General features: G+C 46.3%; 3 protein-coding genes across 3 annotated transcripts; 1 reads left to right on the plus strand and 2 right to left on the minus strand.

Annotated features, from left to right (window-relative positions):
• The first annotated feature begins 23,164 nt into the window (after positions 1 to 23,164).
• Positions 23,165 to 27,082, plus strand: LOC123070804 (reticulon-4-interacting protein 1, mitochondrial). The gene is made up of 7 exons (XM_044494144.1): positions 23,165 to 23,547; positions 23,965 to 24,192; positions 24,552 to 24,625; positions 25,047 to 25,206; positions 26,070 to 26,189; positions 26,271 to 26,379; positions 26,672 to 27,082. The coding sequence occupies exons 1-7, from the start codon at positions 23,329 to 23,331 to the stop codon at positions 26,851 to 26,853; spliced, it is 1,092 nt and encodes a 363-aa protein (XP_044350079.1). The 5' UTR covers positions 23,165 to 23,328; the 3' UTR covers positions 26,854 to 27,082.
• Positions 27,083 to 27,231: 149 nt separating this feature from the next.
• Positions 27,232 to 29,865, minus strand: LOC123070805 (OPA3-like protein). Its single transcript, XM_044494145.1, has 4 exons — positions 29,570 to 29,865; positions 28,460 to 28,594; positions 28,155 to 28,241; positions 27,232 to 27,690 (listed from the first exon to the last, which is right to left on the minus strand). Exons 1-4 carry the CDS (start codon positions 29,696 to 29,698, stop codon positions 27,502 to 27,504), a joined length of 540 nt encoding a protein of 179 aa, XP_044350080.1. The 5' UTR covers positions 29,699 to 29,865; the 3' UTR covers positions 27,232 to 27,501.
• Positions 29,866 to 31,199: 1,334 nt separating this feature from the next.
• LOC123070806 (uncharacterized) lies at positions 31,200 to 32,916 on the minus strand. The gene is made up of 2 exons (XM_044494146.1): positions 32,651 to 32,916; positions 31,200 to 32,014 (listed from the first exon to the last, which is right to left on the minus strand). The coding sequence occupies exons 1-2, from the start codon at positions 32,791 to 32,793 to the stop codon at positions 31,429 to 31,431; spliced, it is 729 nt and encodes a 242-aa protein (XP_044350081.1). The 5' UTR covers positions 32,794 to 32,916; the 3' UTR covers positions 31,200 to 31,428.
• Positions 32,917 to 72,089: the final 39,173 nt, after the last annotated feature.

Below are 72,089 nucleotides of genomic sequence, written 5' to 3' on the forward strand. Positions count from 1 at the left end.
AATTATCTCACGGGCACCTTCCAGGTCAACCCGTCTCCACATCACTTTCCAAGTAACAGTTGTAAAGTCCAAGTATCCGTGTGTCCAAACATCAAGAGGAAAACCCAAGGAATCACCCTCGGTGGGTTCCACTCAATGTAATCATCAAGGTGAACGTAGAGGAATCACCCTCGAGGTTCACACTTGAGGGGTTGCACGACAGAGTCGTATCGGAAGTGGTTAAAGAGGAAATCACCCTCGATGACCACGACCGAATAGCTACACTACAGGGTTAACATCAGAAGTGTTGTAGAGGTCTCACCCTCGGCACTCGATAGTATCCCAGCAGTGTCGAGCAACTAAGGGGAAAGTGATGTGCGGTGCAGGGGCCTGGTCTTCGATCCCGTTGATCGGGTCTTCAATGATGAAGCAGGGGCAACAAGGACAAGGTGGGGGTCACTGATGGATCACTAAACAACCTATACTAAGCAGTTTAGGATAAGCCGGTAAGGTAACAATAAGCAGGTTGCAAAAGGAGGCTATGCATCAGAATAGGAGCAAACAATAACAATAGCAAAATCTAATGCAAGCATGAGAGAATGGAATGGGCGATATCGGGATGATCAAAGGGGGGGCTTGCCTGGTTGATCTGGCAAGGAGGGGTCGTTGTCGACGACGTAGTCGATCACCGGGGCATCAGCGGCCTCGGGGTCTACCAGAGAGAAGAGGGGGAAGAAACAGTAAATACATAGCAAACAGAGGTAACACTAAGCATGACATGACGATACGTAGCGCTAAGCGTGCTCTAACGCGGTCCTAGCCGTTATAGGTGAAGGGGGAAAACAACCGGGAAGGTGTTCCCGGTTCCGGACCTGTGTCAGACAGATGACCGGAGGGGGAAAGTTCCATGTTCAGCATGCTAGGGGCATGTGACAGATGAACGGACCGCATATTCAGATTCGTTGGATTTTTCTAAGCAACTTTCATATAGAAAACATTTTCATCCGAGCTACGGTTTAAAAGTTACGGATTTTCAAAGTTTAAACCAATTTCTGAATTATTTTAAAAGCAGAAAAGGTTTATTGCGCCAGTAGTGACGTCAGCATTGCGTCAGCTCTGCTGACCAGTCAAACTGACAGGTGGGACCCACCTGTCAGCCTCTCTGTCTAACAGAGGCTTAACTAAGCTAACAGGGTTAGTTAGGGGGCGTGGGCCCCAGCAGTCAGTGACTGGTTAGGTTAACTAATTAGTTTCATTTATAAAACTGGTTTAGTTAATCTAATTACGTGGTGGGGCCCGCACGTCAGTGTCACAGAGAAGCCCAGTCAGCATGTTGACTGGTCAAACCAGTCAACAGGGTCCCGTGGGGCCCAGCGTCAGTGACTCATGTGATGGGGCCCACGCATCCATGTTGGTGGCTGCGCCGGGGAGGGCTCCGGCGACCAAGGCGACGGCGGCGCCTCGCCGGAGTTGGCCGGAGCCGCGCTACAGGGGGCCTCCGGACCTACGGCTTGGACCTAAGGGCGCGGCCCGGCACCGCGCACACGATGGTGACGATGACTGGCGTCGGGGACGACCGGAGCATCGCCGGCGACAGAAAAGGCGGCGACGACCTTCGGGCGTGTGATGGCGAAGGCGAAGCAGTGTGCTACGGAACGAAAGGAAGGGCTGGGGAGGATCCCCGTGGTGCGGCGAGTCCAACGGGCTTGAGCCCGTGACCATAAGGTCACCGGAGTCTCGCCGGCGACGAGCTCCGCGGCGCTGCGTTCGGGCGCACGTGGGGAAGCAGCTAGGGGGCGCGCCAAGTAGGCAAGGAGAGGGAGAAGGTAGGAGAGCTCACCGAGCGGCACGCCGATGGCCCTTGGTAGTTTAGGAGCGCAGGGGAAGCCGGAATTCGAGGGATCTCGCCGGCGACAAGGGCGGAAGGGGACGAGCTCGTGCGACGTCCGCGGTGCTTCCCCGCTCCACCTGGGGGCACCAGACGACGGAGTCGACCCCGGCGGAGCTTCACGACAAGACGGCGGAGCAAGGCGGTGGCTGTGGCCGCGGTGACGACGGAGAACGGCGGCGAGCGCGCTCGGGAGAGGCGGGCGAGCGAGACAGGGTGGGGGAAAGAGCAGGTGGAGTGGGTGGTGCAAGTGGAGGCGGGGATCGAGGAGGCGAGGAGGCGCAAGCCTTATCCCCTCGCTCGGGCGATGCCGGCGAGGCGGGTCCGGCGGGGACGGGCGCGCTCTGCCTCGCCCGGTCGGAGGAACAGGAGGAGGGGGGAGAGCGACAGGAAAGGGGGAGTGGGCCGGCTGGGATGGGCCGACGGCCAGCTGGGCCTGTCTCTGCGGCCTTAGGCCCAGGGGCAGGGGGCTGTGGGTCGCCGAGGCCCAAGGGGAGGCCAGGGCTCTCCCTCCCCCTCTTCTTTTCCCTTTTTTTTAAAACAGCTTTTGCATTTTCTTTTCTTTTTCTTTTAGCCAATAAAGACTTTGCAAAAAAATATGCCATTGGACAAAATAATCTCAAAGAATTATTAGGCACTGCCAAAAAAAGATTGTGAGGCTTTAGAAATAGTTTGCCATTTTCATAAATTAAAAAGGCATTTAATTTATTTCTTAGGCCACTGTTTGAAGTAGCTTAGGCCACTCAAACCTTTTTGCAAAAATGTTGGTTCACCACCAAAATTAGTTGTGGATTATTCTGCACATGATGAACATTTTTGTTTTCATGTCTGAGCATTTTGAATTTCAGACAAAATTTGAATTTGAGTTCAACTGGAATTTAAAAGAGAAAGGAGACAATTATGATCAGGAACATGTTTAGCAAAAAGATTAACTTAACCCCAGGGGTTACTGTAGCATCATTACACCGGGGTGTTACACTGCGTTATCCTGCAATTCTCACAAACGCATTAGTCCCTCAACCAACTTTGTCATCAATACTCCAAAACCAACTAGGGGTGGCACTAGATGCACTTACAATCTCCCCCTTTTTGGTGATTGATGACAAACTGGTTGAAGTTTTCAACGGAAAGAAGTATGTGAAATTTTAAAGGATAGCGTATTGTCTTCATAAGTGGCAAGGGCTCCCCTGAAGATGTGCATATAAATAATTTGCTTTTGGAATGCAAATGCACATGGAGGTTGTACTTGTGGAGATCCTCTTCAACTTATGAAGATAATTCATCATGCACAAAATGATATAGCTAAGAGAATGACATGCATAATGAAAAATGGACGTCTGCAGAATGATCTAAGTGCGGAAGTTATCATCGCACATGGAAACACAAATAAGTAGCAGACGACCATCAAGTTTAAGTGTTACAACTCAAAGAACGAAGTGTATCAAAGGCAAGAGTTGTAAGCACTAGGCAAAAATATAAAGCAACCGCCCTTATGAACCCGCTTGAAGACTATCAACTCATATGCTTCTCCCCCTTTTGTCAGTAATGACCAAAAAGGTTTGAAGACATAGAGCATCTACTCGTCCTCTAGAGGAGTAGGTGAAGCAGCTGGGTTGTCGTTGTTGGTTGGCGGTGCAGACGAACTTGGTGCAGTGTCGATGCATGCAGAAGTAGAGGGCGGTGAAGTTGCATCGTCTTCATCATCGATCACATTGGCATTTACAGTTGCCGCGGAGGAAGAATAGTCAGAGTCTTCTAGAGATGGAGTTCTTCGTTGGACAGCATTCCGTGGAGGAGTGGAGTCAAACTTGAATCTTTCAGTGAAGCCATCGTCTTGAAGATCCGCTTCAACACTGAGCAGGGTCAAACTCTTCCATGATCGCCGACAAGTTTCGTGAGTGACAAAAGCATTCTTGGTGGCAAGGTTTCGAATGCAATTCACATCCACCAAGAGGCTTTGCATCTGACGCTTGAGCCAAAAATGATGCTTATCTTGCTTCTAATGCAGGGCCACAAGAAGTTCTCGGTCATTTAGGACCCGAGAGCGCTTCCGAGGCCTTTGAGCAATTGTGCTCGCAGTGGCTTCAGTTGGTGCACGATGAGGTAGACAAATATTTCCAGCCATCGGATAGACACGCGTGACAGCTTGGACTCCTTCCATAGGCTGAGTGAAGCTTTGATGTTCAGCATTTTGAAGACAAAGAGGCTTCTTGGCAGGTTCAGGGTATATGGCTTCAACTGACATATCAACCTCTGGTAGAAAGATCACATGATTGCGAGCAGAGGGTTGATAGTTGACAGCAGAGTGTTGCTTGATGAGGCGCATGACCCATGGAGCATAGAACTTCAGTCCAAAAAGGTCTGATCCAGATGCAGCCAGTTGCCTGATGAAGAAATCTTGCGCATTGAAGCTGATGCCATTGAGGATGTAAAAGACCAATGTCTTCATGGCTCCTTCAAGTTTTGCAGCTGATGAATGTCCTTTGATAGGCCATAGAGTCCGCCTGATGATGTGATATATGGTGCGCGGCAGATACTCAAGGTCATCAACAAAGAACTCCTTTGGATATTCAGCATCATGTGGCAAAGGCTTCATCATGCTAAACATCTGGCTCATGTTTGGTTCTTGCTTATGGAAGATGCTCTCCAGTGCATTGCGGTGGTTTTGGCAACCAGGTTCATATAGCTCTCCGGGAGTGGATAGGCCTGTAAGCTCAATGATGTCAAGAGCTTTGGCTTCATGATGAACATTTCCTGTCATCCACTCGAGAACCCAGGTCTTTGTATCTCTGTTATAGCCGCGAATGTGGAGGGTAGCATAGAATTGAAGCAGAAGTTCTTCATTCCAATGTTCTTTGTCTGTCACAAAGTTGAGCAGACCAGCATCACGAAAGCAGTCAAGTGCTTCTTCTAAGCATGGCAGTCCAGCAATGGCTTCAGTGTCGAGGCGCATATGAGGGAAAATGCGCCCTTGATCATACAGAACGCAGGAGTAATAGCTTCGCTGCTGATGACTCCAGAACTGATCTGATGATATTCTTGGCCTTGTGTAGGGGTTCTTTGAGCAGTTAAAGAATGTGTTGTGGCTCTTGAAGCCATTTGCATTGAAAGACCCGACAGATGTGGCAGTACCTGGAAACCTTGGTAGTCTTGGCTTTGGCTTCTGGACCTGAGGCATGTGCTCAATGTGATAGTCAAATTAAGGACCAGAGACATTAGGCGGAGGGACCAGAACGGGCCATCTTACTGTGATTAGCTCGCCATGGCTGTATGCTTGCTCGATTGTATAGGGCCTTGGTGGCGGAACAGGAGCAGTGGCAGCAACAGTGGCTTCGGGCTGCACATCAGAAGCTTCAGGAGCATTTTCAGCATTGACTTCTGGTACTGTGCTTGGGACAGGCTCCACATTAGCTTCAGCCATGACTATGTCATTGGCTTCATTGGAGTTGGTGGTGGCAGCCTCAAGGTTTTCAACCTCCACTTGCTGAGCTGGAGGGTCAGGCATAGACACGTTCACTTCATGAACAGCTTCTTCAGGAATGGGAGGAGTAGGGACACGTTCTTCTTGATGTTCGTCATCGGCTGATGCAGCAGGATTGTCTTCAGTAGCTGGGGCTTCAGACACAGAGACATTCACAGTTGGAGTGGCTTCTGAAAACACTTGACGTGCAACAGGTTGATGGTGCACTTCTCCTTCTGGAACGCTCGGAAGAGGGGCTTGAGGCCTTGGTCCTTTGCGAAGCCTTTGTAGTATAGGCGACGCCTTTGGAGATGGAGTGGGAAGGTCCTCATCCTCTTCAACATGCACGGATGGTGTGGCTTGTTGTTGTTGGGGAGTGCTGGGGGAGTCTTGTTGTTGCAGGCGATCAGCCCATGAAGCATCCTGAGCAATTGGCGTCAGAGGACGCCCAATGCTGATGATTTCGCTGTTCGTACGAACAGGCGACGATACCACACTGTATTCAATTTGAGGAAGAACTTCATCATCTTCAACATTGTCATGATGACCAATGTCTTCAGCAGTGATGGGATCAACTGCTGGAATCTCTTTAGCTTCAGGAGCCTCTGTGGAAGCATGCTCATGAATAGTCATTCGTAGTTCTTGGGTAGCAGATGCAGGACGAACCACTGAGATGGGTTCAACAACAAGGGGCTCTGTGGGAGCAGCCCGATTCTTCTTGGTCTTGCGCTTCTTCTTGGAGGGAGCAGCATCAGAGGCTTCTGAGGTTTTCCTTTTTCTGGCTTCAGTCTCTGCATCCCTCGTCTTCTTCTGTTCTGAAGCGGTTGACATGACCTTTGGCTTTGATCCAGTCATGCTGTTTGGGAAGATAATGCGAGGTTCATCTTGCCTTGAGGGTGCAGGTTGGACAGTCGATTTCTTCTTCTTCTTTGCAGCCATCCTGGGGTCGATGCCAGGATGACCAAGAGCCTTGCGCTTTTCAGCCTCACTGTAGGCAAGCACACACTTGTCAGCCAGATCTTTCATGCGCTCACGAGAGCCTCTAGCTTCTTCACGCTTCTTGTGAAACGTCTCTTTGAGCTCGTGAAGCATGATCTTGAAGTTCTTGACATCTTGCACACTGAGATTGGCCACATGCTTCTTGAACTGAGCTTTTTCATAGTCAATCTTGTGCTTCAGTTCGACGATGCGCTGAGCAATAGCTAGCTCAGAAGCAATGGCGCCATTGAATGCAACACTGAGGCCAATTAGAAGTTGCAGATCATCAAAGCTGAGATTTGGTGTGTCAAACCATTCATCAATGAAGTTATGGAGGACAGCCACATCAAAGAGAGGCAAGTTATTGAAGATCTCTGCTTCTTCCTTGCTCTTGATCAGTTGCTCAAGAGCATCATCTGCAAGATCGTCATCCTGGACAGATCAATGTGCTCATCACGCAGAATGGCAGCAGGAGTCAAAGCCTGATCAGTACTCTTGACAATTTTCTTTTTCTTCTCTGTCTTCTTGGAGATGCGTGAAAGATCTTCAGACTGCACACTGTCTTCAAGAGGTGCAGTGGCCAGTGGCTTCACACGAGAAGCTTTTGGAGGTGCAGATGATGATGAAGCCTTAATATTCTTTGGCTTCTGCGGCCTTGGAGGAGGAGCTGGGGCTTCATCAGAATCAGCATCATTGTCAGAATGATCCACTTTGGCACCTTGTACCAAGACGTATGAGATGAGGCCATCAAGGTTTGCAAAGGGGCCAATTCTATTTTCTTCAGCTTCACGTGTGCCATCATCACGGGGAGCAGAGGGACCAGGATTGAAGTCTAATCCCCATGACTTCTTGTTTTCCTTTGCCGAAGCCTTAGCATACTGGAAGTTGCGCTTGAAGAGATTGTCGTCACGACACCAGAGCAATGATGATGGGTCGGCATCTTCAGGCTGTGGTCCACGGACCATGCAAGGATAGAATTCTTGCGCAATGGCTTCAGCTTTGTTCTTGGGGGGAAGGCCTTGATAGAGAATATCACCCCAAGGACTCTTGATAGCATTCTTCTCAGCGTACTCCTCGGTCACGAACTTGTACTTGAACCATTGTTCAGCCCAATAGCGTTGAATCCATTGGATTCGAGTCTTGCGCTGATTATAATCCTCTTTAGGATCTGTCTTGTAAATTTCTGCAAGATCATCAGGCAGATCCTTTGATGTTCCCCCACGACACTGTCTGCCACCCTTCCTTACTGATTTTTCTGCAGCCATGAACTTCAAACTGAATGGCTTCAATATGTTCAAAGGCTTCAAGGGCTTTCGTTTGCTGGTCAGACAGGAACTGGCTTCGGGAGATTCAATATGTTGATGTAAGAATTCTGCAAACGAATGCAGACTATAAGAACCTAGGGATTCTCCCACGGACATGTACATGTGACAGCATTAGAGATGTGAGGGAAGGGGAAGAGGTCATATGCATTCTCAGAAGATTTTGAAGATAAATCAGTTTGAAGACATTGACCTCATGTTGCGAAGACATTCACTTATATGTTGAGAGTCGGTTCCAGATTTGTATGAATCCGTGAATAAGTACAAGTGATGAATCTAACTAGATGTGAAGCTTAAGTGAATATACTAGGTAGTATGAGATGCAGACAGAATATATCTAACTTTGTATAGACAGAAACCAATTTTGGTAAATTGGATGAATCATTGAGGATCAAAAAACTGGTAAAAATAGAGTTATATTTACCACACGATGAACTGCTAGATGGGATGAATAGGAGACCGAGCAGTTCAATCCACCGTGCCCTAACTTGGCGACGGAGGACACCTACGGCGGCAGCGGAGAGGATGATGCCCACGGCCGACGTGAGGACGGCGTCGGAGAAGTCGCGGCAGCTAAGCGCTTCGTCGCCGGCGTTGTTGAGAGCTAGCAGTGGCGCTAGGGTTTTGACGAGGTGGAGAGGTGTAAGAAGGTTTTCTTGACCGCAGGGGACACATATTTATAAGTAGGTGTGCGGCACAGCGCAATTACGCAGGTGCCCCTGTCTGTTCACATCCGTGGGACACGTGGCAAGCATGCAACATATTCAGAGTTGTCCCACGTTCCCACGCCCGCCAAGTTTGTCGGATGGTTGTTCCGGCTTCTCCGGATATCGACAATAAAGATGAATCATTTAAAGAGGACTTGATGTTTGTCTCTGTGTCTTCTGCTGACAAGGATGCAGAGAAGACATTCGACAGTTTCAACAGAATGCATATGATTTGGATAGATAGAGTTTGAGATAGTAGCATAGAGAGATTAGGGTCCGATCACATTCACTTAGTTCAAAATATTCAACAATGAAGACATAACTATAAGTGAATGCTGTAGAGGACAGAATACTAGTATATATATATATATGAGAAAGCAATCAACTCAACATAGTGAAGTAAATCATGAAGATAAGTTGAAAGTTGAAGACAAATCAATATGCGAAGATATTCAACAATAACGCCATGAGTGAAACACTTCAAACCAAGAAATTTGGTGGTGGCGTTACCCACCGTATAGGAAGTATTAGACCCAGACACGACGCACAATTATCGTGGCGCTCCGAAGTCAAATTCCACGTTAATGTATTCACACTCAGAATGTAAGTCTTCATTGATTGAAGATATACTTTACTTCGTGTGTTGTACATCTAAGTCATCAACATGCATAAGTGTTAGGACGTGTGCCTGATCACAGGACATTTGAGGATTCCAAGATATTTAGCTCACACCGAAACTTGCAAAACCTTTTCTCATCCAGGGGCTTTGTGAAGATATCTTCTAGTTGCTCTTCAGTGTTGACGTGAATGATGTCAATATCTTTCTTCATGACATGATCTCTGAGAAAGTGATGATGAATTTCAATGTGCTTTGTCTTCGAGTGCTGAACTGGATTGTTGGCAATCTTGATGGCGCTTTCATTGTCGCAAAAGAGAGGTACTTGTTTCAGATTGACGCCATAGTCCTTGAGAGTTTGCTTCATCCACAGAAGCTGAGCACAACAAGATCCAGCAGCGATGTATTCAGATTCAGCAGTTGAGAGTGATACACAGTTTTGCTTCTTTGAAGACCAACAGACAAGTGATCGTCCCAAAAAGTGACATGTTCCTGATGTTGACTTGCGATCCACCTTGTCACCAGCATAATCAGCATCCGAGAATCCAACTAGATCAAACCTTGAGCCCTTTGGATACCATAATCCGAGTGTTGGGGTGTAAGCCAAATATCTAAGAATTCGCTTCACAGCTAAGTGATGCGATTCCTTTGGTGCCGCTTGGAATCGAGCACACATGCAAATACTAAGCATAATATCTGGCCTAGATGCACATAGGTAAAGTAAAGAACCAATCATGGAGCGGTATACCTTTTGACCGAACTCTTTACCATTGTCGTCGGGACCAAGATGATGTTTGGCTGGCATTGGCGTCGTGTAACCTTTGCAATCTTGCATGCCGAACTTCTTCAGACAGTCTTTGAGATATTTTTCTTGAGATATGAAGATGCCATTTCTTTGCTGACGAATTTGAAGACCAAGGAAGAACTTCGGCTCACCCATCATGGACATCTGATATTGCTCTTGCATCATGTATCCAAACTCATCACTATACTTTTGATTGGTGCAGCCGAAGATTATGTCATCCACATATATTTGGCATACAAACAGTTCACCATCATATGTCTTTGTGAAGAATGTGGGATCGAGGGATCCTGGTTTGAATCCTTTGCTCTTCAGGAAGTCTTTGATTGTATCATACCAAGCGCGAGGAGCTTGTTTGAGGCCATACAGTGCTTTGTTTAGTTTGTACACCATATCAGGATGTTTTGGATCTTCAAAGCCAGGTGGTTGAGCAACATACACTTCTTCTTCAATCTTGCCATTGAGGAAAGCACTTTTCACATACATTTGATATAGCAAGATATTGTGGTGATTAGCATAGGCTAGCAGTATGCGAATAGCTTCAAGCCTAGCCACAGGGGCAAATGTTTCATCGAAGTCAATTCCTTCAACTTGAGTATATCCTTGTGCCACTAGACGTGCTTTGTTTCTGACGACTTGACCATGCTCATCTTGCTTGTTCCGATATATCCATTTAGTGCCAATAATGTTATGCTTGCGAGGGTCAGGGCGCTTGACAAGTTCCCAAACATTATTCAGCTTGAACTATTGAAGTTCTTCTTGCATGGCTTGAATCCATTCAGGTTCCATAAAAGCTTCAACAACTTTCTTGGGTTCAGATATTGATACAAATGAAAAATGCCCATAGAAATTTGCTAGCTGTGTCGCCCTTGAGCGAGTAAGGGGACCAGGTGCATTGATGCTATCAATTATCTTCTCAATTTGTACTTCATTTGCAACACGAGGATTAACTGGACGAAGACCTTGCTCATGCTGATCATTGTCATCATTGGAAGGATTGTCTTCGGTCTGAGCATTGTCTTCAGGTTGGTTTGGTGCAGAAATGATAAGTTCCTCTTCAGGCTATGCTTCAGAGGGCATGATTTCACCAGTCCCCATCAGCTTGATAGATTCACTGGAAGGAGCTTCATTTAATGTGCTTGGCAGGAGCTCTCATTGTGAACCATTGGTTTCATCAAATCGCACGTCCACAGTTTCAACGATTTTGTAGTGAAAGAGGTTGAAGACTCTGTAAGAGTGTGAATCCTTTCCATAACCGAGCATGAAGCCTTCGTGTGCTTTAGGCTCAAATTTTGACTTGTGATGGGGATCCTTGATCCAGCATCTAGCACCAAAAACTCTGAAGTAGCTGACATTTGGCTTCTTGCCAGTAAGGAGCTCATAGGATGTTTTGCCCAGAAGTTTGTGGATGTAAACACGGTTGATGATGTGACATGCTGTATCAATGGCTTAAGGCCAGAACTTTCTTGGTGTCTTGTACTCGTCGAGCATTGTTCGAGCCATCTCAATAAGGGTTCTATTCTTGCGCTCTACAATGCCATTTTGCTGAGGTGTGTATGGGGCAGAGAATTCATGAGTGATTCCCATTGTATCCAGATAAAGATCAAGCCCGGTGTTCTTGAATTCAGTGCCGTTATCACTTCTGATATGCTTGATCTTGACGCCATAATTGTTCATTGCTCGATTGGCGAATCGTCTGAAGACATCTTGTACTTCAGTCTTGTAGAGAATTATGTGCACCCATGTATATCTTGAGTAGTCATCAACAATGACAAAGCCATAGAGACACGCCGTTGTTGTGAGGGTAGAGTAGTGAGTAGGACCAAATAAGTCCATGTGCAACAGCTCGAAGGGTTAAGATGTCGTCATGATTGTCTTCGAGGGGTGCTTGGCCCTAGTCATCTTCCCAGCTTCACAAGCACCACACAAATGATCTTTCTTGAACTTGACACCTTTGATGCCTATGACATGCTTCTTCTTGACGAGAGTGTGTAAGTTCCTCATGCCAGCATGTCCCAGCATCCGATGCCAGAGCCAGCATTCTGAAGCTTTTGCAAGAAGACATACGGCAAGCTATGGACCTGCTGAGAAATCTACCATGTATAGATCACCTTTCCTATACCCTTCAAAGACTAGAGACTTGTCAAATTCCATTAGTACAAGGCAATGATATTTTCCGAATATCAAAATCATGTTCAAGTCACAAAGCATTGAGACAGACATTAAGTTGAATCCAAGGGATTCAACAAGCATCACTTTATCCATGTGTTGATCCTTTGAGATTGCAACTCTACCTAGACCCAATACCTTGCCTTTACCAGTGTCAGCAAATGTGATTTGACTCTTGTCGGATGGACGTAAGGTTGAGTCCATGAGAAGACTTCGATCGCCAGTCATATGATTAGTGCATCCGCTGTCCATAATCCATTCAGAAGCACGAGGTGTCATACCCTACAGTGCAGTTAGGAGGATAGGCTTCACAAGGTATGTTGTGAAGCATAAGCATTTGATGTACACATGGATTATCACAGCTCTTAGCATAAGGTTAGAACTCATAGTATGACTGATAAGCGATTCACATGTGAAATATACGATATGATCATTTTATCATGCGTCCCTTATAGTGTTTTAGGTCCCCAGCAATAACATCGGATGCCTTTGATTGCTGGCTGGAGACCATGTTCTGCAAAAGAGAGTTAGTTCTTCTTCACCACCCACATCTTTAGGGGTGGCTTAGAAGCAATGAGTCTAAGTGCAGCATCTGAGAATTTCGGCTTTGGAGCCCTAGCAAATAGCCTCGCAGGAGATGAATGATACTCATATGAATAAGCAGAAAAGTTCTTAGTCCTATGAACATAGTGGTTTGAAGACACGCGCTCATATTCATAAGTTTGAGTACGATTTCCCTGCAAAACATTGGCGTTAGGGTGACTCAGGTGAGTCATGTTTCCGTATGAAGCCATTGGACCATGTGACGCCTTTGGTCTGGGGTTTGTCTTCTTCCCTGAAGGTGTCATGACAACATTCACAGGAATATTCTCAAGACAGCTTTTGGGAACCCAGATCTTCTTCATTGGCGGTCCATTCCTGCAGTTAGTACCAATATACCTGGCAAACACTTCACCATTCTGATTTTTGAACAGTTTATAGTTTGCATCAAAGGATTCATCAATGATAATAGGATTAGCACAGGTGAAGCCAGATAAGGTGGATGGATCCACTGAAGGTTCCTTTGCAGCAACCCATGTGGTTTTGGGATACTGCTCAGGCTTCTAGTAGGAGCCATCAACATTCATTTTCCTCTCGAACCCAACACCCTCTTTCCTAAGGTTTCGGTTCAGAATCTGCTTTTTGAGGACATCGCAAAGTGTCTGATGCCCTTTCGGACTTTAATACATCCTTGTTTCAAGCAATGTCTTCAACCTAGCATTTTCATCAGCAATAGTAGTGGTATCCTCAGCAGAGGGATTAGTTACCACATCAGTAGTTGAAGACAGAGCAACAATAGCAGCAGTGGAACATTCAGCAACAGAGATAGCGTTATTACGCTCAATGCATTTTAAACATGGTGGTTCAAATTCATCCTGAGCGGAACTGATCTGTTGAGCGCAAAATGACTCATTCTCTTTTTGAAGATCTTCATGAGTCGCTTTCAATTTCTCAAGCTCTTGCTTCCTTTGAAGATAATCATAGGAGAGCTTTTCATAAGTGGTTGAGAGCGTCTCATGAAGACTTTCAAGTTCTTGATACTTAGCATGAATATTTTTTATGTCTTCAACTAAGGACTGTGAACGTGTCATTTCCGCGTCCAGTAGGTCATCGCTTTTGTCTAACAGTTTTTGAGTATGTTCCATAGCCCTTTGTTGTTCAGTAGCAATTTTAGCAAGTGTTTTGTAGCTGGGTTTAGATTCACAATCAGAGTCATCTTCACTTGATGTTTGAAAGTAAGCATCGCGTGATTTTACCTTGGTACCGCGTGCCATGAAGCAGTAGGTGGGAGCAGGATCGTCCTTGTCATCATCAGCGTTGGTGTGGGAGTCATTGTCTTCAGTGTTGAAGATGGACTTGGCAACGTAGGCAGTGGCTAGAGCCAGACTTGCAACGCTAGAGTCAGACTCAGCTTCAGATTCCACCTCTGCCTCCTCTGAAGCAGACTCCTCCTCTGAATCCATTTCCTTACCGACAAAAGCACGAGCTTTGCCAGATGAGCTCTTCTTGTGAGATGAAGACTTTCATGAGGACTTGGAAGAATACTTTGAAGATTTCTTCTTCTTCTTGTCATTAGAGTCATATTCTTTGCTCTTCTTCTTCTTCTTCTCGTTGTCCCACTGAGGACACTCAGAGATGCAGACCCTGGCTTCTTACACTTGTGACAGGTTCTCTTCTTGTTGTCTTGAGTGGGAGCTTCATCATTTCTTGAACTGGATCGTGATGACTTTCTGAAGCCCTTCTTCTTGGTGAATTTCTGGAACTTCTTCACAAGCATAGCAAGTTCCCTTCCAATGTCTTCAGGATCATCAGAACCGTAGTCATATTCTTCTTCTTCGGATGAGGAAACAACTTTTGCCTTCAAAGCACGAGTTCGGCCATAGTTGGGGCCATAGATATCTCTTTTCTCAGAAAGCTGGAACTCATGTGTGTTGAGCCTCTCAAGTATATTAGACGGATCGAGAGTCTTGAAGTCAGGATGTTCTTGTATCATGAGGGCAAGGGTGTCAAAGGAGCTGTCTAGAGATCTTAGCAGCGTCTTGACGATTTCATGCTTGGTGATCTCAGTGGCGCCGAGAGCCTGAAGCTCATTTGTGATGTTGGTGAGGCGATCAAACGTGAGCTGGACATTTTCATTGTCGTTTCTCTTGAAGCGGTTGAAGAGGTTGCGAAGAACACTGATCCTTTGATCTCTCTGAGTTGAGACGCCTTCGTTGACCTTGGACAGCCAGTCCCAGACTAGCTTTGAAGTTTCCAGAGCACTCACACGACCATACTGTCCTTTGGTCAGAGGACCACAGATGATGCTCTTTGCAGTCGAGTCCAGTTGAATGAACTTCTTGACATCAGCAGGGGTGACACCTTCACCAGTTTTTGGAACGCCGTTCTTGACGACATACCAGAGGTCGACATCAATGGCTTCAAGATGCATGCGCATATTATTCTTCCAGTAGGGATATTCAGTTCCATCGAACACGGGGCAAGCAGCGGAGACTTTGATTATCTCTGCAGTCGACATAACTAAACTCCAGGTGGTGAAACCGAATCACACAGAACAAGGGAGTACCTTGCTCTGATACCAATTGAAAGTGCTAGTTATCGACTAGAGGGGAGGGTGAGTAGGCGATTTTTATCAAAGTCTTCAAAATGTGGAAGTTTCGAAGACAAACAACAGAAATGACCTAATTGATATGCAACGGAAGATAAACTACAACAAGCAAGCCATAGTCAAGTATGCAATAGTGTTAACGTACGAAGACTAATAGCAGCTAGGTAGTAAGGATCAGGATGGAAGATAGTATGAAGCCAATCAACAATAGTAGTCAAGCAATGAAGTCAAACAGATAAGGCAGATAAGCAATGACTTCACGAAGACAAACTCAAAGTAAAGGAGGGAAGGGATAGAACCAGTCACTTGTTGAAGACACATGATTTGTTGGACCAGTTCCAGTTGCTGTGACAACTGTACGTCTGGTTAGGGAGGCTGAGATTCAACTCAGAAGACCGCGTCTTCACCTTATTCCCCTTGAGCTAAGGACACACAGTCCTCGCCCAATCACTCTGGTAAGTCTTCAAGGTAGACTTCCGAACCTTCACAGACTTCGTTCACCGGCAATCCACAATGACTCTTGGATGCTCAGAACACGATGCCTAACTGGCTGGAGGATACACAGTCCTCAAGTGTAACAAGTCTTCAGGTCACACAGACAAAAAGATTTCAGTGATGCCTAACACTCTTTGGCTCTGGGTGTTTGGGCTTTGTCCTCGCAAGGATTTCTCTCTCAAAGGCTTCGAGGTGGGTTGCTCTCAAAACGACAAAAGCCGTAAACTAACTCTGAGCAGCCACCAATTTATGGTGTAGGGGGTGGGCTATTTATAGCCACAAGGCAACCCGACCTGATATGTCCGAAATGACCCTGGGTCACTAAGGAACTGACACGTGTTCCAACGGTCAGATTTCAAACACACACAACAACTTTACTTGGGCTACAAGCAAAGCTGACTCATCCAACTCTGGATAAGATTTGCTCTCATTGTCTTCGCTCGAAGACATAGGATTTGGGTTGAGCATCACTTCAGTCACTCTGACTTAGTTCACTTGGACCCCACTTAACAGTACGGTGGTTCCTATGACTCAACACAGAAGAAAAGGAAACAACGAAACAACTCAGTCTTCGCGCTCCATAGTCTTCACTCAATGTCTTCTCATGTCATAGTCTTCAATGTGAACATCTTCACACACCACCATTGTCTTCAATGTCTTCATACATTTTTAGGGGTCATCTCCGGTAGGTAAACCTAATCAATGAGGGACACTACCTGCGTTATCCTGCAATTCTCACAAACGCATTAGTCCCTCAACAAACTTTGTCGTCAATACTCCAAAACCAACTAGGGGTGGCACTAGATGCACTTACACCAATAAATCTCCGACTGATGGTGAAGCATCAACAAGGCATCTTCCAGGGCATAACGAGTGGCCCATTGAGAGGTGGAGAGCCCAGATGAATGAGCAGAAAGATCAAGATCCCGGATTTGAGATTCAAGGGAGTCTTTCTCTTTACGAACCTCAGCCGCCCTATTGCGAAACCACCCCCTTAAGAATTTACGAAGCTCATAGGATAGTTTATGCCAATCATCTAGGGGAGCAAAGGAGCAATGAGGAGAAGAAAGAAAACTAGCAATCTTAGAACCCAGCAACTCACAAAAGCCTTCTACCACAAGCCAAGAAGCATCAAACTGGAAACGGGAGGTCGATGCGAGGGCAAGGATACCCGCGTCTAGGACTAGGGGAACATGGTCAGACCCAATCACAGGACTGGCCTTAAGCAGCGCGCGGGGAAACAACGAATCCCATCGACCAGACACAAATACCCTATCCAGCACCGACCGGACAGGGGAGGCTTGATGATTAGACCAAGTGAAATGCGCCCCCACCCTAGGAAGCTCACGAAGTGCACAATTACTAATGAAATCATTAAAAGCATTGGCGAGAGGCCAAGATAAATTAGCATTGTTCTTGTCGGCCGGAGAGCGCAGCAGATTAAAGTCTCCCCCAATTAGCAGAGAGATATTGCAGGCCTCAATCTTTATCGAGAGTTCATCCAAAAAAAGAGGAGCAAGCGAATGATCCGCGGGCCCGTAAACCACCATGAATTCCCACAACGTATTCAGTTGGCGATGATGCACTACGTAGCTAGCCCAAAAGATGCCATGATCAAAAGCAATGAAGTCAAAAATGTCTCGCTTGGAGCCAATCTAGATACCTCCAGAGTGACCCGAAGCAGGAAGAAAATGCCAGTCAAATCTACCCATCCCAGCCAGCGCAGACAATTCAGAAAGGGAAAAGGATTCCTTAAAAGTTTCGACCAGACCTAAAATGTCAATATGCTCACCACACACCAAGTCATGAATCTGGTCCCGACGCCCCCTAGCACCAAAACCACCAACATTCCAGAAAAGAGCTCTCATCGAAATAAAAGGTTTTTGATAGGAGACTCAATCTGCACGGGGCCACACAAGGCTTGGAGCACTTGGAACGGCCAGAATTAACATGAACAGGGGGGCAGACGCCTAGCCACAACCAGTTGTCGCATCTGCCACCTTGGACTGGCCCTGAACCCCAGCAGGACCAGCACACTTTGTTGCATCCATAGCCTTAGCAATGGTAGCCTGGGCTGCCTCATTGGCCCGAATGACAGAAAGAAAGTGAGAAGAAGAGCCCATCCCCGGGTTATCAACCACCCCAATATCCGACATGATATGCAATAGATGGTCGTCTGATAAAGCAGGTAAAACAATGCGAACATGGGAAGCAGGAAAAGAAGGGGGGACAGACGAACCTGCAGGAGGAAGGTCCCTAGACGCGGCGCGGCGCTCCACACGCTCCGCCACCGAAACACCAGAATCCCGCACCCGTCGGCCCCTCCGCGCCATGGATGCCGGAGAGCGCAACACCGGCGAACCCCGAACTGGCATCGCCATGCTGGGGCCAGACCCCGAGGCATCCCTCGGTCCTGGTCCAGACGACGAGCCAGCCCCGCTGCAGAGATCTTGGAGGTAGAAGAAGCCCGACTCTTAGCAGAAAACTTCCGGACCGAGGACTTCTTCTTCTTCTTAGTAGTGATGTCGATGAAGCGCAGAGGGGAAGCTGGAAGATCCTCGATGCCAGGAAGGCGATTGCGGGCGGGTAGGAACATTGGAGCACACACCAGAAATGAGGGTCCCCTTACCAACGGCACCATCCCGGGGAATCAGGCCCTCCTTCTGAGGATTAGGGGCAGGGGAATTATCCTTAAGCATCTCACAATCATCAGAATCCATCTTCTCCCATTCAGACTGAGTAAATCGCAGATCCGAACCACCATTAGGCTTTTGCCCCCCGGCCGAACTATACCCCTGCGTGTCATCATGGTCAGAAGGCTTGGAAGGAGGGGGCGGAGGTAGAGGGGGAGCATGGAGACCAGCGCCCTCAACCCGAACACGAAGCCGCACACCTTCAGGAGGTGGGAAAACATCCACAGAACCATGAACACATACCGGGTCAATGCACCACACACTGATACGAACCGGGCCAACCTTGCCCAGTGACCCCGAATCCACTTCCATAGGCTTGCCAATGAGATTACCAAAAGCCATCATGAACTCCACAGACCGAAGCCCTACAGACACGTCATCAACTAGCACCCAAGTTTTGCTGAGAGGGCCCACCACCTTCGCACCACAGGTAGCCGCTTTGATAGAAACCACAAGCTGATTTAGGGTAGAGTAAAGCTGGTGCATGAAGAGATCATCCTAAGGTAGTCCTTGTAGGGGAACACCACAGCGAACTCAAAATCGAAGAGCTGGCGCACCTGCCAAACCCAACCACCATCATCCCAGATCTTCTGACCGTCCAGAAGGGTCTGCGGTGAAATTTTCTGATCACACACTGTGATAATGGCCGCATTGGAGAGAGAAGGCGCGACCATCACCATAGGAACATCATCATACAGAGCAAAGAAAGAACACCCAGGCAGACCCAACCCAAACTGCAAGAATGAGGGGCCCTTGATGCGGTTACGGTAGTCCATGGTGAGATGACCATCAGATCGGCAAATGAGACGGAAAGGAGGATTAGTGCATCTCGACTGGAAGTGGTTCGGGCGGTGGCAGGCAAAGCAAGTGAGGGTCGGCGATGGGCCCGAGGCAATAGGATGCTGGCGAGGAGCGGGAGGCGGCGGCAAGATACCATCACCATGGACCCTAGAAGAAGCTCCCAGAGCAGAGGGGGGAGGACGCTGATCCCCAGCCATCGAAGGAGACGAGCCAGGACCGAAACGCGAACCCGAACGAGAGGCAGCACCGACCGCAAACGAGCGGGGAGGAGGCCGAGGCGGAGTGACCGCCCCCCTGGCCGGAGCGGGGTGCGGCGCCGATGAAGATGAGCCACCACCAGCCGAAGCAGCAGTGACCTCCCACGGATCCGGCCCCGACCCCGACGCAACACCAGATCCAGGGAGCGGCGTCCCCGATCTGGCCATGGAGCGGCCCGACCCCGGCTCCCACTCCTCCCGCACGCGAGGAGGCTCGCGCGCCGCCCGATCCGATTCGAGCTTCGAACGCAGCTCCGCCTCATAGGCCAGATCCGCATCAAAGCCCGACGAAACATCCCGGGCCCTCTTGCTCCCCGACAGGACCTCGGAGGACGACAACCTAGACTTGTCCATGACGAGCACTTCGGCGAAGGAGAGGAGGAGACGGGGTGGGGAAGAAGTGGATCTGGAGAACTGGCGAATGGGGCGATGCACCCTGCGGATATCAGCGGCGGAAGCCGGAAACCCTAGGAAGGGGGGAAGAGCACCACAGCGCACCCATATATAGCCGCAGCAGGCCAGGCTAGACTGGGCCGAAGGGGCCGAATCCGGGAAGCGGGCCAAGGGGGGGAGGGACGAGGAGCAGTGGCCACTACCAACTGCCCCGGGCCCACAGACGGGGGGGGGGAGAAGAAACAAGGGATGACAGAACCGGAGGGCCGGACGGCCCAAATCGAGCCACACCAGGAGGCACCAAGCCCACATGCCCACCAAGGCCCCCAACGCCCGCAGAGCAACCAGGATCTAGGGTTAGGCCACCATCCGCCTCCGAACACGCCGGCGCATCCGCTGCCACCGGCGTCGGCCCTGGCCGGAGAGGAGGACGAAAAGGAACACCGCCCGGAGAGGCCACCTCGCCCAGATCTGGCACCACAACAGAAAGGGGGAGGCCAAGGAGATCACAATCCAAAGAGGAGGCCGGACCCTTACCCACCACGCGCCGACGCCGACCAACACGCGACCAACCCGACGACCCAGAAGGCACCACCACCGGCCTGCCCCGGCCGCCCGGAGCAAAATTCCGGACGCGGCCCGCCGCAAGATCCGGATGCATCAACGAAACCACCACCGACGGAGCGCACACCTCCGAATCATAATCAGAAGCCGATTCCTCCAGATCGCCCAACGCCCAAAAAGGCAAGCCAAGGAAGGGCGCCGGCGCCGAGGGAGCCAACGCCGGAGCCGACGCCCGCCCGGAGCAGGAAACGCCGATCCGCCCCGCAGACAGCAAGAGGGGTGACGGGGAAGAGGGAGGGACGGGAGAGCCATGGCCAGCGGCGAGGGAAGGGGAGGAGGGAGACGGGGGAGGGGACGGGGGGAGAGGAGAGACAACCATCAACATGTGCTAAAAAAATCTTGTTCATCCTGTTGTTTGAGCTGCTTTGGATCTAGCCTCTACTCTACCGTCGTCCATCCCTTTGGCCGTCTGAATCTGCAGTTTTCTACGTGGTTCATTATCTGATTCGGTAGCAAAATCAAGCCCGTTCGTCCAAACTGTGCCCGTAACCATAAACAACTATTTTGAATCAGCTTCAGTTGCAAATCTTGAATATGATTCATGCCATTTTCAATGTATTTTCCTAAAGCACGCCCCTGTGTAGTTCAATGGCAAAGCTGATTATGCGAATTCAGCTTTGCTAGTGAAGTAGATCCACAGTTAATTTGAAGTCCGCTAAAGCTGAAACAAACCAAGTTAGTTCCTCCATATTCTAATTCGGTCAACAACTCCATCGCTACCGTGTAATGTTCTGATGGTTTACCTCCCGAGCTTACTATTACAAGGTGATATTGTGTTGCAAGGTGATTTTCGGTTTGTGCCATACTTTCATCATTGATTTCTTAACTACATAACAACGGGAAATTGATTCTTAACATTTTATGTCTTCTTTGTCTTCGGTGTGCATTCTGTGCCCGACTTTGGTGATCAAAGACATAGGAATTAGTCACTTCAAGTTATTGTCGGGTTATGCAGCTCCACCGTTGTTATGTCATGTTTTGAAGGTGTATCACCTTACATCTGAGTCTACAATGTTTGAAACATAATGCTCATGTCTCTCTTCCCTTTCTAATTGTTGCATGGTGATGTTTTTTGTGCTTATTGCAAAGAGATGTTGGTTACCATCATTCCTGTCATCGTTGCTTGCTCACCTACATAGACGTGGTATAATGGGTATTTAACATGTATCTCTTGTTTCTCCTCGATCTATAATATATCATGCATAAGCGAGATTGCTCACTCAACTTTTTTGACCTCTGTGCGTATGACACAAACAAGGGAGGCCATTCGACTGCGATGTTGTGGCACCTAACGCCATGGTCTTTGGCCGCAACTTAATCATAAGTGAATCTTGTGTGGACAAATTATGGCGAATTTGTCTGATTCTACATGGAATAACGATATGTTCATATTAATTTCATGTTTGGAGTACGTAAAATAGATCGCCGACATCACTCTGCGACCACCAAGATCATGTGACTTCCAGGAGGCTCCAACTTCTAGCACCACCTCCGTTCGCCCAATTCCTTGATTACCACTTTGTCAATGTCAACATGAATGTATGCTACCCTATCACTTGTCTTGCATGATCTAGGTGGATATTCTTGTCAATATGGTTGTCTCTCTTCAACATCCATTATTCAAACGTCTGCAAGCTGTATGTGGGAGTCCTAGAAGGCCCTCACTCTCGGGGTGATATGATACCCTAGTAGGGCAGTGTGACCACCGAGAGTGATCCCATGCTCCTTATTCGTAGCCTTGCACCGATAGAGGTTCATCTTTGAGGCGAAGTCGCCCAAAACGAAATGACTAATTTTTCCCCTTTCCTTTTTGGAGGTCCTTTTGTACTGTAGTGACCAATAATTTTGTGCAAATTTCCATTGATGGTCCCTTTAATTTGCGTAAGGGAAGCATTGTCATCACTTTTATATAACAATACCTAGCAGCTTTTGGGCATTGTGGACCCATAGTACTTAAACTATGTCTTTCATTAATTTTAGAACATTGAAACTGGGTAGACTGGGCGTCCTTTAATGCTCTCAGCGATTTCGACCATCGGACTTTGCACCCTGGTCGTCTCTGACCCTTGGATTACTATGGGCATTCATGCTAAGTGGGACAAACGTCAATGGTAGCTATTTTGGCGTTTGATTGGGCGTGCCTAGCACGTCGAGGTAACGATGAGCCGATGGCCTATCGATAAAAGTAGAGAAAGGGCCTCCTGGTCAAAGGAAAAAAGCGGTGTCTTCTTTTTCTAGAAAAAAAATACTTTGCATTTAGAAAAAGATATGCAATGGAAAATTGAGGGGGATTTTAGCTTGCAAGATCCTCTCAGTCCCCTTCGCCCCCCCTTGATACCCACCAAACCGAACGTACAACCCGTCTGAAGTTTGTGGACGGCAACCAAATGATGAAATGAATAAAGTATCTGGCCTTGAGCCTTTTCCGCAAAAGAAGAAAAGAAGTGAATATGTATCACCTAGACCTTTTTTTTCCTTTAGAAAAGTATAGGAGTATCATCCATACTCTTTTTTTTTTGCATGAAGTATCATTCAGACTCTTTTGCTCCAAAATGTAACACCTTATGTGTATAACCTGCTGAATTTATGGAAAATCACCGTAGCACGATCCTAGAGCCGTACAAAGAGTGAAGTCCCAACGGACGGACGAGATCTCTCCATCCTCCGACGCCGCGACCCCTGGCTGGGAGCCGGACACATCGCACCCACCTCGCCCGTGCGTCCACCGTCGCCGCGAGCTCGAATTCCCCTCGAGCCACGTCTGCCCGCGTGAGGACACGTAAAGCCTCCCTTCCCATGTCCCCACATGTCACACACCCACGAGGCTCGATTATACTTAACCCTCTCCCCCCGCCTCCCCCCGTCTCCTTCTCCGGTCGCCCAACCGAGCAGGGGTGTCGCCATTGTTGTCGCCTCTCTCTCGCAGGCCGCCTCCGCATCCGTCACTAGGCCACGAGACCTAGGATCCCCCGCCCCCTCGCTGTGACCACGCCGCGATGTGGTGGAGGGCGGTGGCCAGGGCTCGCCGCCGGATCCCGGGAGCGCGGCCCGTGTCGACGGCGGCGGCGGGGAAGAGCGGCCGCGAGGTGGTGGTGCCGCGGTTCGGCGGGCCGGAGGTGCTGGAGGTGAGGCAGGGGGTGCCCGCGCCCGATCTGAAGCCCGGGGAGGTGCTCGTGCGCGCGCGCGCCGTCTCCATCAACCCCCTCGACCTGCGAGTGAGCACTCCCCCCCATTTTGGACACCCCCTCCCCACCTTGGGACTTAGCGGAACTGTCTGGTGAAACAGTCGTTTCCTTTTGTTCTGACACGCGGGGAATCAGGATTAGCTTGGGCCGTTGGGCGCCTGTTTTTATCTGAACCGATCACATTGTAGGAATTTATTGGCCACTCACTAATTTGTTGCGATGTTTGCTACTGAATAGTGTGAGGATTACTGCCATTTCAATGAAAGACTGCTATAATATACATTAGAGTTAATACATTTTTGGTCCCAGATGACACATGATGTGTGTTACCAGAATATTAGATGTACTTTTCTGTTATCAGAATAAATGAATCTGCTTGCAGATTATATCAGTCTGGTGCTAATTGTTGGAGTGTTTATACTTGGTAAATGTATTGTTTGTCGGCAGATGCGGGCTGGCTATGGCCGTTGCATATTCGAGCCACTCCTACCTCTCATCGTTGGCCGGGACATCAGTGGTGAAGTCGCAGCTACAGGGACTTCTGTGTCGTCATTCTATATTGGGCAAGAAGTGTTTGGTGCCTTGCATCCAACAGCGATTAGAGGGACATGTGCTGATTATGCAGTTCTTTCACAGGATGAGCTTACGTCTAAACCATCTACGCTCACTCATGTGGTATGAGCTCACTGAAATCCTATCCTTTGCAGTCTACCATTTCTTAAAAAGTCTAATTCAGGATTACTTTCAGTTTGTCCACCTAGATTACTCAATAGTTTTACTATAATGATTTGATCTAGTTTTGGGCATATACCCTGTTTCAGTCTCTAATATATACAAGACATTTTTTTAATCAGTTTCAAGGTTGCACATTTGGTAGTTCCCGCAAAGGGTCTGTTATTTTTTACATTTGGTGATGGAGAGAAGAATTTTGTTTTTTCTGAAGTTGATGACTGAAGACATAGTGTTTAGTTTGATTGCCTGCTTGAAAAAGGCTCCTTACGAGCAGCGAGAGCTAATTTTTGTTTATATTACAGGAGGCCAGTGCAATTCCGTTTGCTGCGTTGACAGCGTGGCGTGCTTTATATGGTACTGCTGGAATTTCTAAAGGGTATGTTCTATTGCACACCACAGTTTGACAAGTTGCCTTTGTTGCTGTTTCTTGTGCATTGGTTGCACATTGGTTGATTTACTGAATATTGTTAATATGGCCGCTATTTACTGCTATGTTCATGATCTAGGTACGTATGCATTAGATGGTTTCTGAATTATGCTGAATTTCTTTGGCAGTTATATTTGTGCTCCTCCCATTTGCGTATTCAGCAGCTAACCAGAAGCATGCTACTGTCAAAAGTTAATTCATTTGAAGTTTTAGGAATATTTGTTATATTTTGCGCTACAGTTCCTGCTTCCCTTTTGATTGTTCTGAAAACCAATCTGTTAGTTAGGCCAGCATTCCTGATTAAATGCCAGCATATTAAAGTTTATTTTTTCCATTCTTACGAACTGGTTGCAATCAATTTTTATTTTAGACAAAGATTACTTGTGCTTGGTGGAGGAGGAGCAGTTGGGCTTTCTGCTGTTCAGCTTGCGGTAGCTGCAGGGTGTAGTGTTTCAGCCACCTGTGGAGCCCAAAGTATTGAGCAAGTTTTGGCAGCCGGTGCTGAAAAGGCTATTGATTACGCCACTGAGGTAAAAATCCTTCAGAAGTCAGAACTCTTGTCGTTATCCATAATGATGCAGTAAAGTCTCTTGACCTTCTAATATTTTGACCTCAACAACATAGTGAAGTCATGTATATGTATGTCCCTGGTTCGTGTAGATATTTCACTGTACAATGATCATTCTTTGTCTTAACAGAATAGGAATGCATATAGTGGGATAGTTACGTATTAGTATGGTACTCAAGACACGACATTTCATTTCTGTCGCTTTTATCTAGCACTGTAGTTTTATGGCCACATGAGCTGGTAAATTCATGCATAAATGGAAAAAAGGGGAACCTAGAATCACCACTTTTTCAACTCCACTTTGCTCTGTGATGCTGAACACAAGGGACTGCTAGCTGTTGTGTATCATTATCTCCTTTTATGTTTTTGCCGAATCTCCCATTTCTCTTCGAGGCTATGAAGCAGCAAAATTAATTATGCAATTTGGCAGGATGTGGTTAGTACGTACAGAGTGGCTTTACTTAGATCTATTGTTACTACTATTTCTTTCGTTGCAAAATTGCAGTACGGCAATACTTGCAGATTTATCAATCATGCTCTTGGTGCCAGTAGTTCTGTATGTGAGCTTGAGCAGTCATGCAACTCCATGTGTCTGTGTGATCTGCTGTATAAATATAAACATAACATTCTGAAATTGTTAGTTATTCTCCATATCTGAGAAAGCATGAAAGAACTTTGTGTCAGGGGTAAGGAATCTTTCTGCAGTTTGATGAAATAGTTAAAGCCGCTACCCTCTCATATATTTTGATTCTCTTTTCAAGAAATTCCTAGCCTTGAATACCATTTGCTCCATGATTTTTATGTTTTATACATTGTACACTACAGGATGCTGAATCAACGGTTACAGGAAAGTTTGATGCTGTGTTAGACACAATAGGAGTGGCTGAAACTGAAAGAATTGGCATTAATCTTCTGAGAAGAGGCGGGCATTATATGACCCTTCAGGTAATCAATCTGCACGTTTAATCTTTCGGTGTTTTTCTTTTGTTTCTCCTTTCCTTATTGTCTTTCCTTTTACGCGATTAGGGAGAGGCAGCTTCACTAGCAGATAGATATGGATTATATGTGGGACTTCCTGCTGCTACCGCTACTTTACTGAAGAAACAGATGCAGTATCGTTGTTCTCATGGAATAGGTAAAGAGCTCCGTTGACATGTATATTTTGATCCATTCGTATAATTCGTTTAGGAACTTGGTCAGTAACTGGCAAAGAAAATGCTGTTTTTGCAACAAAAAAGAAGAAGAAGAAGCAAGAAATACAAAGTGCTTTCTTTAGTTGAGTTATTACAAACACTACTAGGATTTGGTTGTTGCAGTTTTATAAAATGCTTTACCTAGCTATCTAGGTAGCATACATATATTCCATTATCTGTGTAAGATGTTGGTCTTAACAAATGCTGTTCCCATCCAATCTAATATAATTTCAGAGTACTGGTGGACATACATGAGAGCTGATCCTGACGGTCTCCATGAGATCCAGAGGCTGTCGGGAGCTGGAAAACTACAGATACCGGTCGAGAAGACTTTTCCTATCAGCCAAGTAAGAGAAGCTCATGAGGCCAAGGAGAAAAGGCTGGTGCCTGGCAAGGTGGTTCTAGAGTTCGACTAGTGTTAACAGGGTTTTGTCCGACAGCCACGGAAGGACCGACGTTCCTTCTTAATTGTACCATGATGTTTATTTTTGTCTTTTCTTCAAAAAAAGTTGTGTGGCTTAATTTGCTCGTTCTTTAGGTAGTACTCCAAAGGTTATTTTGTCAGGAATTAGTGCAAATGCAGTAAATAATGATATGCAATACGAAGAGACTTAAATCAAAGGATCCCACTCATTATTATTTTCAGGTGCATTTTGTCCCGCCAGAATACGTTTGTGGATGGACGTTGAACGAGCTTCCTCTCGATGTTCCTTCTGTGTTCTGCTAATAGTCCAATACCAGAGTCCTTAAAAATCACTTTCATGCCAGAAGATATTACCACTTGAGTTGTTACCTTGATTGCTCTCTAATATTAGTATTACTCTGAAGTCTGAACACGAAGTAACTACAATTCCAGGCACCTCATTACCACCAGGAACATATCATCCTCTGATGTCAAAAAAAGAAAGGGATATCATCCTCCATCGACAGCTCCAATTCAGACCAAACCTCTCGGGACACACTATTCACAACACGCGCTACACAAATCTCAGCGCTGGTTTGCCAACGCGATGGAATCATTCAAGGAACTGCCTACAGAGGCGATCTGCATCTGCCATCGGCAGCTAAGCAGCCGTGGGCTGCTGAGCTGCTGGCTCTGGCTCTGGCTCTGCCTGGGCGGCGCCGGAAGTAAAGGCCCTTGGAAGAACCCACGGCCACCCGCCCCCTACCCCGGTCACCCGCTCCACCTCGGCCACCCTCAGCTTCATCATCTGCTTTTCCCTCTCGAGCTCCTCCATCTTCTCCTTTATTTCCTGACATTTTTATAAACATGAAAAAGAGTTGATCATCTCCGCACAACTCTTGGCAAGATTGTATGTAGGGCATGAACCAAATTAACTGTCAGCGATTTGCTTTGTCTCTTGATATGTAAGTGCAGGATAAAAATAACTGTTAGTAATTACTTATAAATCTGAAGTCTAGAGAGTAGAGTCCACAACACAGGTTACTAGCACTTTCTGTCGTGTACTTGATCGTGATATATCCTAGAAATCTCATGTTTTCCATTAAAAATATGTTAGTGTGAAAACTGTGTCTCTCAGTGAGAACAATTTGAACCAATCATCTTTTTTTTTCTTTTTCAAAAAGGTGAGTACCCTGGCCTCTGCATCAATGTGATGCACACAACCATTTTATTAAAAGTGAGAGTATCAGAGAGTGATGGAAATAAAAAGAAAACACGGCCACAACTGATCGGACCATGAACCAATCATCTTACCTCGAGCGCCTTCTTACGGGCCTCTTCTTTTCTGGCTTCTGACTTGCCACTTCTATGAACCTCAAAGATTATTGCACCACAAGCAACCTGAGAAATTACATGGGAGTCCATGTCAGTTGTAAGAGCAGTGCAGTTGTAATCATCTGCCATCATACAATCATCAAGTATTTCTAGGGGTCTGAAGATCTGGGACAGTTAATGATAACAGAAAGCAGATTCTTGAATTGTTGGGTTTTTAGTTTTTCCATATGCATTACAGAAAGCTGTTAATAACTCAACAGTCCATTCTGGTCCAGAGTACTTACCGAGAAAATGAACAGTTCACCAAGAAGATCTGTAGCAGCTTGAATAGCTTTCTCTTCATTCAGGGGCCGAATGTGAATGTCAGTTGCACGTCCAATAAGTCGCCTCTGCATGTTTGTTGCTAAACGATGGTTTGCCTGAACATAGTGTGATATACACCTTGTCAGTACAGCAATCACATTCTCATTATGTATTATATATACTATTGTTTAGTACTCTATACAAGACAAACAGAGCACATCCAAATTTAAATTTCTTTGAACAGATCAATAAACTATAAACTGTAAGCAAAATTGTTAAAAAGTTCTTGTACGAGTAAATCTCAACCGAGAACTTCTTTGAAGTGTTCCACAAGGATTGAACATCATCATCAACAATACTTCACATCTATTTCCTTCGCGACACATACGCTCTATCCACATGCATCAATAGCATACACATAAGTCCTTTCATTGTCAGCAAGAAGTAACGTGACATTTTGATGGTGATCATTGACAAATGTTGTTCACACAGAGTTCCATGATCATTCTAAACTGATCTGTAAGACTATAAGGAATCACTGTAAACTGTCATCACTTAGATAATCCTTTTGTGATATTAACACCAGCATTCAGAATTTCAGAACCTCAAAAAACTACCGTGTGTCCACATTACAGAACTTTTGGCGTCAGATAAGGTTGCACCAACAATCTGAATCAACTACATTGGCGTTCACAGGAATCAAATTCCCCCGAAACAACAGTGCGAGTGGTTGATAGAACAGGGTGACCTAAATCGCCAATTATCCCACACGCCTAAGCATGAAATCGATTCGATTTTGCGACATATCAAAGCAATGCTGTCACCAACTTATAATTAACCAGTAAAAACAGAGGCAGGTCCTCACGCCTTTTCTAATAATCATTTTGTCATGCACTTCCCCCGCTTAAAATCATCAAGAGAGAGAGAGAGAGAGAGAGAGAGACAAAGAACACGGAAGGAAGATCCGCTCCGGTCCTCCAAACCGTACTGGACAGAAGCGATCAAGAAGTGCAAGCGCTGCCCCAACTTCCAGACACCAGGATCAGAGGCACGGGCAAGTCAATATGGGGGATGAACTGACGGAACGTCACCTGCGCGACGTCGATGATGAATCCGCGGAACCTGGGGTGGATGCCGGCGTTGCGCTTGAGTTTATTGGCGACGGGCTTGCTCAGCGTCCGGAACGCGAGCAAGCCGAGCTTCATCAATGGCAGCACCATCGTCGGTCCTCCGCCGGTGCTCGCGAAGGGGAGAGAGGAGGCGGCGTGGGTGTGGGGGCGCAGGCGGCGTGGCGGAGTTTGTTGCTGGTTTGGTTTGGCTCTACTTTTCTTGGAGAGGAAGGAGAGGGGACTCTTGAGGAAGGACGGGCAGTTGTTCGCTTATTGGCCAAGTTGGTCGCCAATTTCCCCGTGTCCGTGAACAATTCATCAATAAACTTATTGTCCAAGTTTGCCTCTGCTTCCATAGAACGTACGGAGCAGAACCCCAACACACACACACGGAGTATGTATCTCTGCCTCCACAGTCACGTATGTATGCCTTCTCTTTGGTCGTACTATTGGAGTATCTTTTAAGATAGCACAAAATAAATCCATACTAACCAGACAATACATATGTGTTTAGAGCAACTTTAGCAAAGTCATTATATCGTCCCAATCGCCGTAATAATGACTATTTTGGCCGGAAAGACCGCTCCTAGCAGAGTAGCCATCCCCTCTATCGCCATAGTTTTTGGAGGCGCTTCAAATCAAGCCCGCGAGCCTTCATATTTGACGGTTGTACGATGATATTTGGGGGTCACACCATCTCGAAAACGGTTTGGCGCGACTGACATTTCCCCCTCCCGCCGCCTACCTTCCCTCGCCATAGCTCTGCCTTTGACTACTTCCGGCCATCCCTAGTCCCTGCCGATGATGTTGAACACCGTCTCGACCCCCGCGTCCGATTCCATCGGCATGGAGTCAAATCCCGTGACTTCAACAATGGTTGCGCCTCCTGCACCTTCGACGGCTGGCCACCACTGCCTAGGGTAGCACCTTGTCCTCACTACCGACGCGAGTACGACGCTGAGGTGGCAACCTATGCCACCGCTTGCAGGCGTCAACCTTCCCAGCCGGTATAGAAGGGGCCGAAGAAGAAGACAAGGGCCACGCCGTTGCCCCTCCCCGTTTCGTCCCGGCGGGAGGAAGAGAGGAAAGGAGAAACTCAAGGAGTTGGTAAATACAAGAATTGAGTACGTCCAGTATAATAAGCAAGAAAACCGGAGATGGAGGAGAAGAAAAACCAAGAGAAGAGGGCGAGATGGAATGCTATGCAAGAGAAGAGATGACATCATGAAGAGATGGGGGCACGTATGCTCCAAATTCAGGATAATAGGGCGACAACTGAGCACATTGAGTCAGATAATTGGTTCATCATGTTGGATGTGAATCAAATGGATCCAGTGGCGCGAGAATTTTTGAGAGACGGCGTGAATGGTGCTCATACGTTACAGGAACCTCGAAGGAGGAGACAATGCTCACACCAGAGGAGGGGACGATGCACACACCAGAGCAAAGGACGGTGCAAGCGCCGGAACAAGGGGACGGTATATCCATCGGAGCAGGATATGGTGCCACCTGAATACCTGATGTCCAATATAAGGTCAGCATGCAAAATTAGTGCCAAATTGCCAATTCCAACGGTCCCTGGAAAAAACATATCATTGGTCGCAACAAGCAAAGCATGAAACATTTGACTGCATATTCACAACAAGGATCATGGCAATCAGGGTTATGTTTAAGTAGCTTGGATATGGAATATGACTTCACCTCCTAGAGGTGTCAAGTCCATGAGCAATAGTAAATTCCAGCCATATATAACCCCAAATGGATAACCTCACATGGCATAACATTGCCAACGGCTATGGAATATCCCAATACACAATAAACCACCAGAAAGTGTCAGCATTTCATTCTTCAATATGTGAAGCATGGTGAATGCAAATATACCATGTGCCATCTATCTTCTCGAAGACGTTGGTGGCAATTTGCTTCCCCCAAGATTTTCCTTTGGTCTTAACCAACTCCAAGCATGTAACATAACCAAGGTCACCACGCACATGAACCTCTATGTTCTTAAGATCAATGTTTAGAGGGAATTCATAATCCGCGTTGCAAACCATCTCCCAGCTTTGCAAGACCACATCGTGACCGGATATCCGACCTGCACCGGGATGGACAACATACACATGGTCTCCTTTAGCCCAGATAGAGTACATTGCAGTAAAATCTCCATTCTTGAAAGCGTTGTAGAATCGTGTATTTGCTGCAAGGACGGAAGCCTCAGTATCCTCATGGAGGACGCGCAGATCGTCCCTGATTTTGGCAGCATGGGCATAATCTTCTTCCCGGATAGCTCTGTCCAAATTACGCTGAAGGGTTTCTTCGTCAGCTAACTTATCTTCTTCAGTTTTTGGATAGCCATCAGCCTCCCCACTTTTAACATGGCAAATTCTGGATCTGTTAAAGTTGGAGGCTGCAATTTGAAGCCCTGCACTGAACGTGTGGCATTATGAGAATAGCACATGGTTTTGTTTCTACTTGATTCCTGTTGAAAAGTATTATATCATTCATGACCACTTTCGGCTAGATTCAAGTATCAGAAAATGTCTCATTCAGAATTACAGTTCCGAAGAATGTTCTAACTTATGCAGAAAATTACTACTCTCAGAAATACTCTGTAGCATCAGAAAAATACAAGTTGCACATTCTAGCCTTCTAGGTTCACAAGTGGAGCTAGACACATTAGCAATTGATGTTATCTTCTAGTAAACCTCTAATTTGCTCGAGTAAGTTCACGTTCAGCTAACTCTTGTCTAGGTCTTCTGTAAGTTAGGCCAGTTATATAAGATCATATGAGACAGTGCTAATATGCCACCACACAAGCGCATATTGGCATCTACACTACACAATCCAATTCCATAGCTGCATAACTAAAGTCTGACAGAAATAAATTATGCCCCAGAACTGCTGAAACATGGAAGCTGCGGGGCGCCCGACGGTGCGAGAACCGGAAGGAAAAAAAAAATCCCAACCAAATTGAGTGGTTGGAGCAAGAGCCAGGGGATTACTGCGTGGGCTTATGCAATCAGACCAAGAAACCGAGAACAATAGCCAAGAAAGGGGCCTCACAAGGTTCTCTCCGCACTGCGTCGTCGGATGCAGAGGCGAGCCGGGGAGGGGTTGTGGTTATCGGTGAAGAAGAACGCCACTTCCCTGAGCGGCGCACTCGCGGACGGCCGCAAGATGGCGCTCGCAGCCTGCGCCGCCGACATCGCCGGGAAATAAGTCGTCGCAGCCGCGAAGGCAGGCTATTCTCCGGCTGCTCGTGTTTATCTTTGACTCTCTCTGTCGTCGCTCGGAAAATTGGATCTTTTCCCCCACTTTACTTCCCACTTAGGTAATTTGCCCCCTGAAAGGCTGCCGGGTAGGGCCGGAGCCATTGGTCATTAAGACAATTCTGATGTAAATCATCTAACCCTTTGTAAAATGGGACAAATCATCTAATCTCCCCGTTGTGGTCGCTCGGCTTCGTTGTTATTTTAGGAAAATTATATTACGAAATCGTCCATGTGGTTATGTAGTTTTGCACTTTCCAGCGAAGTACTCATATAGTTGAAAATACAAAACAATATTTGCAGGTGTGATGATTTCTTTTTCAGAAAAAAATCAGATCTATTACAAAAGTTCACCGAAAATACAGAACATCTCAAACATAATAAAAATTACATCGAGATTTCAATCAATTGAACTACTACTATTACCGCCAGAGCGAGCGCCGAGAGCCGGCTAGACATCGACGCCTTCGCCTCCTCTTCGAGATCCGCCCGCTCCGACTTAACCCCACAGTTGCGATCCCCACCTCCGATCAAAACCCTCCTCCATTGTATGCTAGGTTCTCGGGGAAGAACACACACGCGAACAAATGTCATTTCTTGGTTTGGCAGGACAAATCATTTGGGAGGTGGGAAAACGCGAGGGGAGGGCTCTCGCGACTCCGCCCTCCCGCTAGTTCGCGCCGCCACCTCGCGACGGCCAGAGAGCCTCTTCCTCCCCGGCTCCCCTCGCCTCCGCCCTTCTTCGCCCTCCTCGCCGCCGCCCGCATGGGCCGCCGGGTAAAACCTGGTTTGCTTGGGTGGCGGCGGGGGTTTTCTTCTCCCCGTCTGTCTCCGGGGGCGGGGTGTGGCCGATCCTGCGGGGCCGCGACGGCGGGGCTGCGGGTCGCAATGTTGGTGACGTGGGCGCTCACTACTAGGGAAAAACTTATAGATAGAACCGTAGCAGTAGCGCGGTCTAAAGACCAGGTGCTACTTGTAGGTAGCAGTAGCGTGGGTGTATAACACGCGCTACTATTAAGGAAGTAGCAGTAGCGCGTTCCTCCAAACATGCACTACTACTATTTATACACGGGCCCGGCTCCCAGTCACCACCTAGCAGTAGTGCCGTTTACAGGACCGTGCTACTACTATGGGCACCTTATCCACCCCGTCGTTTCCCCTATCTCCCTCACTCTTCCCCTCACACTCTCTCTTTCTCTGCCGCCGCCTACCGTTGCAGTTGTCGCCATCGAGGTATATGCGTCCTTCCCTCCTCCTCCGGTCGCCTTCCTCCCTCCTCCCACTGTCCTCCTCACTCCTCCCACTGCCCTCCTCCCTCCTCCTCCGGCCGCCCTCTCCTCCCTCCTCCCACTGCCCTCCTCCCTCCTCCTCTGGCCGCCCTCTCCTCTCTCCTCCCACAATTACCTCCTCACTCATCCCTCCACCCCCGGTCTCCCTCCTCCCTTCTCCGACTGCCCTCCTCTCTCCTCTCTCCTCCCACTTCCCACTGCCCCTCACTTCTCCCTCCTCCTCACCCTCCCTCCTCCCACCTCTCTCTGTATAGAAGTTTTGAGTAAAAAAATTAGGTATACAAATTTTTAGTAATAAAAATCAATTGTAATTTGATTGTAGAATGTTTGTTTTTTGAATAAAATAGAACATATAACTTATATGAATAGAATGTATGTATTTTGAATAGAATAAAATACAAAATATAGGTAGAATGGATGTTTTTTAATAGAATACATAGGTAGTATTTTGTTGTAGAATGTAGAAATCAGTAATAGAAATTTTTAGGTATAGAACATTTTCAATTATAGAAATGTATTGGAATGCTATATGACAAATTATAGAAATGTATTGGAATGCTATATGACAAATTATAGAAATGTATTGGAATTCTATATGAAAAATTATAGAAAATTAGTAAATGTAGGTCTTTTGAAATAAATATTTTCAATGTAGGCCTTTGAATAGAGTAGATTTTTTTAGTAAATGTAGGTATTTTGAATATAATATAAATGTGGCACAGGGTACATGACCGACGATATGTTAGTAGTTGTTATAGAAAATGTTAGTAGTTTCGTTATAAAAAAAGTTAGGTATAGAAAGTTTTCAAAAGTTTACTAATTTTGTTCATAGGTTTGGATGTAGTTCATGCCTACTAAATTGAGAGAGAGAGAGAGAGAGAGAGAGAGAGAGAGACCTAATGATATGAAATGGTTTTGCAAAAAATGAAATGATACCAAGTTTGAAATTTTCTATACAAATGCTCATGTGTTTATGCTCATATGTGGCGCAGGGTATATCACCAACGAGCCAGTCGACGACGCCCAGAAGATCATCGACGACACCCGCATCCTTGACAACCATCTTCTATAGTGAGTAATAAACATGTATATCTAGTGTTGTGTACTAGTGTTGCTCAAATATGGTGAATATTTAGGCATGTCATATGTAGTGTTGTGTGCTACTAGTGCTGTCACACATGAATATTTGGAAAATGAAGGAAATGTGCTTGCCCAAGTGGCCTATATTTGCAGGGAACACCTCCAAGTGGCCTATGTTTTGCCGGAGTGTTGATTCATTTCCGTTCAGGCAAATTTCAGGCGCTCGATATGTCCTATTTTAGCAAAGGTCATGCCAGATTTTTCCATCAATTTTAGCATGGCTTGTGCTAGAATATAGGAAATATCGAGTGCCTTGGATTTGCCGGAAACAGAATTAAATGACATTTTGGGTTGACTTTAAGTTTGTTAGAGCTCCATACATGAGAGTCAAAAAAATAGTGAGGGAGAGTGTCCACCATATATGAGAGATGAAGAATCCTGACTGTTATCATGAGGGGAGCTTATTCTTCATTTGAAGGTGCTAGACATTTTGGTGTAATGCACATTGAAATGAACATAGGAGCTTCCATCACCGCCGGTCGGAAATGTCAGAGAGGAAGAAGAATCCCAATTGTAGACGTGGGGATCGCTTCTCCTTCGTTCTCGTGTGCTAGACATCTTGGTGTAATGTATTCGGGGACGAAGGGAGGAGCGACCATCATCGACGGTCGAATATATACACCACATGAGCTGAGAGTTTTCAAGAAAAGACCCGACAGACCGATAGTCAACCCTTGATGAATAATAATGATCTAATTTAGTTTTTGTAGTACATATATTGAATTTCAGAACTTTAATCTTTGAATTATGAACATAGAAAATGTCCGAGGATGACGATAGGATCCAAGAGTGCGGGTACTACGGTGAAGACCGGGGTCTGTGCGACAGGCGTCATCTGGAAGGAGGTCGACACTTCAGTATTAAGCTCGACGAGACCTTCGATGTTTATACAGTACACAACCACTCGTACGCGTCGGTGCTATACGCATGGTTTTTAACCCCTTTCCGTGATGGCATTTGGAACCATCGCCAAGTGAGTATGGGTGATAGGGGGGTCCTTCCCACATGACCCAGAAACCGTCGGGGATAGGGAGCCTTGATGCATACAGTTGCCCCTATATAATCATTTCCGATGTCTCGAATATCCGAAACGCTTCATCCTTGCTACTCATTTGTGCTCGCATTGCCATCGCAGTCGGAGTTTTGTGGTTTTACCTAAAACCAGGCAGATTCCAGGCACGAGAGTTTTCTAGGCACGTACCAAACTAGTTGTATGTTTACGATCCTGGCACATCACAAACAGTTCATGATTATAAACCGTGTATGATAGGTAGACATTCACACACATTTAGTATTCCTGAACTGTATGTGATATTGTCTGACATCACACACGCTTTGCAAACAACAAATGTGTGCATTGTTACACACGTTTCCACTTCGTGAACCATGTCGGATTATGATGTATATCACATATGCTGTGCTTTATTAATCGTGTGTGCCGTAATGACCTACACACCGTAATTTCGCTCTAATTTAATTGCTGCTATTTAAAATTATGCCTAATTTAAACTTGAAAGTAGGCTATAGCTTTATTCATATCCATCAGGTTCAAACAACCAATGCATTATTCAATTCACACCTACATATGTTTAAGAATTACATAAGCATCAAATAAAGAATAATGAACCAGGGTTCTATACTTGTACTATTACAGATGGTAAAGAAAGAGGCGACATACATTCTGGTTCCTGAACAAGGTAAAGCGGAATGGCTCTATTGTACTCTCCTGGATGCAGAAGGCACACACGACTCTAGTCCAACCCCTTGTGATGGCCGACCGCCAATCATGTAATTTGAGAGGTAATCTTGAGTAAACTGCTTCAGGATCCACTACAAAGGAAAAAAATTTCAGACATTGTCATCTAACACAACTCATTATGGGCAGTAAAAAGAAGGCTACAAGGTTCTTACTTACCATCCTGCAGTTCACTGTTGTCTTGCATAAAGTGTAAACAAATAGTTCGATTGACACCTTTTGACCCATTTAATAACAATCTTTATCAGTTTCCTCACTTGATGTTGGTTCATGAATATAAGATTTTATACATGTATATCTAGACATCATCAGAACATTAAGGTAACACGAACATTAAGGTAACACTCTTCCTTGTTGCTATGTAGCATGTGATTGCATATTTAGTCATTCAGTACAATGCATGTTGCTATGTAGCCTCATATATATTAAATATGACCCGAGTTAACCTACTGATAAATGGGTTACAGATATATTCAGTGAAATGTCTGATTCAGCGATTAATCCCTTATCAGCCCCCAGGCTATATGATACCAGCTACCGAGATCCTGAACAGTGAGTACATATAAGTAATGTGATGAAACTAACCTTGATGGAAAACAACACTATTCTCAATATTGTCCTGTATGAGTACATATAAAGGCATGTTAAGCACAACAGGCTAAACATCAACCAAATATATCCATGGTAGACAACATAATCTACAAATGATAGCTTCAGTGTGCAGGCTTAAGCACGCTAGTTAAGCAAAACAAGAAGTGAAAAGGTGTGTTAACTGCATCAGACATAACATTTATAAACAAGCAAATAGTCATTCAAACTGGTATTGTGCAGGTCTAAAGTACACTAGTTATTGTTAAAAAAACCAAAAGGCATGTTAACTGCAATATCCTTAAGAGCAACCAAATATTGTAATTCGTAATGGTATTGTTGAAACTGTTATTGATGAAATTGAATTGCACGACAAATAGTTGCACATATATAGCATCACATTGTGAAGAACTGAAATAAACAAGGCATAAGGCCATCTCTAGCCGATCCTTTAAAAACTAAAGGACTAAAACCCTTAGTGGATATATATATATATATATATATATATATATATATATATATATATATATATACTCTAGCAATTTTTGGCCGTTTCTAGTCGATCCCCTAAACTTAATGTTGTAAACTTCAATTTGATCAAGTTCAAAGCAGGTTCAACTGAAAGTAGCATGCATTTAAACATAAACATAGATAGTTTTGCATAACCAAACATAAAACATAAATTTAAACTAAGCTAAACTACTTTTGGTTGAAGTATAGGTTGAGTCAATCCTTCCTCGTCAGGTACGGTGTGCCACGAGCCGGGTCCGGGACGGTGCCGTCATCAGGGTCGTTTGGGAAGGCACTCCTCTACTCGTTGACGTCGATCTCCTCGTCCTTGCAGCCCACCTCGATGCCCTCCGCACCGCATCCTCGCCGCTTCTACCTCGTCATCGGAGGAGAGCGCGATAACCTCGTCGCCCTCCGCGCCCCGTCCTCGCCGCCTTCGACCTCGTCATCGAAGGAGAGCGCGATAACCTCGCCGCCCTCCGCGCTGTCGTCCTCGCCACCTTCGACCTTGTTAGTGGAGGAGAGCGCGATAACCTCGCCGCTCTATGCACCGGCAAAGATCGCCCGCTCGGCCTCCACGAGCTGCGGGTGCTGCCGGCGGAGCTCTTGCATGTAGGCCTCGTCGGTGGCCTCGGCCTCGAGGCGCTTCCACGCCTCGCGGTCCTCCCGCACCATAGTCGAGCTCACCACCCCTGGGTCCAGCCGAACGAGGCGGGCCGGACGTGTGCTGAAGGGGAAACTGAGCCTAGCCACCGCGCCGTGGTAGCGGACCTGCTAGCGGTCATACTCCATGGCCGCGAGCTCGGCCGTGTGGAAGCTACCGAGCCACCGGTGGGTGTGGGTCTCCGGATCTGTAATCTCGACGACCCATGTCCCCCACCGCCACTACCGGACCCCGAGGTAGGACCTCGTTGGCTGCCGGGTCCGAGGGAGGACGGGGAAGTCCTCGAACCGGGGTAGGGGCGCGGCAGCGGGCGAATCGGGGGACTGACAACGGCAAATCGATAAAGAGCCCGCGGAGGATGACGGGGACATCTCGGTGGCCACCTTGCCGGAGTCGGTCAAAGATGCTGCGATAAACCTCTCTTGGGCCATTGGCTTCTCGAGCTCCCCGACACACAGGCAGAGGTTGAGCATGGAGGCGACGGCGATGGCGGAGAACTACCAATGGTTACGGGGGTGGTGTGTGTCGGTGAGCGGAGATTTTGGGGAGTGTGTGGTGTGTGTGGAGGGGGGGAGGGAGGTGTCGGGGGGGGGGGGGGTTAAGGTGGTGTTTGAGGAAATACCACGGCAACTGAAAATTTTACTAGGCGGGAGTAACAAGGCGGGGCTACTAAAAATTTGGATCAAGGGCGAGCAGATATTTTTGAGATTGCGAGGGATGCAAAGGCGGGAGTATTTGGGGAGCGAGCTAGTGTGCTTGACACGCTGGCCGTGGACTGTAGCCGACGCACCTGCTCGTGTAAGCCATATGCGTACTATACACCGACGGTGCTCCAGGATATTTTGTACTGCATCTCACACGGTTGGTGATACTAAACTGTGTGGGATATACTTGATTTTTCATTTTGATTTGAATTACATAATGGGGTCACAGCGGCAATAGATAGTGTTTGAATTGGTAGACCTTTTATCTACAGTGAATATGCAACTATATGTGTGTCATACAAAAATTGGAATTATTCAAGGTTCGTTTGGAAATTTTATACATTAAATTTGTTCTAGTCATTTCAGGTGCATAATTCAAAATTAAAGCACATGCTCCAGTCCATAAAAAAGGGTTGCAAGATCAAATGTTTGTCCTTGGTTGCAAGCTTAGGTCACATGCAAGAAATGAGAATGAATGTCAAACACATTGACAGTGTCGCTTGGCTGCTAACATTGAGATACATGGTTTTAAAATTCTAGTAAATCGAAAACTCGGCTGAAATTCATGAAACTTGACATGATATCGTGGAACGACATCGACATGCCGTGGTAAAAATATTTTCCCATTTGGAGCAGGTTTGGGTATAAGCTTCACGCAAACCGGAGCTTCTCTCACAACAAGCCAGATGGTTTCGGTAGGGAACGTGCCACCTTGGGGGACGAACGATATATGTTGCCTCTTCTTACTTTCTAATTTTTTCTCGTGTCAATGTAGAATAACCCGAGTGTTGTGTCATTTTTTGGGATTTTTCGGGGTTTGCTTGGACATTTTTATACATTAACTGAGGTTTCTATGCATTTATGTGCATATTCAAATTTGAACAGCTACATACACATGCTCCAGTGCATATAAAGTGGTTCAAAATTGGAATGTGTGTCCTTGGTTACATGCTTAAGTCCTATGCAAGAAATGAGAATGAATGTCAAACACCTTGCCACCGTCGCTCGGCCGCTAACATTGAGATACATGATTTTTAAATTCTAGTAAACCAAAAACGTGTTTGAAATTTATGAAACTTGACACGTTAGCATGGAACGGCATCAACATGCGGTGGTAAAAATATTGTCCCGTTTGAGGCAGTGGTAAAAACATAGAACAACATGAGTGTCATGTTAGTTTTAGGATTTTTTTCGGGGTTCGTTTGGACATTTTTATACATTAATTGAGTTTTCAATGCATTTATGTGCATAATTCAAATTTGAACTACATGCACATGCTCTAATGCATAATAATTGGTTCAAAATCCAAATCCGTGTCGTTGGTTGCATGCTCAGGTCCCATGCAAGAAATGAGAATGAATGTCAAATACCCTGCCACCGTCACTTAGCCGCGAACATTGAGATACCTGCTTTTTAAATTCTAGCAAATCCAAAACTCTTCTAAAATTCATGAAACTTGGCATGCTATCATGGAGCGGCATCAACATGTCGTGGTAAATTTTTTGTCCCATTTAGGACAGATTTGGGTATAATCTTTTCACAAACCAGATCTTCTCACAACAAGAGCCTCATGGTTTCGATAGGGAACGTGCCACTGTTGGGGACGAAACAATATCCGTTGCCTATTATTCTTTCAATTTTTTCTCTAGTGTCAACATAGAACAACATGAGTGTTGTGTTCAAATTTGGAATTTTTTGGGGTTCATTTGGACATTTTATACATTAATTGAGTTTTCAATGCATTTATCTGCATAATTAAAATTTGAACTACACGCATGCTCTAATGCATATAAATTGGTTGAAAATTCAAATCCATGTCCTTGATTGCATGCTTAGGTCCCATGCAAGAAATGAGAATGAATGTCAAACACCCTGCCACCGTCACTCGGCCGCAAACATTGAGATACCTGCTTTTTAAATTAACCTCATTACCGGCTGTTCATCAAAGTGATGGACAACAACCTCGCGGGCCCACTGAAAGCGTCACACGCAAGTATCGAGTGTCATGTAGGACAACCATCGATTGCATGTGGCCAAAACATGTATGTATGAAAGAGTTGTGTAGTGTTTTAAATTACGAATTCACGACTCTGATGTGGCACCGACCTGCATAACAAAATGGCCAACCCACACGGTGGCTCACAACTCATATTGTACTATGAGCCACCCGCCACCCCCAGACGCACACACCCACACACACACCGCGAATCCACCACAACTACGATGCATGTTAAATTAATTATCTCGCAGTGAACATATATATGTTACCAAAGGAGGGACATTTTAATTTGGAAAAATTTTTAGAGGTCATTTAGACGTTTTAGTACATTAATTGATTGATTTTCTACGTGTATAATGTGCAAAAGTCAAATTTGAGCTACATGCACACGTGACAGTGCACCTAAATGGATTGCAAAAACACATGTGTCTCACTGGGTGCATGTTTACTCCCCGTGCAACAAATTTCAAACAATGAGCATCTTGATTGTTAAATTCTAGTACATCCAAAACTTATTTGAAGTTCATGAAACTTATTGTGTTGTCATATGGACACTAATACAAAGTTGCACTGTACTTTTTTCGTCAGTTTTGAGACCAGTTTTGATGTAATCTTTATCTAATTACAAACGGGAGATTATTAATAATTGGGAACCAATATGCCAAATGGATTATTTATTCGAACCGTGAGCATTAGACCAACAATGTATACTTGCCATGCTTCGGTTAAGCAATAAAGCGGCATCATTAATCATCCAAATAGAAAAATAATATACGTTGGATTATATACAACCAGTCATCAACACACAACGTCAATGAGGATACATGTTGGATTATAGATTATTTCCAACAAAACATTCTAGTAAATACTAAAGTTTTTCTCACACAACAAATAACAAAGCGATGAAATGAACTTTAGCTCAACCAATCCTCGGTGTTGAAACGATTGCTTCGAACCATAACTGATTCTCTGGGAAGGGCCTGCTATTGTCAATCTCGAGACCAATGCAGGACTGATCATCCAGGCTGAAGCAGCCTATATGACGCATATTTTGATAGTGAGGGTAGGGAACCATAGCAATGTTCGAGGTATATATACATTTGTTTCTCATAAACGGTAGTAACGTTGTGTCAACAGCAGCTGGATCGCCTTTCACCATCATTGGATAGTTTTGTCCAAGGAAGAGCGAGTTTTCTCCAAGACTATCAATACTGAACCAGGGAGAAGGTGTTGGCGCTAGCACACGAGTATCCATCCCGAATACCCTACAACGGATGTTGGAATAGGTCCGAAGAGTGCGACCATGGGAGACAACACCTGCTTTGTTAGGAACATCAACAATGCCTTGTATACATACAAGAAGAGGTGATCCATCAGAATAAGTTGCCAGGCGCCACTGAGTATATATGTCCTGCTCGTCATCATGCTCGTCATCATCATCATCGTCATCTCCCCCTTAGTTATAATTTTTTTCAAGTATAGGTGGTGGAATGTTCACAGGACCTTGGAAACACAAGAAGTTTAATTAGTAAAGGGAAACTAGCTAACCCGCATGCATATGGATGAAACAATTGTATTTACGGTGGAAGACAAACGTACCAAAATTATAAGGATTCCATGCAAAAACAGTGCCACGAGTGGTGGCAGCAAACACAAGACCCTCGTATTGAATTGCATCACAGTACTCATCCATGTACAGAAACTGATTTTTGAGCAATATCCATCGAGGCGTGGAAGTAAGGACGGCAACAAGCTTGTCGAAGATAGCAACAACTTCATAGTTCTTGTAATCCCAAGAGCGGTTGGGAACTCGACAAATTGCTATCTTCCGTAGATGACAATCCCCATGATCATACTTGAACGTACGTAGATCATCTGTGTGCTCAACCTCAGGGCAGTCTGTGATTTTTGGAAGTGGAACCCGGTGACGAGTGTACACATTCACAAGTTCCCACTCGCAATTATACCCAATATAAACAACCCAATCTCCATTTGCGCCTGCCCAAGCCTTACCCTCAAGCGATGGCATCTTAACATCACACGTATCATTATCAAGAGGCATCAACTTGCACAAGGCAAGGTTTCCGCCGTCCCCACGCCAGCGACCAGCGTCATGGCGAAGAAGATAGGGGAGATCAAACCGCTCCTGAACCCTTGGGTTCTGTGCAATGATGTTATTTGTTGAGTCGAGAATGGACTTGAACGAACCTGCCATGCTAGCCGAGGTGATGACGTCACTACGATCAATGAGTTCCTCCACCACGTCATCTTTCAGATCGGGGCAAGAATAACGGGGTCATTTCTGGCCTGTTCCCTCCATGGAGAAGACGATCGAACAATGGCAGAAGGAAGGGTGAAGGCAAATGGAGGGAGGGAGAGCGTGCGACAGCAGTTCCAAATCGAGAGGGAAAGGCAAAGAGGCAGTGGACGGTTGCCACAGTACACGAAGAGGCTAGTGGGGAGCGAACGGTTGCCACAGAGAGGTCACACACTGACGACAAGTCCGTCCTCTCAGACCTAGCGCCCGCGCGGGATGGCCTCCGTCCCCCACACGAGCGAAGCCACTTTGCACCCCACACGGTTGGTCCGCCACACCACTAAGAGCAAGTACTACAATAATGGGCTTATAGCCTACTTACATGACAATTTTGCCTATCTGGAGGAGAGAGACATGAAGGATTCCTGCAACAAGGACAAGCGTGCCTGGCACTCAGCCTGGATGGAGAAACTCGACAAAGCTCATGTCATGTACGCGGCCAAGGAGGCATACATGTGCTACGACATGTACATGCAGATCGTTGACATGAGGAAGTGCCTCCTTTCCCAAAATGGCCAGGGACCTAGCCGGAAGCAGAGCAATGGCAAGCGTCGTCGCAACAAGAAGTAGATGATTAGATCCTCGTTTCTCCTAGTTTAGTATGCATGTAATTGTTTACTTTGGTATGTGAAAATGTTATGTGTGTAGTCACTTGTGTAATTGTATGCTTAATTTGGTTATGCAATGCTGTCTTTTTAAGTATATATATGTTGATGCTCTGTATACAGAGCAAATCACATCTCACATGGACTAAACAATGGAACCCGTCGGTGATGTGTTCATCAATCACTGACAATTGTATACCAACAATCGTTTGCTCACAACACACACGGCTTGTTAACAGGTATCGTCTGTGTTGTTATCGGTCTTCCCACACATTTCCGATTATAGACCTGTTTGCCGCGTATCACACACATCTTGTTAAGTTGAACCGTTTCCGTTTTCTTGGATCAACGCAAATAGTTCATCCGAGTGAACTGTATGTCATATATCACACACACCTTCATTTGGCTACCCGTTTCTGTTGTTCCTCTCATCGCAAACAGTTCATCTGAGTGAACCATATGGTCTACATCGCACACGCCTTCATCTCGTAGCCTGTTTCTTTTGTTCACCCTCATCGCAAACAGTTAATTGAACTGAACCTTATGCCCTGAATCGCACACGCAACAAAAATCTGAACTGTGTTTGATGCATCCGTCATCGCAAATGTTTTGCACCTTTTTTGACGGGGTTTTTACACCACCGTTTGTGATTATTGCATCACATACAGTTTCATCGAAGGGTCTCTGACCGTACTGTCGCGTTAGCAGCATCCTGCAGTAGTGAACGACGACAAGTCTTTTTCCATAATTAAGCATGACTTATGTTTCTTCAACGTGTAATTTCCGCTTTCTACAATTCAACTAGTGCATCCCCTGTCATGCAAGACGTTATGTCTTGGAGAATCTAGATTTCGAAGATCATGAGAATATGCTGATAAAGAGAGTTCACCTCAGGACCCATCATGGTTATGCTTTTAACATAAAGCTATACAATGCGGTTACCTACTCCCATTTTGGTTGCTCGAATTGGGTAGCACTATGCAAGGTGTATGGTTTTCAGGAGGGTATGTGAAAGTGCTAGTTATTGACTAGAGGGGGGAGGGGTGAATAGGCGATTTTTATGAGAGTCTTCAAAACACGATGGTTTTGAAGACAAACAAGTAAACTAAACCTATATAGTAAGCAGCGGAATGAAAACTACACTAGGCAAGCATTAGTCAAGCATACAATACAGTGAAAGCACAAGGACTAACTGCAACTAGGTAGACAGGATTGGAATGGAAGATAGTACGAAGCCAAATAGATATAAATCTTCACATAGTGAAGTCAAATGAATCAGGCAAGCAGGCAATGACTTCACGAAGACAAACTAGAGAGTAATGAGAGTAGGGGATAGAACCAGTTGCTTGGTGAAGACAAGTATTTGGTAGACCAGTTCTAGTTGCTGGGACAATTGTACGTTTGGTTAGGGAGGCTGAGATTGAACTTAGAAGACCGTGTCTTCACCTTATTCCCCTTGAGCTAAGGATAGTCCTTGCCCAATCACTCTGGTAAGTCTTCAAGGTAGACTTCCAAACCTTCACAGACTTTGTTCACTGGCAATCCACAATTACTCTTGGATGCTCAAAATGCGACGCCTAACTGGCTGGAGGATTCACAATCCTCAAGTGTAACAAGTCTTTAGATCACGCGGACAGAAAGACTTCAGTGATGCCTAACACTCTTTGGCTCTGGGTGTTTTGGGCTTAGTCCTCGCAAGGATCTCTCTCTCAAATGCTTCAGAGGTGGGTTGCTCTCAAACGACAAAAGCCGTGCACTAACTCTAAGCAGCCACCAATTTATGGTGTAGGGGGTAGGCTATTTATAGCTAAGTGGCAACCCGACCTGATATGTCCGAAATGACCCTGGATCACTAAGGAACCGACATGTGTCCAACGGTCAGATTTCAAACACACGTGGCAGCTTGGCTTGGGCTACAAGCAAAGCTGACTCATCCAGCTCTGGATAAGGTTTGCTCTCATTGTCTTCCTCGAAGACATAGGATTTGGTTGAGCATCACATCAGTCACTCTGAATTTGTTCACTTGGACCCCACTTAACAGTATGGTGGTTCCTATGACTCAATAAAGAAGAAAGGAAACTACGAAACAACTATGTCTTCGCAGTCCATAGTCTTCAAGTGAATATCTTCACACGTCATAATCTTCATAATGAATGTCTTCATGAACCACCATTGTCTTCAGTGTCTACACACATTTTTAGGGGTCATCTCTGGCAGGTAAACCGAATCAATGAGGGACTACTACATGTGTTATCCTACAATTCTCACAAACACATTAGTCCCTCAATGATGTTTGTCATCAGTACTCCAAAACCAACTAGGGGTGGCACTAAATTCACTTACAATATCCCCCTTTTTGGTGATTGATGACAAACTGGTTGAAGTTTTCATCGGGGATAAGAGTATGTGAAAGTTCAGTTTTGTGAGCATTGTCTTCATAGATCAAAGAGGCTCCCCCTTAAGATATGCATATAAGTAGTTTGCTTTTGAATGCAAATGCACATGGCAGGTTTTGCTTTGTGGAGGCCATCTTCAATGTATGAAGACAATTCATCATGCATATGTGAAGGTAATGAAGATAATGATATGCATAATGAGAAATGGAAATCTGCAGAATGACTTCATGCGGAATTTATCATCGCATCACAACATAGTAGCAAAAGTAGTAGACGACCATCAAGTTTAAGTGTTACAACTCAAGAGCCAAGTAGTTTCAAAATGAGAGTTGCAAGCACTTAGCAAAAATTAAGGCAACCACCCCATATGGACCCGCTTGAAGACTACCGACCTCATATGCTTCTCCCCCTTTTGTCAGTAAGGACCAAAAAGGTTTGAAGACATAGAGTTTCTATGCGTTCCCAGGTGGAGACGAAGTTGGAGCAGCAGGGTCGACGTTGGAGTTAGGTGGTGCAGAAGGGCCTGGGGCAGCATCTTGATGCAGTGAAGCTAATGCTGGTGAAGTGGCGTTGTCTTCATCATCGACAACTCTCGCAACAACAGTTGCAGCTGAAGATGAGTACTCAGAATCTTCAATTGAAGGTGTTTGACACCAACTTGCAGATTGTAGTAGCCTGGAGTCAAACTTGAATTTTTCAGTGAAGCCATCCTCGCGAAGATCATCTTCAAAGAAGAGCAAGGTAAGGCTCTTCCAGGACCGCCGACAGGCTTCACGAGCAACGAAAGAATTCTTGGTGGCCAGGTTGCAAATGTGATTGACATCCACTAGAATACTCTGCATTGGCATTTCAGCCATTCATGATGCTTATCCTACTTCTGATGCAAAGATACCAGAAGCTCACGGTCATTATGGGCACGCGGATGCTTCTGAGGCCTTTGTGCAATTGTACTGGCAATGGCTTCAGTATTGGCGTGATGTGGCATATGCATGTTGCCATCCAAGGGATAGTCAGGAGTAGCGGAATTTGGTACGTGAATGCCTTCAATAGATTGAGTGAAGCTTTGATATTCAGCATTCTGCAGATGGAGTGGTTTCTTTGCTGGATTAGAGTAGATGGCTTCATAAGACATGTCAACATTAGGCAGAAATACGACATGATTGCGTGCTGAAGGCTGATAGTCAACTATGGAATGAAGCTTGATTAGACGCATGATCCAGGGGGCATAGAACTTCAGGCCAAACAGATCAATTCCAGAAGCAGCTAGCTGACGAATGAAGAAATCCTAAGTGATGAATCTTATGCCATTGACAATATAGAAGACCAATGTCTTCATGGCACCTTCGAGCTTAGCTCCAGAAGAGTGACCTTTGACTGGCCACAGAGTACACCTCATAATGTGATATACTATGTGGGGCAAGTACTCGAGGTCTTCAACAAAGAACTCTTTGGGATATTCAACGTCTTGAGGCAATGGCTTCATCATGATCAGCATTTGACTCATATTTGGCTCAGGCTTCCAAAATATGCTCTGCAGTTCATCTTGATAGCGATGACAACCTGGTTCATATAACTCACCAGGAGTGGGCAGGGAAGTAAGCTCAATGACGTCCTGAGCTATGTATTCATGGTGAACATCTCCTGTCATCCACTCAAGGACCCAAGTCTTGGGATCCCTGTTGTAGCCTCGAATGTGCAAAGTGGCATAGAACTGCAGCAGAAGCTCTTCATCCAGTGCTCCTTGTCAGTCACAAAATATAGCAGTCCAACATCTCTGAAGCAATCAAGTGCCTCTTCAAGGCATGGCAGCCCAGCAACAGCATCACAATCCAGACGCTTATGAGGAAAAATCCAGTCTTGGTTGTATAGGATATACGAGTAATAGCTTCGTTGCTGTCGGCTCCAAAACCTATCAGAGGAGATCTTGGGCTTAGTGTATGGGTTCTTGGTGTTGTCGAAGAATGTGTTGTGCTCTCTAAAGATGAGCACACTAAACGAGCCATGTGTTGTTGCAACACTAGGAAGCCTTGGCAATCTTGGCTTTGGCTTCAAAGCCTGAGGCTTCAAAGCCTGAGGCTTCTGCTCCACGTGATAATCATATTGTGGTCTAGTAGCAGTGGGTGGAACCATTATAGGTCATCTAACTATTACCATCTCACCTTGATAGAATGTGCGTTCCATGGTATGAGGCCTTGGTGGAGGAACGACATCATCAGAAGTGATTGGTTGTTTAATGTTGTCTGGAGCTGCATTGGCTTCGAGCTCCACATTGTCTTCAGCCATGACAGTGTCATTGGCTTCAGCATTGTTTATGGTGGCAACCACATTGGCTTCAACCTCCATCTCTTCAATGATAGGAGGGTTTGGCACTAGCACATTTTTGGCTTGTATGACTGGAACACCGGCAGGGGGAGTGGCTTCTCTTTCTTCATCGGCTGATGCAGTCGGGATGTCTTTAGCAGCTTTTGCTTCAGACTCTTGAGCAGTCGCAAAGAGGATGGCGTCAGGGAACACTTGATGTGCTACCGAGCCAGTTTGTTGCACATCCTCCTCTGGTATGCTCGACATGGATGCCTGAGACCTGGGACCTCTGCGAATCCTCCTGAAGGAAGGCGGTGCCTGTGGTGAGGGGATAGTGTAATCAAAGTCTTTAGGACTTTCTTCCTGAGCCTCAAGCGCCGAAGTGGTGACTTGAGCTGGAGGAGTGCGCAGAATAGCTTCATCATCCATTGGCAAATCCTGAGTGATTGGTGTCATAGGATGAGGAGTCAGAGGACGATCAATACTGATCAATTCGCACCTCGTCGGATCAGGCGAGGATACTATGGGTGTTGGTTCAAGCTGAGGAAGGATGTCATCATCATTCACATTGTCTTCACGACTAATGTCTTCAGTAGTGATGCGGTCAGCAGCTAGAACTTCTACATTTTCTAGAGCCTCTGGGGAAGCAGGCTCATGGACTACGAGGCGGCGTTCGCGGTTGGCAGAAGCAGGTCGACAATGAGGGGCTCTAGGGCATCAACATGCTCTTTTCTTGAAGACTTAGAGCCCTTTGTCTTCAACTTCTTCTTGGAGGAGCATCATCAGATTTATCCTTGAGCTTCCTCTCTCTGGCTTCGGCTTTAGCTTGCGGAGTTTTCTTAAGTTCTGAAGTTGCAGAGGGGACCTTTGGCTTTGAGCCAGTCATGCTGGCAGGGAAGACAATGCTTGGTTGTTTCTGCTGTGGAGCATCGAGATTAGCTTCTGTGGGCTTCTTGCTTTTCTTGGCAGCCATCCTAGGGTCGATGCCAGGACGCCCATGAACCTTTCTCTTTTTAGCTTCATTATGTGCTTGCACACGTTTCTGCGCATAATACTTCATGTGCTCTCTTGAGACTTTGGCTTCTTCACGCTTCTTGTTTAATTCAGCCTTGAGGTCGTTCATCATCTTCTTGAAAATTTTCACATCAGCCACGTTGAGCTTGTGCATGTGCTTCTCGAAGTGTGCCTTCTCATGATCAATCTTTTTCTTGAGCTCGACGATTTTCTGAGCCAAGGCAAGTTCATTTGCAATGGCTCCATGAAAGGCAACACTTATGTCCACTGGCAGCTGCAGATCATCAAGATTGATGCATTGATCCTCAAACCATTCATCAATGAAGTTGTTCAGAATGTCAGCATCAAATAGAGGCAGCTCCTGGAAGATCCCAGCCTCCTACTTGCTCTTGATTAGCTGTTCCAGAGCATCATCTGCAAGATCTTCGTCACTTGATAGATCAATAGTGTTTTCCTCATTGCGCAGGGCGGCAGCTGGAGTGAGAGCCTGCCCATAAACCTTCTTAGGCTTTGACTTCTTGGTCCTCTTGGACACACGGGACAGATCTTTTGATTGCACACTAGCTTCAAGAGGTGCAGTTTTCAATGGCTTCTTCATCGACGCTTTTGGAGCAGCAGCAGCAGAGGGCTTTGAAGCTTTAGACTTTTTCTTCTGCTTCGGTGGTGAAGGAGCATCATCAGAGTCTGCTTCTTCAGCAGATTGCACCATTATGACCCTCTGGGCAACAATGTGAGACAGAATCCCATAAAAGTTGGCGAATGGGCCAATCTGTTTTCATTGGCTTCACGTGTACCATCTGACCTATGTGTAGACGGACCAGGGTTGAAGTCGAGTCCAAACTCCTTGTTCTGCTTGGCAGAATACTTGGCAAATTGGAAGTTGCGTGTCAGGACCCCGACTCAATGCCACATCGATCTAGCATGTAACACCTCATATCACTTTGCGGCCTCATGCACGGTATTCCCACGGGTGTCGCCTTACCTTTGCCCGGGACCGTTTGCGCCTTTTGGCACACGTATATGATAGTGTCGCTAGCATCCATATGATAAGGAGCCCGGGCTGACATGGCTAGTCGTAAACCCAAAGTGGCACAAACTTACAGGGACAGGCATCCATGACCCAGCATCGAACGTGTCGGTCATCAGCGAGTGAATCCAGGCTGTAGCACTGGGCTAGCAGGACTCCGGTGAACCGGGCTGTAGCGGGCTAACAGGACTCTGGTATTCATCGCGTGACATTTCCCCGAAGGGACAGACACAGGAACGAAGAAGGACACATGCCGGCCAGCCTAAGCGTTCCGGAGCAGTAGCAAGCTACCATGGCTCAGTGGAAGCACTAGGAGACATTTCCCGGTAAGAGAGGCTACTAAAGATAAACAACTAGATAGTCAGATCCCACACATACCAAGCATTTCAATAACATACACACAATATGCTCGATATGTGCAAATACAACATGGCATCACAACATGACTCTACGACTCAAGTATTTATTCAATAGGCTCCGAGGAGCGAGATATTACAAACATGAGTCTCATGACCCAACATTCAGAGCATACAAGTCAAAGCACAAGCGGAAGCTATCATGTCTGAGTACAGACAACTATAAACGAAAAAGGCTGAGAAGCCTGACTATCTACCAAATCCTGTCGAGGCACAAGATCGTAGCTGAGGTAACAAGCTAAACGTCGAAGTCCACGCGGAACTACTAGCGAGACCGAAGTCTCTCTGCAAAAACATAAAATAGGCAAACGTGAGTACAAATGTACCCAGCAAGACTTACATCAGAACTAACTACATATGCATCATTATCAACAAAGGGGATGGTGGGGTTTAACTGCAGCAAGCCAGCTTTGACTCGGTGGCTATCCTAAACTACGACTGCAAGCAACTCTTTTGAGGTGGCGCACACGAGTCCACATATTCACCATATCAATACACCACTATGGATCCGCTCCCGTCTCTCTACGAGAACGCCATCCATAGCACTCACGCTTATCTTGCGTATTTTAGAGTATCCACTTTCACTTGTCTATGAACTGTACAGGCAACCCAGAAGTCCTTTTCCGCGGACACGGCTATTCGAATAGATGATGTTAACCCTGCAGGGGTGTACTTCTTCACACACGCTCTCACCACTTACCGCCGTTCACACGACATGTACTCGGCAACCTTCAAGCGGAAGCCCAACGTGGGTGTCGGCCACGGCCTACCTAAACACTCAAGTCTCTAGTCCAGGTTTATCGCCTATCCGGGTTCCATCCATAAGGAGATCCGGCCGGGGTTTCGCTCACAGCCCCAAACGATGTGTGCAGGGTTCCCGAGATACCTAACGGGTATTCGGTACACCGTGCCACGTACCTACCGCATCACAGCCCACCCCTCCGGTCAGCGCTGCCCACGGCCTCCAGCGTACTACAAACACCAGAAACTACTTGCAACTCCTGGACAGAGGACAAGGGTGATTAAGAAGCCGAGAGGGTCCATTGGTTTCGGGCCCAATGCGTGGTAGTAGCTGAATCATGGATCACAAACACAGAACTCAGTTCCTAAGGACGGCTGCAATGAGACAACCCACCATGTACTCCTACATGGCCTCTCACCGCTACCTTTACCAAATTGTGTTCACACACTTAGCTCACACACAGTAGGACATGTTCATACACCTCTGATTCATTCCCGATGAATCAGACCTGACACAACTCTAAGCAATAGCAGGCATGACAAACAAGCATGAATGAGTAGGCACAACAGAGCTCAAACAACTCCTACTCATGCTAGTGGGTTTCATCTATTTACTGTGGCAATGACAAGTCATGCAGAGGATAAAGGGGTTCAACTACCGCAGAAAGTAACCAATATGTCGTTGTTGTCCTAATGCAGTAAAAGAGAGCAGGAGCGAGAGAGTAGGATTGTATCGGAATGAACAAGGGGGTTTTGCTTGCCTGGCACTTCTGAAGATAATATAGTTCTTCATCGGTGTCATCGAACTCGTCGTCGGAACAACGTCTACCGAGGGGGAACAACACCGGCAAACACAGAAGAAACACGATCAATGCAATGCACAATATGATGCATGCTATGACATGGCAATATGAATGTGTTTTGGGCTAATGCAACTAGCAGCAGATTAAATGAAGTTAGTTTGAACCCTAGGTTCAAATTCAAACTCCACATGTGATTTCTTAAATGCCATTTAGTTGAATTGTCCTAAACAGTAGTCATAAGTTGTTCTAACATGCATGAAAATGGTACAGATGGATAGATTGGATTTTTCTGATCATTTTTCATATATAAATTATTTCATTCGGAGTTACGGTTGAATTTATATGATTTTTAGAAGTTTAGGGCATTTTTTGGAATTTCCTGAATTATTTTTAAATCCAGAAAGAATTAACTGCGTCAGCCTGACGCCAGCATGATGTCAGCGAGTCAACGGCCAGGTCCAGGTCAAACCTGACGTGCGGGGTCCACACGTCAGTGACACAGGAACTAATCCCGGTCAAACCCAGCGCTGACTGGGGTTTGACCAGGGGTGGGGCCTACTGTCAGTGGCTGTAGGTTGTTTAGTTAGTTGGGTTAGCTCCTAATGATGGAGCCACGTCGGCTCGCCGGAGTTTGGCCGGCGGCGACCAAAAACACGGTGGAGACGCACCGGGGTGGCTCGGGTTTCGTCTATATTGCACCGTTCAGTGCGCCCTTTGGCCCTACGGAGAGCTGGCGCGATGGCGCGTCGGATGGTCGTGGTCTCCGGGCCTGGGGTGGCCGGAGTCGACGGCGGCGAGCTCGGTTGCGGCCGCCGGAGCTCAGGTGAGACACGGGCGACCACTAGGGGGCACGAGAGGGTGAGCTGCGGCATGCAACGGGCTCGTGGAGACGTTCTGAGCACGATGGTGTACTCGGGTGGGAGCTCTAGTGGCTGTGGCCATGGCTACGCCATGGACGGCGGCGAGATGTTCTTGGCCGTCATGGGGAATGAAGCTAGAGAACGACCGCGAGCTTGAGAGAAGAGGGGAGAGGAAGAGGGGCTCACGGCGAGTGCAGAGGTGGCCTCGGCGTGCTCGGGGAAGACTCGGTGACGGCGAATCGGCGGCGGCGGGCGGCGGAGCCCGAGGAGGAAGATGATGGTGATGGCGGCGTTCCAGGGCGTCCGGCGCCGTGCGTCTCTACGACGAGGCGTAGCCCACAGTGGCGGGGCGCATGGGCACGACGGCGAGGCGAGAGGGAGGCTGTGGCCGCGTCGGCGTGCGGCGGCGCTTTCCGGTGTGTTCAGGCGTCGTGGGAGAGAGCAACAGAGGAGGAGTTGGGGACGAGGGAGAGTGCGAGGGGGTTCCAGGGGGTGGCGTGGAGCTGCGGGAGACGCCCAGGGAGAGGAGGAGGCAGCCAGGCAGGGTGGTGGCGTGGCGAGCTCGGCGGCGTCGCGGTGTCCCTCCTCTGCCTACTGGCACGAGGAGGAAGGCGACAGGGGGAGGCGCCTGGTGGGCTGGGCCGCACAGGTGGGCTGCCTGCACAGGAGCTGGCCGGTTGCTGGCGCCAGGTAAGTTTTCTCTGCTCTGTTTTATATTTTCTGTTTGTTTTATTTTTAAATTTATTTGGCCACTGTTTTGAATTTAAAAAATAATTCAAACAATGCCAAAAACTCCTCTGAATATTTTTATTTTGCTAGATGGACTTTTCCAAAAGCTCATAAAATATTTCAGGGGTATTTGAAATTATATTCTAATTATATGAATATAATTCAAATTCAAATAGCCAATGATTTAAATTCAAAGTCCCAAGATTAAGTCCTTAAAAATGTTCAATATTTTGGTTGGGACCAGAACCCTTTGCCAAAATTATCAAACATTTAAGAAGAGCATTTTGGAACAATGAATGAGATTTTAGGGTTTTTGCCCTTCTTTTATTTAAGTTTTTGAGGCTTCCAAATTTCCTCAGTTCAAGTTTCAAAAATTTAAACATGATGCTCACATGGAAGCTGGCATAGGTCAAGCCAGAACTAGGGATGTGAGAACTCACCCCCACTAAACAAGAATCTCGTCCCGAGATTCAAGACGTGAGGTAAGAAGACAAGGGGTCACTAAGTAACACAAACTTCATGATCCAACTGCCTTCTCGAGGTTGTTGATTTGCCGACTCAAATTGATTCTTGATGTCTTGCCTTCGAAATCTTCATCCAACATGACGATGACAGAGGGAAACTCTACAGAATCGATCTTCTCAAAGATCGAACAACTCGGGATCAACTCACGGAATGAAACATAGTAACATCTCCCGAGCTGAGACACGAAGCACACATCTAGAGGGATGGAGTGGAACAAATGACGAGGGTTCACTAGGTAGACAACAATTCCACACTTACTAGGGTGGTGAATGGTTGTCAACGTAGCAAGGTGTTGAGTTGCCATGATACCTCAGCGAGACATCCTGGAGGAGGGTGATTCGTAGATTATTACCTTAAGTGGCAAAAAGAATTACCTTTGATTTAGAGATCATTGAAACTCTTTATACCAGTCTAAGGCAATTCTCGAGCGATCGTTTGGAGGGGGTCGGTAGAATGACATACTCGGCCAGTTGGATGATGTGGATTACCTTGTTGAAGACAACATAATGGATGAATTTGCTTACCACCAGAAATGGAAGAGACCCATGGTAGAATGGCACATTGGCGGTGCAAGCTGGGAACAAAATGCAAATGCTGGAAATGATTCTGATAACTGGGGAGGAGCTCAGCAGTAGAGAGTGATTCCACTGTTGGAGTGGTTATAGCATAACCGAAGAGACTAGGAGCAATCCCAGTTAGTGCCGGCGATAACACCTAGTGCTTGTGCGTGCTCTCAAGAACTTGAGCATTTCCACAATCATCAAGGTTTTATCAACATCCGTGTCAAGGATCCTGGCAACACATCATACTACCATGATGAATACCGGTGGAAGATGCAGACGCAAAGGAAGATAACCCTTCTCAGATTTCACCTTGGCAGAGCCAAGGAAACAAAATCTAGATAATCGACCGAGAGACATCTAGCACTCCGCTTCTAATGTTCTCCTTGATGTGCTAGCGTAATCCACCCATAGATATGGTTTGATATCTAGAACATCAAGTAAAAGGTCGGACTTCGGGATCTCAAAAATCCATAAGGGTCAACTAGGGAGTAAATCCCAGGAAATCCTTATGGGAAGGTACCCAACTTTCTCAATCGAGAGCCTACAATAATGGGTCTTCCGGCTAGATGTGTTGGCCACGACATCCACTCTACCGGGTTACAAAGAGACCAATATTATAGTTATTGGGAAAACGTTCCAACCATCATATCTGCCTGAGATTCAGATCTGGCTGGTGTCAAGATATTCAGACTCATCGAGTCTAGGAAGAAAACGAAAGTTTGCAACACAAATCGACGAGACGGCGTTGCGAGAATCTCGGGGAACAGACTACGGTAGTACGCTCCAAAATATGAGCCGGTTCTGCTACAAACATGTGAACATGTTGTCCCGGACAAACATGATCACATGGTAGTCTTACAATAAAACACTACCGAGTTCAGGTGGGGAACCATCATCGAGGATATCGAAGTCTTGTACAAATCCGTCTGGTACCTTCGGGACTAGCACTTAGAACTTATTAACCTTGAACAAATCAATCAATGGCTTGGTGTGCTAGGGACACATATAGAATGGAGGTTGCAAGTCTCCGAACCACAGAATACTTCGCACGTATGCATGACCGATTTGGGATGATTCCAAAGGAAACAACATTGACTTTCTCGAGTCCACGACGGCAACTTGCATCAAATGCACATGAACTAGAGGAAGTCACTTCTTACATCCGAACATATGCTTCATGAGCTAGCATGAACAAATGCTTTCAAAAGTTTCCAACACTAGCTTAATGTTCAGCAAAATTATGGAGAAGACAAGGATGTTGTCGACGGGCTCAACAACAATTCATCCAGATTCCCATGGAGATGGAATTCCATAACTATGTGAACAGGGTGATAGTATTGGTCAGACCCAAAGATGTAATGGTGTATGCTCGAGGGATCAACCACGAGTAAGACAACATTACGAACATTGTTGGTTCTGATCTGATTTGAGGATAACCCATACTCAAATCAAAGGTTGGACAAGATGATAGGTCCATTAACTGATCACGAGGTTCAGTCGATGAAATATCAACTTTCTTCAACACACACATACAAAGGATATCCCTTTGAAATGAACTAAGTCAGGTAAGCTTTTATCTTCCAACTCTCCAAGTTGTTGTTTGGCTTAACAAACTAGCTCAGGGTTATCCAACACAGATTCTTGGAGAAAGGGTGGTTTACAGGATAAACCAACTTGATCACGAGCTCAACATAACAGTCAGGTGACAACCTGGTGATACTTTCGAGAAGATATTCGGAAAATCACGAACCACCGATATGTTACTAAGCTCGAGAACAATCTTGCTTTCCATGACAGGACGATATGATCACAAGAACAAGGGATCGGCACAATCCTAACTCATTAATCGAGGGGTGCACCGGAAATAAGGACTAGGTAGCACAATCAACCTTAGGGTGACGATTCAATAAACAACACACTAAGAATGAGATTATCGTCCATTTAACTACCAAGCAACGGAGTTGCTAGCAGTATTGATTTCACACACCACGATTCACTTGTCGGCATTCCGGTTACAATAACACAGGAACCGAGGAATGAACAATGATGGCAAGAAGTATCACTGTACCAAGAGTTCATAGGATGGTGTGCAATTCCTACAATAATCCCGATATAAAAGATGGTAATACTCCAAGGTAGAACAGAGCAAAAGCTGGATTGGCATTTTGATCTGCGGAGTACAATTGTTTTGACCCAATCCTGGATATGGATGAGGTACTGGAGTTTGTTTCTCCTAGTCATTCCGGAATAGAATGGCTTGATGGACCACAAGAGTAATAGGTATCGATGAACGAATGCACGCATACTCTTGACTATCAAATGACAGACAGGGGTCAGAATACAACTAAGAGGGACAACTCAAAGAACATATAATTTTCTGAGTTATGGATGCATAGATTAGTATGCCGAACCAAGTTCAACATGTTTCTTCCGGATAAGCCATGCAGAGAGGTAGGACTGGCAGAGTCACGATTTATGAATGGAGAACTCCTCAAGAGTACTCTAATTGTGATCTATTGATCCAATAAACATCTGCCATAAGCGGTTCATAGTATTTGGAAGAAGGAAATACCACGGACCTCGAGGACTATCGCAAAGTTACTAATATCCTAAAGGAACTAGCAAACAGTTACTAATATCCTAAAGGAACTAGCAAACACTATCAACATGAAGTAAGTAGAGTGAATCTCGGGTTCAGAACCCAGAAATAGAATGCCTACTAACTAAATGGCATCACGGGATGCTTTCAATAATGACGGCCAGAATCATCACACTGGAAACACAGATCATGGCTAGACCACTAGATGATCCTCTAAGCACTTAGGGTCATAATAGGAACTCCAACATATATGTCAAGGCAATAGAATACCTCAACTCAGCAATTAGTGTGATTAACCTGGCCCAAAGGAACATAAAAACCAGAGGGAAAGGACTTGCAAGTGCATCAGATTGTTTAGAAACCTGGGATGACTCGGACAGCATAACGGCTGTAACTGCTCAAAAAGATTTGAGACAATCACAAAAATGGTGGCATAACCACTCAGAAGCACAATATCAAGGTTTCGAGATCAACAGTTAACGTACAGAAGTAGTAGGAACTGGACTGAGGCTTAAGTCCAACAGTTCTATAGGTCTACGGATTAGTAACACGTGATCCTGATAGAAAGAAGAGAAAGCCTAGTTCCTTAACCCCGTAGAAAAGATAAGATGACTCAGATCAGAAGGGCATGAGGTAAAGGAGTAAAAAGAGCCTTACGTTCCATCCCACAATCAATTCCCTTATATAACTAAAGAATTTCTAGACTCAACTTCGACGAGTTTGGCTTGGTAATCCTACAGGTAGTCAAGCTCTGATACCAACGCTGTCAGGACCCCGACTCAATGCCACATCGATCTAGCATGTAACACCTCATATCACTTTGCGGCCTCACGCACGGTATTCCCACGGGTGTCGCCTTACCTTTTGCCCGGGACCGTTTGCGCCTTTTGGCACACGTATATGATAGTGTCGCTAGCATCCATATGATAAGGAGCCCGGGCTGACATGGCTAGTCGTAAACCCAAAGTGGCACAAACTTACAGGGACAGGCATCCATGACCCAGCATCGAACGTGTCGGTCATCAGCGAGTGAATCCAGGCTGTAGCACTGGGCTAGCAGGACTCCGGTGAACCGGGCTGTAGCGGGCTAACAGGACTCCGGTATTCATCGCGTGACATTTCCCCGAAGGGACAGACACAGGAACGAAGAAGGACACATGCCGGCCAGCCTAAGTGTTCCGGAGCAGTAGCAAGCTACCATGGCTCAGTGGAAGCACTAGGAGACATTTCCCGGTAAGAGAGGCTACTAAAGATAAACAACTAGATAGTCAGATCCCACACATACCAAGCATTTCAATAACATACACACAATATGCTCGATATGTGCAAATACAACATGGCATCACAACATGACTCTACGACTCAAGTATTTATTCAATAGGCTCCGAGGAGCGAGATATTACAAACATAGGTCTCATGACCCAACATTCAGAGCATACAAGTCAAAGCACAAGCGGAAGCTATCATGTCTGAGTACAGACAACTATAAATGAAAAAGGCTGAGAAGCCTGACTATCTACCAGATCCTGCCGAGGCACAAGATCGTAGCTGAGGTAACAAGCTAAACGTCGAAGTCCACGCGGAACTACTAGCGAGACCGAAGTCTCTCTGCAAAAACATAAAATAGGCAAACGTGAGTACAAATGTACCCAGCAAGACTTACATCAGAACTAACTACATATGCATCATTATCAACAAAGGGGATGGTGGGGTTTAACTGCAGCAAGCCAGCTTTGACTCGGTGGCTATCCTAAACTACGACTGCAAGCAACTCTTTTGAGGTGGCGCACACGAGTCCACATATTCACCATATCAATACACCACTATGGATCCGCTCCCGTCTTCCTACGAGAACGCCATCCATAGCACTCACGCTTATCTTGCGTATTTTAGAGTATCCACTTTCACTTGTCTATGAACTGATATAAGCAACCCAGAAGTCCTTTTCCGTGGACACGGCTATTCGAATAGATAATGTTAACCCTGCAGGGGTGTACTTCTTCACACGCGCTCTCACCACTTACCGCCGTTCACACGACATGTACTCGGCAACCTTCAAGCGGAAGCCCAACGTGGGTGTCAGCCACGGCCTACCTAAACACTCAAGTCTCTAGTCCAGGTTTATCGCCTATTCGGGTTCCGTCCATAAGGAGATCCGGCCGGGGTTTCGCTCACAGCCCCAAACGATGTGTGCAGGGTTCCCGAGATACCTAACGGGTATTCGGTACACCGTGCCACGTACCTACCGCATCACAGCCCACCCTTCCGGTCAGCGCTGCCCACGGCCTCCAGCGTACTACAAACACCAGAAACTACTTGCAACTCCTGGACAGAGGACAAGGGTGATTAAGAAGCCGAGAGGGTCCATTGGTTTCGGGCCCAATGCGTGGTAGTAGCCGAATCATGGATCACAAACACAGAACTCAGTTCCTGAGGATGGCTGCAATGAGACAACCCACCATGTACTCCTACATGGCCTCTCACCGCTACCTTTACCAAATCGTGTTCACACACTTAGCTCACACACAGTAGGACATGTTCACACACCTCTGATTCATTCCCGATGAATCAGACCTGACACAACTCTAAGCAATAGCAGGCATGACAAACAAGCATGAATGAGTAGGCACAACAGGGCTCAAACAACTCCTACTCATGCTAGTGGGTTTCATCTATTGACTGTGGCAATGACAGGTCATGCAGAGGATAAAGGGGTTCAGCTACCGCAGCAAGTAACAATATGTCGTTGTTGTCCTAATGCAGTAAAAGAGAGCAGGAGCGAGAGAGTAGGATTGTATCGGAATGAACAAGGGGGTTTTTGCTTGCCTGGCACTTCTGAAGATAATATAGTTCTTCATCGGTGTCATCGAACTCGTCGTCGGAACAACGTCTACCGAGGGGGAACAACACCGGCAAACACAGAAGAAACATGATCAATGCAATGCACAATATGATGCATGCTATGACATGGCAATATGAATGTGTTTTGGGCTAATGCAACTAGCAGCAGATTAAATGAAGTTAGTTTGAACCCTAGGTTCAAATTCAAACTCCACATGTGATTTCTTAAATGCCATTTAGTTGAATTGTCCTAAACAGTAGTCATAAGTTGTTCTAACATGCATGAAAATGGTACAGATGGATAGATTGGATTTTTCTGATCATTTTTCATATATAAATTATTTCATTTGGAGTTACGGTTGAATTTATATGATTTTTCGAAGTTTAGGGCATTTTTTTGGAATTTCCTGAATTATTTTTAAATCCAGAAAGAATTAACTGCGTCAGCCTGACGCCAGCATGATGTCAGCGAGTAAACGGCTAGGTCCAGGTCAAACCTGACGTGCGGGGTCCACACGTCAGTGACACATGAACTAATCCCGGTCAAACCCACCGCTGACTGGGGTTTGACCAGGGGTGGGGCCTACTGTCAGTGGCTGTAGGTTGTTTAGTTAGTTGGGTTAGCTCCTAATGACGGAGCCACGTCGGCTCGCCGGAGTTTGGCCGGCGGCGACCAAAAACGCGGCGGAGACGCACCGGGGTGGCTCGGGTTTCGTCTATACTGCACCGTTCAGTGCGCCCTTTGGCCCTACGGAGAGCTGGCGCGATGGCGCGTCGGGTGGTCGTGGTCTCCGGGCCTGGGGTGGCCAGAGTCGACGGCGGCGAGCTCGGTTGCGGCCGCCGGAGGTCGGGTGAGACACGGGCGACCACTAGGGGGCACGAGAGGGCGAGCTGCAGCATGCAACGGGCTCGTGGAGACGTTCTGAGCACGATGGTGTACTCGGGTGGGAGCTCCAGTGGCTGTGGCCACGGCTACGCCATGGCCGGCGGCGAGATGTTCTCGGCCATCATGGGGAATGAAGCTAGAGAACGATCGCGAGCTTGAGAGAAGAGGGGAGAGGAAGAGGGGCTCACGGCGAGTGCAGAGGTGGCCTCGGCGTGCTCGGGGAAGACTCGGTGACGGCGAATCGGCGGCGGCGGGCGGCGGAGCCCGAGGAGGAAGACAATGGTGATGGCGGCGTTCCAGGGCGTCCGACGCCGTGCGTCTCTACGAGGAGGCGTAGCCCACAGTGGCGGGGCGCGTGGGCACGACGGCGAGGCGAGAGGGAGGCTGTGGCCGCGTCGGCGTGCGGCGGCGCTTTCCGGTCTGTTCAGGCATCGTGGGAGAGAGCGACAGAGGAGGAGTTGGGGACGAGGGAGAGTGCGAGGGGGTTCCAGGGGGTGGCGTGGAGCTGCGGGAGACGCCCAGGGAGAGGAGGAGGCAGCCAGGCAGGGTGGTGGCGTGGCGAGCTCGGCGGCGTCGCGGTGTCCCTCCTCTGCCTACTGGCACGAGGAGGAAGGCGACAGGGGGAGGCGCCTGGTGGGCTGGGCCGCACAGGTGGGCTGCCTGCACAGGAGCTGGGCCGGTTGCTGGCGCCAGGTAAGTTTTCTCTGCTCTGTTTTATATTTTCTGTTGTTTTATTTTTAAATTTATTTGGCCACTGTTTTGAATTTAAAAAATAATTCAAACAATGCCAAAACTCCTCTGAATATTTTTATTTTGCTAGATGGACTTTTCCAAAAGCTCATAAAATATTTCAGGGGTATTTGAAATTATATTCTAATTATATGAATATAATTCAAATTCAAATAGCCAATGATTTAAATTCAAAGTCCCAAGATTAAGTCCTTAAAAATGTTCAATATTTTGGTTGGGACCAGAACCCTTTGCCAAAATTATCAAACATTTAAGAAGAGCATTTTGGAACAATGAATGAGATTTTAGGGTTTTTGCCCTTCTTTTATTTAAGTTTTTGAGGCTTCCAAATTTCCTCAGTTCAAGTTTCAAAAATTTAAACATGATGCTCACATGGAAGCTGGCATAGGTCAGGCCAAAACTAGGGATGTGACATTGCGCTTGAAGAGATCATCATCATGACACCATAGAAGAGATGATGGGTCAACATTTTCTGGCCGAGGTCCTCGGACCATGCATGGATAGAACTTCTAAGCAATAGCTTCAGCCTTTGTCTTCGGTGCCAAGTTTTTGTAAAGAATATCACCCTACGGGCGCTTGATTGCATTCTTATCAGCATATTCAGGTGTCACGAAGTTGTACTTGAACCACTGCTCAGCCCAATATCTTCGGATCCGTTGGATCTTGTTCTTGAGTTGTGTATAGCTCTCTTCAGGATCAGATTTATAGAGCTCATACAAATCTGGGGGCGGGTCCAGTGCAGTATTGCCACGGCGTTGCCTGCTGCCTTTCCTTGCATATTTTTTAGTGGGCATTGGATTCAGACGGATTGGCTTCAGAACAATGAAAGGCTTCCGTCGACTTGTCAAACAAGAACTGGCTTCAGGAAATTCGATATGACGCTGTAAGAATTCTGCAAATGAATGCATACTATGAGAACCAAGGGATTCTTCCACGGACATGTACCTGTGACAGCATTAGAGATGCGAGGGAAGGGGAAGAGGTCATAAGCATTCTCAGAAGAATTGGAAGATAAATCATTTAGAAGACATTGACCTCGTAGTGCGAAGACATTCACTTATTTGAAGGAAGTTGGTTCCAGATTTGTACGAATCCAAGAATAAGTACAAGTGAAGAATCCAACTAGTTGTGAAGCATAAGTGAACATACTTTGCAAGATATGAGATGCATAAAAAGAAAGATCCAGATTTGGAAGTTCAGAAACCACTTTTGGGTGAAGCTAACAAATTTTACGGATCTAAAAGGCAGTAAAATTGAGGTTTTATTTACCATAGAGGAACTGCTAGATGAGGCAAAACGAATGCCAAGCAGTGTGCCCTATCTTGGTGGCGGAATACACCTACGGCGGCGGCAGAGAAGACAAGGACCGCAACCGGTGTGAGGACGACGTTGAAGAGGTCATGACAGCTAAATGCTTCATCTCCGGCGTCGACATGAGCTAGCGGCAGCGTTAGGGTTTGAGCGAGATGGTGAGGTGGAAGAAAAGATAATGACCGTGTGGGGCAAGCTAGTATTTATAAGGAGGAGGCCGCGGACGGTGACATATTTGACGGATCTAAAAGGCAGTAAAAATCGAGGTTTTATTTACCAGAGAGGAACTGCTAGACGAGGCAAAATGAATGTCGAGTAGTCCAATCTCCCGTGCCCTAACTTGGCGACAGAATACACCTACGGCGGCGGCGGAGAAGATGAGGACCGCGACCTGTGTGAGGACGATGTCGAAGAGGTCACGGCAGCTAAACGCTTCGTCTCCGGCGTTGACATGAGCTAGCGGCGACGCTAGGGTTTGAGCGAGATGGTGAGATGGAAGAAAAGATAATGACCGCGTGGGGCAAGCTAGTATTTATAAGAAGGAGGAGGCCGGTGATGGTTTCCTGGAATAGGGGGTACTCACCACATCGTCTCCCGACCGGGTGGATCGGGCCGATGACCCCCATGGTGGTTCACTCATGGGCCACTTCGGGCAGCCCATGCCGCATACAAGGAGTATTCCACAAGACTTGGTGATCAAGACAAGGACTCCTCTCCGCCAACGTATTCGGCTAGGACTCTTATTATCCTAGGCCTCTGGTGCATTATATAAGCAAGGCCAGGCTAGTCGATAGAGGATGATGACAATCATACAAGCTAGACTTCTAGGGTTTAGCCATTACGATCTCATGGTAGATCAACTCTTGTAATACTCATATTCATCAAGATCAATCAAGCAGGAAGTAGGGTATTACCTCCGTAGTGAGGGCCCGAACCTGGGTAAACATCATGTCCCTTGTCTCCTGTTACCATCGACCTTAGACGCACAGTTCGGGACCCCCTACCCGAGATCCGCCGGTTTTGACACCGGCATTGGTGCTTTCATTGAGAGTTCAGTTGTGTGATCGGCAAAGGATCAATGGCTCGTCTATAGATTAACTACGATGTTGGCATCTTCGTAACTGGCTCGACTGGTCACCTCGGCTTGACCGAGGACTGTGCCCTGCCTCCGATAGTCATGTTTGGATGAGGACCTTCATCAGCATCAACTCCAATGTCTATCATGATCATGGAGGAATTATCCTCGGAGCTCAGGGGCTCAACGTCAACATTGCCCTCAGGCGACCGTGTTGTTTTCTCGGACAACGAACTTGTATCCACTGCCACCACCTCCTCGAGCATCGCTTTGACGATTCCTTCGGTGGAATTGTGTGGAATTAAGTCTAAAACAACCATGCAAAATTTCATCGAGTTTCGATGGAGGAATCTCCAGCAATCTACGATATACCGGAGCCCTGTCGAATCTAGATGGGAATCTGGGCGAGTTTAGGGCGTGGTCTGCAGAGCCAAGCTTGGAGGTCCTTTGGAAGATCCAACCGTTTGTTTGTTGCGGAATTCCCATATCTACCACCCCTCAAAATTTCAGCTCGATCCGACGGTTCAAACTTCAGGAACCTTCCGATGAGTGGACCAATTTTCTGATCTGTTTTCCGCGCGAGAACAAATACGACCCAAGTTCATTTTTTTATGAACGGGATTTCGGACATCCTTTTTGAAGGAAGTTATGTATGGGGTATTTTGTTTTGTTCCCAAACACATCCCACTAATTTTAAAGTCTTTACAATATGATCTTCAATGCACCGGTGTCAAACCAGCCTGACAATGTTGCTCCACGGCTGCTGACATGCACTAGACACGTCGTCGCCTTGTTGAGCCGATCTCAACTTCTTCGGATCATCATCTCGGCAAGCCGGACAAGAGTTCGGCATCGCGAAGGATAAATCATCACCAACATCGCCGCCCCACGGATTACACGGAGTGGGCACACCGGCATCGCCACACAGTCACTTCATCAAGCCGGCATTGACCGCGTCACAAGTTACGACCTGCGCCGGCATGGCCGCACTATTGCTTCATCAAGCCGATGTCCATCATGCCGAATTGCTTCAATACCTCAGCTGACAAGGCAACTGCAACTTCTCCTTACCGACGTGCTCCGTCACCTCGGATAGACCGGGGGCTTCGTCATCACTTCATTAACCCACACCGGGGACTTCGGCATCACTCTGTCGGCCTTCATTGGTCGAGCCATGTCACTACCTCGGAGTGCCGAACTCCTTGCTCGGACACCTCGGGATTGGAGGCTGGGACCTCGGCTATGCCGAGGACTGCGTACGTTATCGGATCTGTCACAGATCAATGGGCGTCTTCATCCCGCCACAAGCCCTAATCGTGTCATCAACACCAAGCACATTAACCAGCTAAGTCGCTTTCATGCTCAAAAACTTTCAGTTTTAAATTTTGTTCGGTTTGACCAAGCATTATATTTTTTTTGGCAAAAAGTTGTTTGTGACAAAATTCCTTGTCAAAACTTTGTTTGTGACACAAATTCAAATACCCCATTTATTTGGGGGCTTCCTTTATAAAGCCTTTCCTCTTGCATATGATTATACTTGTATGGCTTCGTTCCTTGCTCGTGTATTATGCCACAATATGCACCATGTTGACTTAAGTGTTCCGCAAGCTGGGTTGCCTTGCTCTTGTGTTTACCCCTACATTCCCGATTGTTTGGCTAGGGAGTAAAGGGAGCACCTCTGCGATTGTGACGATCGGGTCATCCGAGGTCGGACCTCAGTCTCAGTGAAGCCGAAAGCTAGCGCTCTTATTGTTTTCAATCATGGTCGGCACACAACGGAACTCATGAGTACAAAAAATCTATTGCACAAGTCTCATAGTAACAATGAGCAACCGAAGAAAGGTATCGGTGGGGGTACTATTTTCTTCGAAGATGCTTCTTACACTTCGTAAGTAATATAGCATAAGTTCCCTGAGCGCGCTTTGTTTGTTACAACCTTATGGTCTGGTTGCTTGGTTCTCGGAAACACCGTCGATATTCTCGACAGGTGGAGTACATAACACTTTTTGGCCCTTGACCGAAGAGGGAGAAGGCGACAGTCGGTTAAGACGCGTTTAAAGTTCAGGTGAACACAAATATGATATAAGTACTTCGGTACATACAATCATTATACATAAAATTCTTTCACCCAAGTCACTTGGGGGCTCTTAAAATTTATATGAGCTATTTTATAGTAAATGTGTTTTCTTATTGGTCGTTGCAAAGTCTTTTTCTACCACTCCTTTTTCAACTCGAGTGTATGGTTAATAGACGGATAGCCTATCTTCTCTCTAAAAGACGCTTGAGTTTAGTTCGCTAAACTAACCTCGGAGAAGTACTATGCCTTTGGGATGAGGAGCTTGAAGCCGAAGGCTGGCCCGCGTCAAGTCTTGAGTGTCATGTTAAAGCACGACAGAAGCACATTTTTTTTTCCAATTTTCAGATTGGCACCGAACACTTGATCTTGTTCGGACGTCAAGTTCCTACTGATGTTTTTTGGTTTTCCAAGCTTATGGCACTTTTAAACTATTTGTGTGTTTCCAGCATGAGTCTCGTAGTGCAACACCGGACACCTTTAGAGATTCGGCAAAAACATTCTTGGATATTGCTATATATGCATCAGTTTCAAATTGTGTCTTCGGTCAATAGTTGGGTTGCCCGGCTCCTGTGCTTGCCTCCTATGTTCTGCTTTGTCCGGCTAGGTGTGCAAAGGGAGAACCACTGCGATTGTGCTTCCAACTCACATGGTTAAGCACCTCAGTGGAGAAAGCCGAAAACTGACTATCACAATAAGCGTAAATTGGTCAGTGATCCGATGACTATGTTAAATGACGGGCCATTCATAACATTGGCCGAAGTGTTTATGGCTTGACCTAGGCTGTCGCCGAACACTAACCGGGGGCTCGTAGCTAGCTTCCCAAGTTTAAATCTCCTATGACTAAGTGAAAGTTATAAAGCCCGCATATCTGATTGCCTCGTTTCCGCTAACACAACCGCATTCGAGCACCGAGACGTCGGCTAAGGATTGTCTTATTATTGCGGAAACACCCTGCGTAGTATCTACAAAGGGGTAGAAGCCGACGATGGGCCACATTCAACCGATAAACGGTTGCAACGGAGTCAAAATAAGTATATCATCGGCATTTGTATTTAATATGCAAGGGCCGCCTTCCGTAATCATCATTATAAAGCCATAAATATGCATCAATTTGACTTAAGATTTTTGCCAAGCTGGGTTGCCTAGCTCGTGTGCTTACCCCTACCTTCCCGATTGTTTGGCTAGGCGGTAAAGGGAGCACCTCTGTGATTGTTACTACTGGGTCATCCGAGTTAGCACCTCAGACTGGGTGAAGCCGAAAGCTAGCAATCTTAAAGGATCACATTGGTCGGCAACGACAAAAGTGAAAATTTTGGTTCATTAATACCATAGAGTTCGGGAACTTTCCCTGAACTAAATCCTCAATATTTTCCTCCCACATTGATCGGAGGTGAGGTTTCATGATCATGATAAGCATGACGACCCAAAGAAAGGAACCGATAGCGGGACTATTTTCCTTGGAAGATGTTTCTTACATTAAGTAATATAACATATTTCTCCGCATACTTTTGTTTATAAAACCGTATGACCGGATTGCCTTGTTTGTCGTAAATCTTTGCTCTCATGAAAGCTTTATAAAGAAGGACAAACACTCCCCGGCTGCTGGCCGAGGAGGTGGAAACCGATGGTCGGTCAACAAAGTTTTGTACAATGCGGATCCGAGCATTAATGATGTAAAATACTTGGATACATAGGATCATAAATTGTGAGTAAAGCCGATTTATTGCAGCTCATATTTTAAAGACCAAGTGAGCAACTTACATAAAGCTCTCCTAAATCCCAAGTGGCATCGATTTCCTATCTATTAAGCCCCTTGGGGCCAACCTTGGCAAACACAACTTTCGCTGGCTCTAGCTCCTTTAAGAGATCGTTATTCTCTTTTCGAGAAGTTTGTGTTAAACACAACAAAATTTTCTGTCGCACGGATATCGATCCTTAATTCGGCCACCCGTGCCCATATTAAGGCTTGGGGGCTACTGGGCTTCGCGCTCATTATTTATAAATATCAAAGGGGCACATCGATCCCCTGATCTGGTGTTGCCACCCGACCAATCTCTCGGGGGCTACTGTGTTGCCTGTTCAATGCAGAAAATTCAAAGTGCTTAGTGTTCGGCTTGACCAAACTATGGGAAAACACGTCTTCAGACAACAATATGTACCATCTGGACCTATATGGCGTCAAGCTAATATATTGCGGCAACTTCTCAAGACCCTCTCTCAAGGGCCCGTTCGCCAATCACTATTATCTCTAATATATTACACTGCGTTTCTATTCCTACGTATGCTGCCGAGCTAGGAGTTGATCCTCAGGCCGATTTGCAAATCGACCTGAGTCTCAGGGGCTACCAGGATCAGCAGTTTTATGTTTTCCTTCAGGTGCACCTCGGGTTTAGACCGACACACACCTTGAGGGATACTGGATATACATATACTCGCTATATATCTCGGTAGAGAGGAAATTGCACCAATAAAAAATATTCACAAAAATCAGCCCGCGGTCGGGGTGATGCACCACCTCGGAAGCAGTCCGGCATAAAGCTCAGGCGCCAGTGGCTGGCTCCATAGAGGGCATTTCCGGCATTAAGCTTGGCTGAATTCGTTCAATCTTTTAGAAGACCGAGGTAGTTTATGACACCTCGGACGCTGACCATCGTTGGAGCTCAGAAGTGGTCCGGCATAAAGCCCGGATTCAAATGGCTCATTCCATAGAGAACTTTTCAGCGTTAAACTCAGATAACCTCCTTCAAACTTTTTCAAGCCAAGGTGATCTATGACACCTCGGATATAGTCCAGCGTTGGAGCTCGGATATAGTCCGGCGTTGGTGCTCGACTGCAAAAGATATCTCGAATGCAGTCCGGTGTTGGAGCTCGGATGCAAGAGGACACCGCCACACGGGAACAACTTCAAACCCGAGGTGTGGCGTAAAAAATAATCCTAAGGCATTGATAAAGGCCGATAACTTAAAGGGGCTCCTCGGATACCCGATGTGTAAATCCTTCAGATTCATTTCGGTGATCCTCAAGATCAAAGATTAGAGGATTTGTTGAACCAGTTTTCAAGACCGACGATCGAAGATGAAGAACAGTTCGGAAGGATCGAGGAGCGTCCCCAACTTGAAGACTGGTTCAGGTGGCTACTGACGGTGTCCTAGACTAGGGGGTACTCACCACATCATCTCCCAACCGGGTGGATCGGGCCGAGGACCCCCATGGTGGTTCAGTCATGGGCCACTTCGGGCAGCCCATGCCGCATACAAGGAGTATTCCACAAGACTTGGCAATCAAGACAAGGACTCCTCTCCACCAATGTATTCGGCTAGGACTGTTGTTATCCTAGGCCTCTGGTGCATTATATAAGACAAGGCCAGGCTGGTCGATAGAGGATGATGACAATCATACAAGCTAGACTTCTAGGGTTTAGCCATTACGATCTCGTGGTAGATCAAGTCTTGTAATACTCATATTCATCAAGATCAATCAAGCAGGAAGTAGGGTATTACCTCTGTAGTGAGGGCCCGAATCTGGGTAAACATCGTGTCCCCCGTCTCCTGTTACCATCGACCTTAGACGCATAGTTCGGGACTCCCTACCCGAGATCCGCTGGTTTTGACACCGACAGCCGGCGCAACACAATTACGCAGGTGCCCATGGAAGTTCACATCTGGAGGACACGTGGCATGCATGCAAGTTATCAGGAGTTGAACCATGTTCCCACACATGCCTGGATTGTCGGGTGGTCGTTCCGGCTTCTCCGGTTTTCAGGCAAGAGATAGGGCGTTAAAACAGTTTTGAATGTGTGTCTCTATATCTTCAGCTGACAAGGACACAGTGAAGATATTTGACAGGTGTTAATAGAATGCATATATATATATATATATCAAAGATAAATCAACATTGTGAAGATATAGATTTTGAAGACAAAACAATGTTGAAGACAATCCAAAAGCGAAGATAATGCAATCGCGACGCCAAATGAAAATTTTCAAGAAAGTGTGGTGGTGGCGTTACCCACCATATAGGAAGTATTAGACCCAGACACGGCGCACAATTATCATGGCGCTCCGAAGTCAAATTCCACATTAATGTATTCACACTCAGAGGGTAAGTCTTCATTGATTGAAGAAATACGTTACTTTGTGTGTTGCGCATCCAAGTCATCAATATGCATAAGCCTTAGGATGTGTGACCATTCACTGCACATTTGAGGATTCTAAGATGTTTAGTTCACACCGCAGCTTGCAAAATATTTTCTCATCCAAGGGCTTTGTGAAGATATCTGCCAGTTGCTCTTCAGTGTTGACGTGAATGATATCAATATCTTCCTTGATGACATGATCTCTGAGAAAGTGATGATGAATCTCAATGTGCTTTGTCTTCGAGTGCTGAACTGGATTCTTGGCAATCTTGATGGCACTTTCATTGTCATAGAAGAGTGGCACATTCTTCATGTTGATGCCATAATCCTTGAGAGTTTGCTTCAACCACAGAAGCTGAGCACAACAAGATCCAGCAGCAATGCATTCAGATTCAGCAGTGGAGATGGATACACAGTTCTGCTTCTTTGAAGACCAACAGACAAGAGATCGTCCAAGAAAGTGACATGTGCCTGATGTAGACTTGCGATCAACCTTGTCACCAGCATAATCAGCATCTGAGTATCCAACTAGATCAAATGATGAGCCCTTTGGATACCATAATCCTAGTGTTGGGGTGTGAGCCAAATATCGAAGAATTCGCTTCACAGGAA

The sequence above is a fragment of the Triticum aestivum genome, chromosome 3B (genome assembly GCF_018294505.1).
Source record: "Triticum aestivum cultivar Chinese Spring chromosome 3B, IWGSC CS RefSeq v2.1, whole genome shotgun sequence".
Taxonomy (NCBI): domain Eukaryota; kingdom Viridiplantae; phylum Streptophyta; class Magnoliopsida; order Poales; family Poaceae; genus Triticum; species Triticum aestivum.

What these genes read in the sequence shown, in the direction of transcription:
- LOC123070804 (XM_044494144.1), top strand. Translation starts at nt 23,329, where the DNA reads ATGTGGTGGAGGGCGGTGGCCAGGGCTCGCCGCCGGATCCCGGGAGCG. An exon ending in TCAACCCCCTCGACCTGCGA is followed by an intron (nt 23,548 to 23,964) that starts GTGAGCACTCCC and finishes GTTTGTCGGCAG; the next exon opens with ATGCGGGCTGGCTATGGCCG. An exon ending in TCGTTGTTCTCATGGAATAG is followed by an intron (nt 26,380 to 26,671) that starts GTAAAGAGCTCC and finishes ATATAATTTCAG; the next exon opens with AGTACTGGTGGACATACATG.
- LOC123070805 (XM_044494145.1), bottom strand. Translation starts at nt 29,698, where the DNA reads ATGGTGCTGCCATTGATGAAGCTCGGCTTGCTCGCGTTCCGGACGCTG. An exon ending in TCATCATCGACGTCGCGCAG is followed by an intron (nt 28,595 to 29,569) that starts GTGACGTTCCGT and finishes CACTATGTTCAG; the next exon opens with GCAAACCATCGTTTAGCAAC. An exon ending in GTGAACTGTTCATTTTCTCG is followed by an intron (nt 28,242 to 28,459) that starts GTAAGTACTCTG and finishes GTAATTTCTCAG; the next exon opens with GTTGCTTGTGGTGCAATAAT.
- LOC123070806 (XM_044494146.1), bottom strand. Translation starts at nt 32,793, where the DNA reads ATGTCGGCGGCGCAGGCTGCGAGCGCCATCTTGCGGCCGTCCGCGAGT. An exon ending in CGCAGTGCGGAGAGAACCTT is followed by an intron (nt 32,015 to 32,650) that starts GTGAGGCCCCTT and finishes CCACACGTTCAG; the next exon opens with TGCAGGGCTTCAAATTGCAG.